Genomic DNA, 72,089 nt, shown 5'->3' with positions numbered 1-72,089 from the left:
TTACTGGGACACCAGTGTGTCAGATTTCACTTTTGAGCAAGGGTTGAAAATATATTGTGGCTCATTTAGTGCAAATACTATTGGAAATTAATTATGTGGAAATGAAGATTTAATATGTGTTTCGTATGTGTTGCAGAAACAATGAAAAATAGACTTAGCGGTATAAAGGAGTATTGATCAGAGGCTTAAGAAATAAAATTATGTGTTTTTAAGGCTTTCTTAGCTGCAATACTACTCCTAAACCACAGAATATCACTTCATCCTAATTTAGGCCTGTGAAGGAGTTCTAAAGACATTCAGGGTTGTTGGAATAATAACTGTAACAAATAAAAAAAGAGGATTATTATAATTCAAGACTCTGTAGGCTCAGTAGTTGACATGACGGCAGTGAAATTCTCGGTTTTCTAACTATTTCCTAATTAAATTAATAATTATCATCACCCATCCACGGAAGAATCTTGTTCGTGAAATATGAATTCAATGAATATTCTATCGTTCATATGACTGCTATATAATAATGAGAAAACGTTTACATTTAGGAACCATATTAAATACTTTCATTTTAAGACAACTCGTTCTTTCGGAGGGTGTGCAATTGAGAGCTTGGGCCTTAAGGCGGAAGATGCTGTCATTTATTGATGTTCTGAGTGCATCATAAAATATTTATGTTACATCCAACAAGGTAAAGCTAATTATTTAGGAAGGTTTTGAATTGAACTACTTAATCCAATATTTTCCAGTGAAAATGGCTATTTGTTTTGGCCTCAGGGTTAAAGAGAAGCTCCATTTTCTTTCATTCTATTTTTTTATCACGGAAGCAAATTTACCGGTAATACACAAGCAGTAGTAGAGGAACATTAAGAATAATGACTTCTAAGAAACTAAGTTTATAGGGTTACAAAAATAAACGACTCATCTTTGAAAAAGTGATGGACCTTTTCCGCGCTACAGAAAGATAATGAATCACAAGCGGTAATTACATTCATCTCAGCTCAAGAAATTTGCAGTATGAAAAAAGAGACATAACTCTATGGCGATGAGAAATATGAAAGCATCAAAGTATACAATTCACCATGCCATGCAAATTTCGCTTGCGTCATACCCGAATTCCAAGGAACATTCATTGTTCAGTTATAAACTGTTTCTTTCCTATGGTATCAATAGGAATTACCTAACCATAATTATTCACCAAAATTCATTTTTACTTCAAATCAGAAATCATACCTATTCCAAAAAGAGCGATTTTCATTTTCTCAATTCTGCATAACATTTATTATCATTTCCATGAAAGATTTTTACCTGATATTATTTTTAACATCACTCGTGTATTCACGGTAAATTTAACCGGGCAGAAAAAAATGTAAGAGACATCTCTTCTGCTAAAAAAAACATTGATTTCTGTGCTAGGAGATGCTCAATTATAATTATTGACGACTTAATTAGTGCAAATTTTGAACGCAGTCCTCTGACCACCAGTTGAACCATTGAAACTGTGGATGATATTTGACCCCGTTCCGATGAAATAGAACGAATAAAATTTGAATGGGCATTCAGACTCATTGCCAATTAACATAGCTCAGAATGCGTTTGATGGCAATTGGGAACAGCTTGACCCTCCACAATGAGAGCTTGCAATATTCAAATTGTGGGCTGAGAGATAACGGCTCATTGAGCACACATTTAGTAGACCCAGAAAAGGCATTATTTCTGGTGAGCTTCCGATAATCCACATCATTTTGACTGCCCTAAATATTCTCCACGCCATATTTTGATCTAGATTTTGCAATCGCTACGCAAAAAATAACCAAACGTGTTAGCATAGGATTGACCTCAGTCCTATCCCGTTGACCCCGGAAATGAGATAACACTTGAATAAACTCTTTCCCCAACTCATTGGCCCTGATTAATAACTCGCGAAAATGGAACGAAAACAATGAAATGTGCAAGATTACGGAATCTGAAAGGTAGCTCTACGAGGGTCACCCAGAATGCACCACAACTTTTTTTCTCGGCCGACAACTATGGTGGGAATTCGAAGCATTACCTTTGAAATATCTCAAGTTCCATGAATGCGCATGCAAAAATTTTGGCTCTTCCGATGCATAGCATAGTTTCAGGAATATTTCAAATGGCCTCTGTAAGTGACGCACGTAAGAAGCAGCGTGCCGTAATTGAAGTTTTCACTGCAGAGAAAGAAACTGAGGAAAATATTCAAAAAAGTTTTTGCAAAGTATATGGAGCATCTGATGTCAACGGGAGTACAGTTAGTCCCTGGGATCCGATGACAAGTACCTACATCAGAAGGCGGTTTAGTGTTGCTCTAAGGTTTGCAGCGGTCAGGGAGACTATCCACGGCTGTCACACCTAACATGTTGCAGCGAGCTGATGTTGCCATTTACGAATAAAGACGCAATACGACTTGGTATCTATTAGTTAGCAAAGGAAATCGATGCTTCCAGCGACCTCGGCGCTTTGCAAGCCCAGGAGATGTTTTGATTCAACAAGATAATGCTTGGCCCCACACCACTTTGAGGACTGCTGAACATACGGCAAAACGGGGTTGGACAGACATCCACTCTACAGCCCTGATCTGGCTCCCTCAGACTTCCTTTTGTTTGGCCCATTAAAGGATGGCATTGGTGGAAGACATTTTGAAGACGACGAGGAGGTGATTCACACAGTGAAGAAATTGCTCCGTGGTCAGAACAAGTATTGGTTCCAACAGGGCATACGCTGGATGACGGTCACATTAAACGAAGCAAATTACGTGGAAAAATAGGGTGTATAGCTTAAATATCATTCTTTCATGTGTGTTATTCTCATTTTGTGCAATAAATAAATGTCGAATATAAATATGGTACATTACTTTCTGCGCAACCCTCGTACAACATATGCAAAGAATGAGAGTTTTCGCTCACTCAGCAATGTAACTTGAAGGTTGGTATACATAGGTGAGAATGAATGCTTTCGCGAGAAACCTTTGAGCAATGCACCTAGCCTCATGGGCCTTGTCCATCGAACTCTCAAGGGGAGGAGGAAAAGGATGGGAGCGGGAAGGTAGGAACACGCTTACCTCAAGATCAATAATAAAACCAAGGAAGACGTGGGATTCTAGCGAAACCTGGACCAGCCGTTAATGTGCCAACGATTTTGGAGGATCTTACTATAAAAGAGAAAGACCCATCGATCAATTCGTTGTACATAGGTGAGAGTAGAACTCAGCTCAGACTAAGCCAAAGGCGTTGAATTTCACACATGAAAGGTAATGTGAGAAGTAAGTAGTTCCTTTTCTCTTGGGCAACTCGAATGTCGAGGATTTGTTTTAGGAGTGTCCGAAGTCTTCAGTTGGCATTAGGAACTGGTACCCTTCGGTCAAGCGCTCTATGGTGTGGTATACTACGTATTTGGGGGAGGCGACCGACAGATGAGTTTATTTGCGCCATGATGGAAGGGTATTTAAGAATGAGTGGAAAAAAGAGGTCGTCGGCATTAGCCAGCTCTTAACAAAAGGCGTCAAGGGGATCACGGCTTAACGTCCCATCCGACGGGCAGAATGTTGCGCGTTTAATGACCTAAATGCGACATTCAAGCAGCAATCTCCACCACGGGGATTGCCGCCGCTGGGATTCGAACCCAAGCCCACAGGGTAGAAAGCCAAAACACTAACTACCACACCAACCCGATCCCCGCAGCGCTCTACCTCCTAGATATTCACCCAGAGACAAGTAACAATAACAAGAAAAAGGATTTATTCCTTTAAGCTCCCGCGGGTCATTATAGCTGTTTGTGATATTTTTTCAGGTGTTCCCCGTGTACTTATTGAATTTTTTGACCGACGTTTTGTGGCGTTACTGGTCACCAGAGAATAAGGAGTTTTCCCGTGGAGGGTATATCTAAGGTTTCATTATAATAATAATCAAAAATTCTTATCGTGGACTCCTGAGTCCTTTTGACGCTGATAGATGCGCAACCAAAAATAATACCTTCACATAAACAACAAATGGATAAGACATAATAGAAGAAACAAAATTAAAAGCAACTAAAAATCTGATTTATGTGCACAAATAGATTGAATGGATAAGTAGAGTGAACAACAATAGGAAGAGTGAATGATAATGGTAGCAGCAATATAATGATAATATCATAAAACGATAGAACAAGGACAGTACATAGTAGAATTAATGAGTTTATAACGATACAGAGAATACAAATTTCAATTTCAATTTTCATTTTATCATGTTGTATTTTTCGCATTGAAAATCTTTCTTTTAAACCTTACCAAAGATTTACAAATATACAACTCATCCGGCATTGGATTCCATCTGAAGAAAATGGAAATAGCGAAAGACCTGTGGTATATTTATATGCGGCGTTGTGGAGGGAAGATCATGGAGGTAAGGAGATCAAAAGGGGAGTAAGATGAAGGAGTTTTCATTTTATTTTTGCATAATTCCATAGTAGCATCCTGAAACCAGCTCTAAAATCAGCCACACATGGAAAAAGTGACCAACAACGGCCATGAAACGTTGAGAAACAAACCGAATAAGTACACGGAACACACCCGAGAAAATATCACAAAACAGCAAGAAAAAGGATATAAATGAGTGAGGAAAATTTGATGAGCTTTTGAAAAAAAAAAAAGGACACGGTTATGGGCGGAATAGGCCAATGCATCAAAACGAAGATGAAACGACAGGGTGGGATTTAGAAGTACTCACACATACGGGGGTATCAACTCGAAACGATTCTAAAGGGTGGTTATTGTGGTCTGATGATTTATAGTGCGATTCTTCGGATGCAATATGGAATCACATAAATTCTAGGAAATTTTCTTTTGTAAGCCAATTGAAGACGTTGATGTATTGGTTTCGTGTGAAAGGATAGAAGGTCACATTTATGAATCTCATAGGACAGTAATCCTTTGAATTATGATGAAAATGGTTTCCGAAGGCCCTTAACAGCCAAACTAACTTTAGAATTGGCCATGTTTGACCAAAACCTGAAAAATTAATGTGGCTGAAAAATGAAATTAAAATTCATTTAGGATTATTAGGTGGATTTATTTTCAAAATAAAACATGCTGATTATGTATAACTTAAAACCAACAGTTACCTACCATCCGACAAATGAATTTCAAAGAAATATTAATCGCGGAACAACTGAGTCAACGACTGCATGCTATAAAATTTACTTCCGACCACTGAATCTGTAGTATAGAAAGTGATTCCCTATTTCATTTCAAATTCGGGGTAATCACACGAGTCATTTATCCATTCTTACATTCACATTTGTGCATTGGCTGAATTTATCACATTTCTCAACTCATTTACGGTATGGTTTTTCCCATAGTGTGCCTTTAAAAGTCATATATTTAATGAGGTGTGTCACTTGATACTTTCAAAAAATTCATAAATTATAACACTCTCTTGTTTGCTTGTGTGAATGCCAATGAATTGTCTCACAAATTCATACAAATGTTTTGGTTGAACGAGACGAGTTACTATTTAAAAAAATTCATATATTCGACCCCCTCTAAAATCGTCTGAAACCCTTGGATATATTGTCCAAACACTAAATATTTCTATCTGTCACAGAGTTACCAAGTACCTCTATACCTCTACTTCTTGGGGGCATTTTGGGGATTAAAAAATCGATGGTAATGAGGAATTTGAACATCGCGGAGTAGCTTTTTAATGGCACCAAAGTCATTGTGGTAGCAATTATTCCACATATTTTAACAGTCAAAAAAGCCTGAAAGCTAAGAACTGATTAGTATTCCTAGGATTCAATTTAAGTAGGTTAGATATAACAGGAAAAAACATCCTTAATAAACAAACGGCAAACAAATATTGTAAAAACTGCGTATATTGTAAGAAAGCGAGTCAAGGTACATATATTTCAACTAAATTGCGCGTATAATTTATTTTTGTACCTCAATTATATTTCTGTAATGAAAATATTAAACTATTTAAATAATTAAATATTTCTGTAATCATAAAATATTTCTTAATAAATTGGTTTTCTTTTAGCCACCTGGAATTCAGCCGACATTTACTGTCTCTCCAACTAGATGATCACCCATCTGTCAAGCCAATAGCGATTAATGACGTATGAATTATTACTGTCGCAGCTAATGATCCGTATCCACTACCGCCCATCTGTCACACTTCTCGCTGAAAATTAACCTCTTACGTAGCAGATCTTCTTGAAAATTTATGAGTGATATGAAACTGTTCCAAGATAATAACAGGAGGCACATTGACTATGCATAAACACTTGCATTGAGAATTTATTTCGATTTTCACGCGATTTACTAGCTCAATTACCAGTAAATTAAATTATCCGGCTTGATATTCATGGTAAAATAATGGTTGACTATGTTTTCTTCCTTGCCGAGGCCTAATTAAAAGAGCAAACCCCAATTATCAACGTTATTCTCACGGTTGAGTCCATACGTCATTCAGGGATGAGGTAATCATCCAAGTACGTGTAGGCTTGGGAATTCGTCATATATAATGATGGAGAAGCGATAACGTAATCAACGCAACCGAGATAAGCGAGTATCATCTACATAGTTTGGACAGACTGGGCCTTCATTTTCACAGGTAAACATTCAAGATTAGATAGAAAGAACGTGAGCATAATGGAAAAGATATCATATTTATTTCAATAGACTTTGAAAATAATGCAAAAAACATCATACAATAGTTGATTACGGCCGAAGCACTTAGAAGGCGATCATACCTAAAATTTATTTAGTGTCGCAGATGATGTAACAGCATACGAATAAATAACTTGGAAGAATTTGTCAGAATTGGTTCGTCATAAGCGTAGCGCTGTTTCCATGGGAATAATAAATTGAAAATAGAGCGCGACTTTTACAAAACTTCCACTCGTAATAGCAGTAACAAACGAATTCGTATTCAATTTTCCAGGTAATACCAGGACTACATGGTAATTCGTATGCGCTTAATGACCGACCTATTTCCACCTCAAATAACAAAAAGGTCTCAGTATGTTAATAATCAAAGAAACTTATAAGATTTTAATCATCTCTATTTGGTGAAAAACTTACTCATAAATGATTATTTTAATTAGTACGCGATGAAATCATACCTAAAAACAACTGAATATTAATGTCTCTGTGACAGGCAACCGATGCAAAGTAAGAAGTGATGCAATAAAAATCAGCTATAACTCACGGTTGAGGACCCAATGAATGTTTAAGATGATTAATTCTAAAATAGACAAAACGATCTATCTTCCCACCTCCATCTATTTTCTGTATTTCCATTTCATTCAACAGACTGATGAAGGCAGCTTACGATGGCATTGGGCATGAAGACATGTATGAATCCTATAAATAAAATTATTAAATGATGGTCGAGCTTAGAAATAATTTGAAAAAATTATCTTCATGATAGAAATGGGGGCAAACACCTTGACTTTCATACTTTTCTTAGTGACATTCAAGATTAATGATAAAACCCACTCGGGTTTAGCACCGGGTTAGGGCGTTTAGGACACTAAATAGCCTTACTGGATGCCGACCTCACTGCTGGCGGGGTAAAGGCCTTGCTTGCCAAAGAAGAGGTCGCAGATTTGAGTCCCTTCTGGGTAGGTTTCCCATATGCAGGGCATGGTTGTTCTTACACGTGCAATTGTTAAATTTGCCGAACACCCGGATGTAAAATGGCCTATTCGAGCGGTATTCGGTGGTTTGAGAATAAAATAAAATCAAAATAAAATCTGAGAAGATTTTATCGGTGGAAAATTTTATGATATTTTACTCAAGACTGATGTTTACGGAGGGTCGTAATTTCAAGGTGTCTCCATAATTACTCTCTGATCTTGTCACCAGGGTATACAGCCAGTTTTTAAAACGATTGTCAGGCACCAAGGCACCATAAAAAAGTATCATCACAATTTCCTTGAAATCTCTACCTTCAAAGGAGAGCAAACCGGAGCCGAGAGGAGACTAAAAAAAGTCGTTGGTGACGGCCATCACCATGAAGTTCCGTCAAGTAACTAATTAGCAACCCTTCCTCAAATGAAGGGGCGTGTGAAAAAGCCCTCAGGGCACCGAAAAGGGACCGAAGGGAAAACGGTAGGACGAAGAGTTGTCGTAAATAAGGACGCACTTCCAGTCCGTGACCTTTCTTCCTTCGTATTCCACCAGCTTCGCACGCACTCCAATCAAGTTAGCATGCGCCCCACGCCCATCGGGAGATTTTACTTTTACCGTTGGGACTTCCATTCTCGACGACAAGGGCGTTAACTACCCTCAAAACAGGGCTTCGAGGCCCCCAAGCCAAATAGGTCTCACGCCAATGTTTTGTTTTCTCTTAATACGTAAACACTGAGGACCCTTGTTCCCGCAAAACAGCCATATTTTTAACATGTACTGGTAAAAAAGCGATAACTTGCTCTTTAAACGCTCGGTAGCACTTATGCGCTGCTCAGCGACGAGCATACATGTCGGTATTGTTGATCTCACTATGCGAGCAATCTAAAAAAGATCTTTTTGGTGCACCCATGTCACAGTTTGGATGGAATGGAATACCGCTTGACATATTGGACCGCGAAATTTTTAGCTTAATGATCTAAAAAGCTAACTTTATCTGCATCAACTCTTGGATGAGAATCAAAGGTATTCTTCTTAACGCGTAACAATAGAAATAATATCGCGATGGCCTTGGCTAAAAAAAATTGCTCTTTGCTACGATATAAAGTAACGGTTGCATGAGAATTTTCAAACATCCAGGCAAATTACAGGCATTAGAAAGCTATAACAAGGCAGTTAATTGCAATCTCACTATCGCAATTTTCGGAATTTTATTTCAAAGCGACTTTTCATGATTATATAATGAATACATGTCATTAAATGGTTGACGATAAATTTCAACGATTACCCCGTGGAGTAAATAGTTTTCATTGTGTTACTCATACCAAGGGATAACAATTGGTAGCTCAGTCCAACCTGAAAGTATTAAAAAGAAGGAACGAAGTGTTGAAACGTCATTTCCGATGCATGCTTATTCATTAAAATTAAAAAAACGTAAAAGGGGGTGCAAAATGGTCGATTATGAATTAATTAATAATTGTACTATATATTGGCCCACATTTTTAACCACATAAATTCATTTTATTTTTCCAACCGGTTTGAGCACTTTCAAAATTATTCTTAATATTCCTTAAAAAATTAAGCATATGTTCTAAAACATGTTGAGTAAAAATTAAGGTAATTAAATATAATAAATTTCGCTTATCAGTACAAAACCCGTAATGAGAAACGTAAAAAGCCAGGTGTTTCTTTATATAAACTCAACGTTTTAGCAGAGACTAAGAGCTACAGCATTAAACTTACCTAGGTAGAGTATAATTTAGCATTATTAAATAAGAGTACTGCGATATCGGAAAACTTCACTGCCCAGGGATGAGGTTATAGAATATCAAAGGTAAAGTTTTTGCGTTATGTTCAACTATGAGTTAAGAAATTTTTAGTGGAAAAGGGAAGCCCAAAATGGGAGGGTATAACTCACAAAAGTAAACCCATCTTAAACTGGTAGAGCACAAAAATAATAAATAATAATGGTTTCTCCCAAAACTAAAATGCTGTTTTTTCGTTTAACCCTTTAACTGCGCAAATAAGATGAAATAGAGATCCCCACAGGCGAAAAAAAATGTTATTTGTTTTCATTTTTGCATAATTTTATTAATTATAACTTTTTACTTAAGGAAAAAATGTTACAAAAATTTTTAATTGACTAATTTTCTGCTGATTTTACTTTAAATGATGAACTTTAGGACATGTATTACAATTACGCGAAAATAATTTCAAAATACATAAATAAATGAAAATCGTCAATTGACGATGGGAGCAGTCTGCTAAGATGATCGCTTATAGACGATGGAAGCAGATTAAGGGTTAAAAATTTAAAGAAAATAGATCAACCACAGGAGGAATGAAATTACATAACGTGCCACTCAGAAGCAGACTGAGGCAAAAACAAGAGCGAGATTGCGACCCAGCTGCTCTCGGGTTACTAACGGAGTAAAAACACGGCATTCCTCTCGACAGAGAGGAAGCAGTGAGTAGCTCAGTCACCATGATAATCAGCTTTGAGTAGTGCCTTTTTCTTCAAGCCCAGCTGGCTGCAAAATCCCCCGCCATTCACATTGTATACGCAGATGCACTAAGGAGCAATGGAGGTTTCCATGGTGAGGACGTGGGAAATTCAACCTCCAGCCCTCAGCCCTAAGATGCGTGAAATCCTAACATTGAGGCATAAGGGCGCCATCCTCTTGCTCGCGAGACACCTGTGGTTTCCCACTAATTTACAAAAGCTTAAATAAATAACAGTGCTTAATCTATAGTAACTTATGTTTCACGGAGAATATTTCACCTTCGTCAGAAACTGCGTCAAGAAATCTCAAAGTGACTTAGCACTTCAGTATTTCAACTATCAAGATTGAGAGAATATCTTGTGCAGGAAGCTAAGAAAATTGTTGGGTTACCTCTAAAAATGTACCTTAAATTTACGCTATAAGGTATTTTAAAATCATTGAGAGCATTTGCAGTTGGTCGAAAAACAAACCACGCATCTAAAGCTTTGTTTTCCAGTATATTCCTTGCTATTCAGAGGGATTAATTTACTTTTAATGAAGTTGTAATGCAAAAATTCTTGCTGTGCTAAATAATTTCAGGTACCATACTTTTTTCTTTGTTGAGATAAATAAGAGGACCCCTTATGGATTGAACCTCTTCAGACGTGAAAATCCGAATAAAATTTGTTTGACTAATTTTTCCTGAGAAATTGAATTAAAAAACAAAACTATTATATTTCGTCATTAACTACACCTGAAATTCAAAGGAGAGATTGAAAACAGTTTAGTAAGTTGAAGCACAGAATACGATACAAGCAGCGCTCAGTACTTAGAGACCCTGAGATAAGGAAATGATAAAAAAAGCATATGTATTATAAACAAGAACAAAATAACTGTTATTATAACGGATTCTGTACCTGATGATGTCGCCTCTGCGACGAAACCGGTCGTATTAATTAAATCGTGTGGAAAAGTACAATAACGTTTTATTATTAAGAATGGATTTTCACAAAGTAAAGCCAGAAACAATCAAGTTTATATATATTATGTATTATACTCTAGGACTGAAGAGGTTGAAGGATGAAAAAGCCTAGTAATGTGACATAATTCATATTCGAGGAGGAGTTTTCTTTAAAACTTGAAGATAAATACCGACTAAATCATGAGACAAGATGGTGTGATGAAGAAAATAGTTGAATTAAAGAGTGAAAGGTAAGAACGGCAGAGTGAGGCCTCGAATTCGATACTTGGAACAGGCAAAGATGGGTGAAAAACAGATGATTTATGTGAGTGTTAAAAGATTAGTTTGTGGGAAATCAGGGATGGCAAGTGAAACGAAACAAAAACGTTTCGTTACGACCCATTGGGAAACAAAAATATGAGGCTAGGTTTAGTTTCGTTCCCGTACGAAATTAATATTACCAAGGAGTTTAGTTTCGACCAGGGACGAAACTTTACTCCCGGGAACGAAACTAAATTAATCGAAACTCCGCTGCTCATAGTAAAGTTTCGATCCCAGAAATTTGGTGGAGGAGGGGGAATAGTTTCGAACCATTACGCTTGACATACGTGTTGAGAAGTTAAAACATTGAGCTTAAAAATCGAATTGCCAATTTGCGTTAACCATTCTCCTGTCAGTCTTAAAATTATGAGTGCCCCATGTATCTAATGGCGGTGGGCCGAACCTCTACTTCATTCAACCAAACATTGTACTTGGTATGTGGGTCGAAAATAAACTGCTCGAAGGTGAATCACGTGATCCCTCCGGTGCGAAACATTAACTGTGTTTCGTTTCGTCCAAGAGTTTTATTTTAGTTCGGACCCGGAGTAGTTTTGACTTGGATTTCGTTTTGAGCCTGAGTTTAGCTCCCCGGGTTTGAATCCATTTCATTTCGGTTCTACATTTCGCTCCCGGGAACGAAACTATTGAAATTTTAATGGTTTTTACCTTCGTTTAGTTTCGATTGCAATCCCTGGGGAAAATTATTGGATAGCTGCGACAAATTAATTTTTGAATTATTATGTATTATTTTTATTATATTTTGATGATGGTTCTCTAAAAAAGTCTCATTAAAATAAAAATGGACGAGTCAATAACCACACAAGTCGTACTCCTTTTCCCTGCATGTAATTAATGGTTGTAAAATATAATTCGCACGCATGTCATTTTTAATGCAGTCAAAAAATAATGCCCGTTTCGATTCAATTGGATCACAGCATCAAGTCAATTTTGAAATAATCCCTCTTTTATGGTGACTAACGCACTATACCATTAGGAATGCGCGAATTCTGGAAAGGTATGGATGATCAAAAAACGAAAACAACCACTTGAGAGACAACCATTGACCTTCTCCCGCGACTCTCAATGTTTATTACTCTTCCTCCTTCCCTTCTCCTTGTTTTTTTTTTCATTCTTCTTAACGGTCCATTATAGCTCTGATTATGACAAGGGTTCCAAGAATACAGTGCGGTGTTAAATGTGATTACTGTTAGTGATGCTGGGGTATTAAATTTCTTATAGACTTAGTGAAAATTAGAACCTGTAATTCAGTGGATGTAGGTATGGTATGGTGCTTGGAGGATGCAACCGACTGCTGATGTCACTTGCGCCCTGGGGGAAGGATTGGTAAGAGAGGGTGGAGAGAAACTCGGCGTCGGCATTAGGCTGTACTTAACGAAAGGTGCATAGGTGACCACGGCTTAATGTCCCAACCGATGGACAGTGTTGCGCTTGAAATTTATTGCACACAACTTTCACAAAGGGATTGGAAAGTCTCTGAAAATTCTCAGCCACCCCCGGGATTTGAACCCGAGCTCACGGGGTGGGAAGCCAACACTCTAGCTATCACACCAACTCGATCCCCGTAGATAAAGGTTAGATCACAGATTCAAATCCGGATGAGGACAACGTGTCACAAGTAAATTTCAAATTGAGTATAAAGGAAAATCTTTTTGGGATGTGAAGTATTAGTCTAATGCATAACTTGAATTACACCAATGTAAAATTGGATGGGCACGGCATCTACATCTCTCCATTTTCTATTACATTTATGAACCATAAAGTGTATTCCGCACACATTGAAATGATTTTAGGCACGTAAAGAAATATTTTCCCCATATTAACAATGCATAAATTTGTAAAGAATGAACAATTCATCCATTATTACCACCAAGTTTACGTTCGATGCAATATTAGGATAAAATAATTTCCACCCTGCGCATTATATACAATACAAGTGCGTATTTCCTGGGCAATTTATGCGTACATTTAAAGAATTTCATTCAACAAATTACAGCTTTCTATGTTCAAACGTGGATCTGTCCTACATTATGATCACCTGAGGCAGTTTATCATGCATTGCGAGCCAAGTCTAGCATTAACTAGTTGGATACAGGTAGAGAAACGCAGAAAAGGTTATTTCGTCCCACCCTTGCAATGCCGTTTCGATTTCCCCAAAAAAATTGCATATGTATCCATTCCATCCGTTCCACATCCTGATATACAAGTCCACTGGGGTTCAGGAGCAGAATTTCAGATCACCTTCTTCATACCCTCGCCCGTGAGGCCCGCTGGGAAGGCTCCATCTGTCATGCCTCTTGGCTAGACCCACAAAATATTCAAGGGTTGGCCTTCATGACAATGCAAGTTCAGAGTTACTCCTCCGGAAAGAGTCAGTGTTTTCGGCAATCTTCGTCACTTGAAGCTGAGAGCTAAATAGAGTAACATACATATAATGGCAAAGAAGTGTTAGAAGGACAAATACCCCCCTCTCGGTTGGTCTTTTCTGAAGACAAATTTCTCGATTTAAACTTGTGCTCACATCTTAAACATTTCAGAGCTGTTAATACAGACCATGTCCATCAATAGCTAGTATCACAAACTTGGAAATGAAATTTTACTTTGTAGTTTTCCTTCAGCTGTATTTATTCTATATTTTAGTCGCTGGCAAATATTGAACAGGGTCTGATCTACTTACACTGAAAATTTCAAAATCACACCAAATTTTTCACGCGAAGAGCCCATCTTTAAAAAAGACTGATTTAGAAGATGGTAGGCATAATCTACACCAGGTTCACCTTTATCGATATATTCTACGAACCAAAAGCCTCTAACTTCCATTGGCTACCAAAATTACGAAGCCATCAATAGATATGATTGTGTATTATAAATGTATAGTTTAAATAATATTCAAGTTATAAAAAATTAAGATATCACTTAAATTTGTTAAAAGAATTTTGATGCTTTCTCTTACATCAATTTCGCAGTAGGGTGAAGAACTTCGTACAAATTAACTTGCACTTGTAGCAATCAATTCTTTAGCACCTAAAACTTCATCGATGATGGCCTCTCTCAGTCAAATTGAATTGATTATTTGAATTGACAAACACATATTAAAGATATTGACACACATTTACGCAATGCGAAGGTAAAAAAGGATCTACTGAAGTTTTAAAATAAAATGAAAAGTGGCTTCTTAGTATTTTAGCAGCTATAACTATTTTATTGGATTAAAATATTCAAGTTCAACTCCCATTCCCTTCTACCAGATTTTTAGAATACAATGATACACGGGCCATCATGAATTAAGAACTACGTAACCAAGCAAATATTGTGTGGTGAGTTTTGCCCAACTAATCCCAAGAGTCAGCGATGAAAAATATATTGGATCCAAAGCATTTGCGTTACTATTCCACAGTTTCTCATTTTTTTACTCAGTGAAAGTTAACCCCAGCCACGTGTATACATGCTTTATAACGGCAAATCGCAAACAACACTAGGAACACCGCGTACTGTTGGCTTGTATAAACATCGCCCTCTGCCCATCAACCTAGATGTGGTTAGCAGCCTATCTTTCTCGCATGACGTTAATATTTCGCGGCTCCATCCGCACACATGCTAAATGGGTGCATTCCATCTTCACCCACTCGGAAATCCAGCAATACACCTCAGGTATTTCCCAAACGCCGCGGCAGGTATCCAGCACTCACTCCACATTAACCTGTCACAACCACGGCTGTCGAATCTGCGTTCACAGTCAGGTTAACTCAATTCCTCGTGTCAGTGATCCGCACAGATGTTTGTTGAGCACAGTGGCCTATCCGTCTGCGCGCCCATCGGAATGCCGTGCGCTGGTAAATTGAGCTGCGTACCTACCATACATTCTGTTGGCGTTCGCAATCAACCTTGGCGTTTATTTCCTCTGCCCTCCGCGTGTTAACACACCCATCCATGTATACTCATGCATCCATCCACGCGCAAAATAATGCAGAGGGAACGAATTGCTCGTGGGGAGAGGTCCCGAAGGCAAATTGGACGAGTTTATCCAATATTTTTAAATCTCGGATTTTAACAATTATTAAATATAATTCAATTATTATATCGGTTAAGGTAAAACTATATGGAGCAATTTTCTAACCACCCTGTCTCCCACACCCAAATTGAGTTTCCCTCATAAACTTTAACTCCCAATATGACACATTGCCTTCCATTATATCTGAAATTCTCATTCTCATCCCCCCCCCCTCAAAAATAGATTTTACAGCGGCTTAGCTTTGGATCCATCGAAACCCTTTGCGCGATAGTACCTGAATCCAAATACACATTATTAGCCTGATTAAACCTGTATTCATATTAGTATCATAGTAATAATCCAAAGAAGTATATGAGGGAAAATAAAATAACAGGCAATAGTAAAGCGAATATTAGATGCATCAGATTAGGGACCACGGCCAACAGTAAGCAAAACTTTCTTTCACTCTAATAGCGAACCAATACTTTGCAAACAAATATTTTCCTTCGTAAAAAAACAATTAGCAATCTAATTGGAGAATACCTCTAGCACAGACTCCATACAAACAAATTACTTTTTTCATCGGAAATAGTGGATTCCACATCACTTTATTTATTAAAATATAGATTTTGCTGTTTGAATAATTATAATATCAGTGGAATGCTGCATTTAGTTCCAGAAAAGGAGAAAGGATATGAAATATATTTGAAAATATCGTGATAAAATTCTTGTCCACGCCATTAGATGTGAAACCCTCTTGTGACTCTCACTGCAGCCGGTACTGCTAATTGAATTTTCTATTAGATCTTAAAAAGTAGAAATTATAAGGGTTGGCCGGGAAAATCGACGTAAAAACGCACCCTCTTTATTTTTGCTGAAGAAAAAGGTAAATATCATATAGAAGTATGCATAAGAATTGGCCTCTTGCACTAGAAGTAGCCTCAGATGATCTCATCGGGAGAAACAAAATAAGATGTTTAACCTATTTCGGCATCATCAGATTCGCTTTCATCCTATGCTGACAATTTTCTAGCCCAAAAAAAATGATCGTAATCTTCTTTAGGTAGCATGAGCAAATATTCTTTAGTGTAATATAAAAATAATCCTTAAATATAATAAATGTGGAAAAAATTGATATAAGGATTTTACTTACTGAAACTGGATTTATTCAGCAACAAGCGAGAGAGATTCACTTATTTTTTTCTCATTCTATACAAGTATTACTACACATTTATTATCAAAAATGTCATTCACTTCATGACAAATGAAGGAATTCTGATTGTTAATTATTTTTGGCCTTATACGAGTACAGCAAAACACGAGGAAGTGAATAAATGCTAGTTGATAAGAGATAATCTTCTATGTAAAAGGTACGTTACACCAAGCCGTCCAGAGAGTCCATTTCGTTATTTAAAAGATTGATTAGATGAAGTTGTTGGTTCCGACTCGGTTTTGCAAAATGTGCGAAATATTAGTTATTTTGAATTTCAGCTAAACTCACCATTTTTCCACCGTAACTAATAAATAGAAGAACTGCTATCTTTTAATCAGTCATTACATAGGAATTCAGTGAAAGAATATTAACAAAACTGAATTAAAATGCTAGTTTATCGAGGGAATCTTTAAGAAGAAAAACATCTATTGAAGCATCCCAAGGAAGCATGCTTTAGTAACAAAAAAATTAACTATGTAATAATTTTCTAGGAAATAAATATTAAGTATTAAGCTGGATTGCCCAATGACGTTTCTTAGAAAAAATCGATAGAGTATCTCTCTCCATGTTCTTTCTTACGCTTTCCGAAAGTGATCAAGCCACATAAATGTAAGTTATGAAGAAAGAAGAAGGATGCAAGAGGTAATAAAAGCCACTCATTCAGGCGCTCAGGGGCTTGCGATATCGGTTTTTCCGGGTCCCGCGATACTAAGAGCAGCTTTGAGGATTACCAAAAGGCAGTATCCTCCTTTTTCCTCAGAAAATACGCGGAGCAGGGATTGGACGCGATAAATGGAAGATTCATAGCCAAAATTTCTCTCATAAATAAAGGCAGCTGTTATTCATCCCTCTAAACTTCCTTCTCTGCTCTTAAAGGGCAGTTTTCAACACCAATACTTATGACTGAATACCATATTTTCCACGCTTGCGTTCTTTTTGTATCGTTTGTAAAAATAACAGTTTTCCAAAAATAATTTATGCATATAAAGTTTTCATTTTTAGTTACTAAGCTGCGTTGTGATCATACTGATCGACAGTATTCTAAGTATATGCACAACATTTCTTAACTTATGATCGATATAAAAATTGTGGAAGGATCTACCTTCCACTTTTTCAAGTAAGTAATTTACCGCAATTGACATGATAAGTAAGAGGACAAACATGATGTAAGGAGATTTGCCAGAGATTTTTATGACATGCGTGCATTGAAAGCACTATTAGATTCATTAGTACTTTCAATTCTTGATTTTGCATGCATTATCTCGTCACCGTATGAAGGTACCTATTCGTATGAGGTATTCATTCACATGTGTGCGGAGAAACTTGGCATCGATGCTTACAATTATTCTTATAATACTCTCTCCATCAGTCATGGGCAGTCAAATTTTTCGTCAAGGAGAACACGTGCAGATATTATTTTTTTACAAACTCCTCAACAAGTTAATTCCATGCTCTAAGCTTCTCCGATCAGTATAAGTTAGAACACGAACTTTTAACAGTCGTAAAACTGATTTATATCACTTAGAATTCTTTAAAAAATGATGCTTAGCATATCGTCCTATCTTATGGATGATAATAGAGCCAAATTCTATTGATCTGCAACTTCATGTTTGTAAATTGAATACTCTTAAGATCTATTTGAAAAATAATGGTACATAATGTTTTTGTTAACCTTATAATATATTTTGCCTCTAGCTTTAATGACTTTAACTGATTTTTCTCTCAATTTATCTTTTCTGTAGTCTATAATCTGTAATTTATAATTAATTTGAATCTTTATTAAAATTAAATCATTATACTACATTTGGATATTATTTCCTAACTTTCTTTGTTGTCGGTAACTGGGTAGCTGTTCGTAATTGGGCTACTAAGATATTTATTTGTGTACGTATCTTATGTAATCCTTTCTTTGATTGGTGCGATCAATGAACTGACGTTCGTTTTTCACCTTTGATAGACAATTATGGCACCACATAAGACGCTTTGAAAGAAATCACCAAGAAGATACTATACATTTAAATAGTTCCCGCTATGGCTGGCATGACAATTTGACGTTACATTTCGTACGGAGTGGATAAACGCGGATGAACTTGGGACAACTACTATATTCAGATACCGGTTAAAGAAGCATACTCATGATTAACGAGTGCATGGAAGTCTTCGACCACGAAATTGCATCCTAAATTAAGGGGCTGATTAAACACCTTCCACTCTCTATTTCTTACTTTGTCATCTAAATTGAATTAATTAAAACTCCAGCAGTCACTCATGGCTTCCGTTCTTTTGGCCGATTTAATTACAGTTTATAAAACCTTTCCTGTACATTCAAACTATCCTCCTGCATCGTATATCCTCCACTTATAGACTCGATAACCAACGATGAAGATGTCTGTTCGTAATCAATAATATCCACGGGGAGAAACTGATCGGCTACATTACCCTTTTCTAATAGAATGTACTATTTTTTACAAAAAATAGGTCAATCTATATAGTCTAAATCTCAATCTATATAGTAAAAATATAAGCAGTATTTTAATGCAAACATAGCGTTTCTTAACTTGTGAGAGCTATGAAAGTTGTGGAAACATCTACCTTACGTTTTATACTATAGTAAATTTCCATAAAATAAAAAAATGAATGAACACATAAGACACCTGGTAAGAGGAATCTCGGATAACCTCTTATCAATAAAATAACTACAGCGAATTTCTTACGATCTAAGTGCTGATGTACCAATGGGTATATTGATACAAAAGCTCATAAAAGTGTCGATCATCGAATCTTTTGCCAAAACCTTGCAAGTAAACTCAAAATATCAATGCAGGACCCAATACAATGCATTCGTCATCACCCAAAGGAACCTAATTTATTTATTAAAAATGCGTTTTATGCCAAGGAAAGGCAAAAAATGCTGTTTGGCCGGCCAACAGTGAATCGGTATTTAGTCGAGCTAATGTCTTCATAGAGAAATGGTGACTAAGTGGGCAGAGGAATAGGCTACTGATGGAAGATTCATAGGTTCAAATCTCTGATCAACCCTTGGGATACCTAATTAAAAACAAAAAAGATCGAAAAACGAGGTAGCTCATTGAGAGTAACTGCTCCATCATTCAGAATATGTGACACTGGCTTCGTCGAGGGTGAGGCTCTAACTTCACCCATTCATATTCAACCTTATTATTGAATCCATATGTGACTTCAGTAATTTATCCGAATTAGAGGTAAGTAAGGTAGCGAGGAAAATTAATTGGACAGGAGGATATTTCATTTTAGTGTTAATCTAGACATTGATGGATATTGTGGATTAATCTAGGCAGAGCTATAACCTCATGTATGCCAAAACCAACATTCTGGTTGGGTAACTTTGTTATGGACTTACCTCATCCTTAGTCAAAGTAATGAAGAAAGTAAGAACGACCTATTGGGCAGTGGGATGTTGTGCGATTTCATACATATTGCAGGGCTGAGGTTGGAAAGTAGGCTGAATGGAATGGTGCAAGATGCAACCATTTGGCTTTTACCATCACTTAGCTTATTTCCTGTCCGCATAGTCATCTAGACGGATTTGAATCGACAGAAAGGACGCGAACCAAATGATTTCAAGTGAGGACAACACCTCATTCCAATCGCATAAATAGAATTTTAAAATTAAGAGGTTTTCCGGAAATTTCGGTGCCCTTCCGGGGTGTATGGAAAACACCCCTTGTGAAAAGGGATTCCGGGGTCCACCCCCTAAAATTTTGAAATTCTTTATGTTGAAAACGTGATTTTTATGACTCAGAAACAGTAATTTTGTGCGAGTATTTATTAAAATAAAGTATACAAATTCGATGAAGTAAAATCTTTAACGGTTTAAGGGAGGGTTATAACCCGGAAACCCCCCACCCCCCGTGGCTGCGCCAATGTCCCATTCCCCATCCTCAATCTCTCTCTCCCTACTAATGGATTCACTGCGGAATTGCTTCCGTACTCCAAGTTCCGCATTCCACTCCTATTCTTCCGTCAACGAGTGAGCGACTGTGGGAAGTTACGGCGCTTGATGGGGATGGATATCGTTCCACGTGATGTGCAGAGACACAGAATGGATAAGACAAGTTGATCGAGGATTTCCGCAGTGGTAGTCCGGAGTGATTATCAAGGAACGTAAGCGGGAGGGAAGCAGAGGATTTAGAGAAGAGAAAGGATAATCCCATATAAACCTTCATTTGTTGAATAAAGAACATTTATTTAGCAGTATACGTTACAACGTAGCCGATCCCTGTCCAAAATTAGAGACAGAAATGCTCGCGTGCCAGCTGTAATGATATAAAAATCGAATTGGATTAAAATCTAAAGTCGAGGTTTTAACTTCAAAGATCGAGGAAGTCGACTAAGTCTTCGAGTTTTTCTCCAAACTCGATTTTTCGACGTCGATATCTTAACCATTTCGTTTGATGTCAGTAGCGTCACTATTGGCCAATGATAACGTAATCCGTCCCATGTGAAAGACTTTTCTTAAAATTGGAAATTATTGCGATTATATGATCTTTCTAAAAATATTAGTGAATCCGATTGGTTCTAAGCGGTGATCCCAAAACTCTAATGCGGGTGCATTAGTAACTTTTTTACTTCTAATAGTTTAATCATGTATTCAGAGCAGATTTTTGAGATTTTTCCCTGCATCTAATATGTTATTTTGAGTGTTTTTTGTACAATAAATATGTTTTTTACAAACTCTGTTCAGAGAAAAGAACCGTCAAGTTCTTCAATTAATCGATCTTTAGGTTCAAATTTAGAACTTTGTTGAAAATTCGAGTTTTTCAGTTCGGTTGAAAATCGATTGCAAGGAAGAGTCAATTTTGAAAGACATTTTTACGTTATTTACGTTGTTACGTTTCGCCCAATGCTGGTAAAATGCTGCCCGATGCAAGAACCCCAGAGACTCAGAAGGTACGGTTTATTTTGGAATCCACTAACGGAATCATTTCTAAGAGAACAGACTGAATTTCTCAAGTTTGGAAGCAAATGAAAAATTACAAATTTTTTTCGGCCACGAAAAGGGGTGTTACCTATAATTAATAAAGAATCTAAATCACCTATTAAGATCTAAATCATCCGTAAGGCCTGCCAGGCCTGTGCTGGATTCGAAGATATTTCTGAAGCACTTCACCATTTAGAGGAGACCAACTGGGACTTCCACTGCGTTGACTTCTGTGCTGCATACATAATTTTCGAGCACTCTCAAGTAGCGTCTACGGTAATTATATCGTATTGGCAACATATGTTCTTGTAACTGTTTGTGGTCAAAACACTACCAAATTTCTGAGAAGTACTGCGGCATATTCGCTGTTGGTATAATTCAATCCCTGTTATGCTATTTTACTCAGTAGTAGCCAATGAATGAGACTAAGTAGAACTTTGTATCTATGTGAAAAATATATAATAGGGAAGAATAGCAGCTGTAAAAAAAAGTATCTACAAAGGCAGCGGCTATTGTCTATTATGGCTATTTTATTTTATTATTATAATTTTTATTCTACCGTTTATTTTACTTGTTCCAATTTTTCTACTGTATTCCAACAACAACAAGATTTGTGTCAATTAAAGGAGGAGTGTTCCAGATAGAAAAATATACCTACCATACTTTTTCTTTACATTAAATTAATTGTTTTTCTGCATGGATTCTTCAAGACTCAAAGAAAAGCTATATTTTACGATTAATAAGAAGGAATATCAATTGCGAACGAGTCATAATTGCATTTTCTTTGAGCGTAATTTTAAATTGCCGAGTCTAAAGTCTGCTATGCGTTTTCTTTTAGGGAGGGGATCGAGTTGGTGTGGTGGCTAGAGTGTTGGCTTCCCACCCGGCGGGCTCGGGTTCAAATCCCGGCAGTGGCAGAGAATTTTCAAAGATTGCCCGATCCCTGCTTGAATGTTGTGTGGAGGACATTGCAAGCGCAACACTCCGTCCGTCGGATGGGACGTTAAGCCGTGTTCCCCTTGGCGCCTTACGTTAAGAGCAGGCTAATGCCGACACCCTTCCTTCCATACCCTTCCCTCATGGCGCAAATGACCTCGGCTGTCGATCGCCTCCTCCATATATACCATACCATACCTCTTTCAGGGATGGATATCGAAACTAAATGATAGTCAAAACCAGTAAAATTTCAATAGTTTCGTTCCCGGGAGGGTAATGCAGAAACGAAATGAAATGGATTTAAATCCGGGGAGCTAAACTCAGGGTCGAAACGAAATCGGCGTCAAAACTACTCCGGGTCCGAACTAAAATGAAACTCTTGGACGAAACGAAACACAGTTAATGTTTCGCACCGGAGGGACCACGTGCTTAACCTTCAAACAGTTTAGTTTCGACCCACATACCAAGTGCAAAGTATGGTTGAATGAAGTGGAGGTTCGGCCTACCGCCATTAGATACATGGGGCACTCATAATTTTAAGACTAACAGGAGAATGGTTTACGCAAATTGGCCATTCGATTTTTAAGCTTAATATTTTAACTTCTCTACACGTATGTCAAACGTAATGGTTCAAAACTATTCCCCTCATCCTCCTCCACCCAATTTCTGGGATCGAAACTTAACAATGAGCAGAGGAGTTTTGATTAATTTAGTTTCGTTACCGGGAGTAAAGTTTCATCCTCGGTTGAAACTAAACTCCTTGGTGATTTTAATTTCGTACAGGAACGAAACTAAAATTAGGTCTCGTATTTTCGTTTCCCTCAGAGTCAAAACGAAACATTTTCGTTTCGTTTCACTTGCCATCCCTGGTTTACATGTATCTCCATACTGATGGATCCCGTACCCCTAAGCTTTGATGCCATACGGAGTATATGTAATAAAATATTTCCAGCCCAATCCAGTTTTAACCAGTTTTCCCTCCTATCCCTCTCCTAGATGGACTCTAAAAGAAACCTACTACATTTCTCACCAACTTCGTACAATATTATTTCGGAAAGAAAAAATATCAAAATGTATGTGACAGAGATGGACGAAAATAATGAAAGCCTATAGCGGAAAACAGACATCTCCATATTCCAAATCATAGTTTCAGACTCCTGATTTACAATGCGGAAGGTATGCACGTCATTATACGCTAGGAGACACTCTTCTTTAATGTACCTTAGGAATTCGATACTCACGTCTGCGGTCCAATACTTAAGCCCCAGGTTCCACTTCCGTGAGACCTCCCCTTTCATTACCATCAACCCAAAATTTGCTCCGAAAATTTTACCGCACCACCAGCACTCCCATTATTCTCATGTTTCACGTTAACCCAATCGACACGATTGCATAAACATAGGACCCTCCCTCCTCTTTATTCAAGCAATCTGCGAATCGTTCGTCCCCAAAAACAGCATCCCTCTTTCCTTGAATTTCCCGGAATAGTTCACACTTAATCATAAGCAAAGAAAACCCCCATGATTCCAGAACTTCTTCCCAGAATCGATAGACAAGAATTGTAAATCACATAAACCTACCCACCTTTTAGCCGCCGTGTGCTTTCAAAGCATATATTTACTGAATTTCCATGCATCCAACTGAGCATTTGGTCAATAAAATGCCTCATGGGGGACCTCGAGTAAGACGTTTATACAACTGATCATAACGCATACTTATTTTTACTTCTTGGTCAAGATCAACACCCATCACGGTATTGATGCTTCACAGTTAGTTACGTTAGAGAATTTGCGGCTAATCAACTGATCACCCAAAGCATCTACTTCAACTAATTTTGCATTATTGTTCCTGATATTTTTCTTTTATAATATGCCTCACATTGTAACAATAGAGAGATAAACCTAGTTTGACCCAGTTTAAATTGACCCAGTGACATTTTTATTTTTTTGGAATCATTCGGAAATACTGAATGAAGGAGAAAAATGAAATTCATAGATATGCACTCAATCTAAATTAATTATAGTTGCGGTAAAGTAGGTACTGAAAAAAAATTCTGTAAACATAGGATATACTAAAATTTATCTCTTAAAATGAAACTTTTTCATAGCTTTTGAAAGAGGGGAATAATATCTACAAGGTATACTCTGCATTTATAATGTCACGGGGATTGATATTTATGGCCTAAATGATGGACGAAGTTGTAATGATTGCATACCATCCACTAATGTACTGAGTAAGGCTAGCGATATCTCTGAAGAAACTAACCTTCTTTCGGGATTTTCATGTTACGTCCTATGGATGCGTAGCTAACGTACTGTTCATCGCATAAACTCATTTGAAACATTTTCAAATTACTGAACTTTCATGTCTGATTTCTGTGACACAGAATGAGGGTAAAGCTCGCGCCTCAAAATTTATTTTCCGAATTTTTAATGGAGCCATCTCGTTTAAAATATATGTATTATATTCTTTTTCTCTAACCATTGATAGCTGTCCGTTGCAAAAAATCGAGGGTTAAATCCTTCTCTACTACTGAAATAGATTGCAATTTTTCATTTGATGTATTGATATCATTCTCCCCATGATATGAGCCAAAAAAAAATAGCAAAAAAGAGAGGGAAAAACCACATCATTATTCTTCAATAATTATCGAACGAATCCACAATTTCAGAGAATATGGTACGAAACTTGGAAACCAGAAAAATGTTTGAGGTTCACCCGCCGTGTTAGTTACATGTCACGATGGTTTTGTAAACGTTCCGTCCAAATTCACCGCAAAAGCATTCGAATGGAAAAAGACAGTTGGGTGAAATTGGAAAAAGAATCAAATGAAAAAAGGACTCCAAATATGGTCTCCTATGAGAGTAGTTTGCAGGAATATTTCCACGTACCGCAGCGCCATGATTGAAGTTCATCCGGTATGCATGCAGGAGAGAAACAGTGTGAATTTATTTTTTCTGCGGTCAGTACAATGTACCTCTAAACATTCATTCAACCTGCGACGTAACTTCATTGAAAGGGGAAAATAAAAAAAATAACCTCAGCGGTCCTAAACAATTTCAAATAACCTCTGTTTCCGCTTTATTTACTCTCCCTCTCCTGTCTTCTGATAAATGAGGCCAATGGTTTAACCAACGAATGGTTGACCACGGCTCAAAATAATTTCTTTAAATTCCTCTAAATACCTATTTTTACGCCTATGATTTTTTTAACTGCAGGAACTTAGTGGTACTGACAAACTAAGCTCTATCTACAATTATAATATGGTTGCTTTCATCATAGATTTTAAGGATTGTGAGAAGAGTATCGTCTAGTATTAAAGAATTTCTAAGCTACAAAATAGTAGTATCTATAGTTGTCTCAATTTTAACAGTGAAAAAGCTCGAATATCTTGTAAATGGGCTAAATCAGGGTATCTCAATCTCATGTTTTAGTTGCAAAGCATTATTTTTTATTTTTTAAACGAATAATGCAAATAATGTACCAATTAATAATATAATAATCTCATATTTTCAGATATTCAATGGATGTATTCTGTTTCCATTGAACTTTAATGATTCAAATAGGATAAAAGTAAATTTGACTGAAGTAAACATTTGTCTTAACTTAAATCCCATATCATTATCCATATCTTTCAAAATATAAGTTGTTCTGTCACAAAGATATACATATACAAGAAAGACAGGAGTGAGGAATGAATTTTTAAGATTAATATGTTAATATGTGTGTACCTGAGGGCAAATAAAGTAAAATTGTATATTTGGGATATAATAAATAATGAAATTTTTTATGTGCTGATAGATTCAAGATATTTTCTTGTTCTCTACATATATTTGCAAAGATTCCCTTCCTAGGTAAAAGATCACTCCTTCTTGCCCTATTCACTATGAGGACGCATCAAATTTGCTCAAATGGAAGTGTTTCGTCATTTTCCGTGGTGAGTAATTTTTTTAAACCTCAGCAATTTTTACTTTATTTATAGTTTTTAATCTTTTCCTGTACCTCCCGAATGAGAATTTCTCATCAGAAAATAATCCGACGAAAAATTTTCAAATTTTCAAGTTGGGAAAATGTGTATATGGTTTTACAGTAAATATTCGCAAATTTTCAAGATGAAAATTTTAGTTTTAAATTTTCATCTTGAATTCATCAGCAATTCTTCTCGAAAAATGGTATATCCTGCAAACTCGTTTGTACACCCTTAACGTAATTTATAAAGCTTCTCACTCCATTTCAAGGCGTTTCCCGAAGTGATTGAAATTCCAGCACTCATGAAAGGGGATCCATCTCCTTTAAAGCCATGATGTTCAGGGCGCAGGCGTCAGTCCACTCGCTTGAGAGACTTCCCACAGACGCTACGACTGCTTCCGCGGCCGGCACAGTCGAACTTGACTCCTCAGTAAAAGCGGACGTCGTCTCTACTTCTAATTCTTCTTTCACAGATACCTATTTTTCCGACTACACCCCTTTAAAGAAGCTTGCTAAGATCGGTGATGTCAAGCGCACACTTGCAATGGCAGTTTGCCCGCACTCGGCAGTGATGTGTCTCTGTGTTGTATCCTATGGCTGCCTCTTCGGAATGGCCGTCACCTTCCTCTTCTGGCCCGGGTTCGACCCGACAAGAGAGGAGGTCGCATATGGAAGGGTCTGTAAAACCAGCAGTGACCACTTAGTATCAGCCTTTAGCGGAATTTTCACCGACGTGTCACCCGCTGCGTCACCGGGAGTCGGAAGCGACGCGGCCGGTAATGTCTCCGCTTACCTCTCGGACTACATCGGTGCCGGTGTAAGCAACGATAGCGGGGGAAGTATGCACAAGAGGCCGCGAGGAGGAGGGAGATTCGTCGGCGCCAAGGCACTAGAGTGCTCGGCGGTGCACTCCGCTTCGGACCTCGAGTTCTTGGCCAGCGGTTGGACGAAGGCCGTGTACCGGGCCAAAATGTGGGGTCGGGACGTAGCTATCAAGACTGTGAACTTGAATGGGTTGGACTTCAGGGAATGTCAGAGCGCGGGAGGATCGCTGTCTGGCTGCTACAGGAGGATCTCGGTAAAGATTCTGAGGGAGATGGTACTTCTACGGCAGCTCAGGCACGAGAACATTGTTCAGGTAAGAATTATGTTATTACACAATTACAACATTCTCCGGATTATTTGTGCCTTTCTTCCTTTCGTAAGTTTCCTACCAAATTAGAGGTATTCCAGAAAAAGGCAAAATGTATTTTACTGAGTAGCAACCAATGAATGAGGACAAGTAAAACTTTGTAGCTCAGGACAAAATAATTAATTGGGAGGAATAACATCCCTAAAACATTAATAATTATATAGGCAAAGGTTATCGTCATTTTATTATCATAATTTTGATTATTACGTTTATTTTACATGTTCTATTATATTCGAAAACAGCATGCTTTATATCAAATCAAGGAGGAGTGTTCTAGATGGATAAACTGTGCACGAGTTTTTCTTTCGATTAAATTAAAACATTTTTCTGCATGCATTCTGCAAGACTATTTATTACGATTAATGAAAAGGAATATTGTATGCAAACGAGTCATAATTGCATTTACTTTGAGCGTAATTTTTAATTGCAGTTATTAAAGTAAGATGATAAATATGTAGTGTATGCACATGCCACAAATATTATTTTTTTCTGATTTATGCCATAAAAAGTTATAATATTTGGCTCCATGAATCAGGCCATTTTTATCCCTGCAATAGGAGTAATTAATGCAACATTGAATATTATGTAGTCTCATAATTGCAAATTCCATAAAACTCACAGAAAATAAAATAATGTTAATTAAGGTTAAGTTTGTCATGGAAAAAATTAAGTTTGCCTTGGAATTCATACATAAAAATGGCATTTTCCATGTAATACTAGGTAAAATCATTGCTCTCCTTGACATTTTATTGGCAGAACTCATCTTTATGTGCTGGTTTCCGTTTTATTCCCGATAGGGGTGCAGCTAGGAAATAAGACTAGGGGGGTTTTAGGCCAAACTAATACTGGGGGGTCTTGGGGTACGGAATACCCGCCAGGGTAAGCGAGAGGTGATGGGTACCCTCTCCGAGCAACATTTTAAGATAAATGGTTAAAATGGTGAGTTTTACGGGTTTCTGAGGGATATTTTTATTAACTCTTGCACTATTAGCTAATAGTGTAAGAATTATTAAAATTATATTAAGTAAAATATAAATTCAATTAAGTAAAATGGATTTGACTTAAAAATTTCTCTGAGCTTTGGGGGGGGGGGAATTTTATCCCCCAAAACCCTACTCGCTGCGACTGTGGTTACCTACACATTAATTTTAATTAGCTAATTAGCTATTCGGTTTCATGGAGAAAAATAGGCTAAATCAAAGATCCCTTCCTCAATGAATCAATGTGCCCCTTTAAATTTTGGCGAATTTGGCAATGCAGCCTTGATGTAAGGAATTTAAGCGGCCGAAATTGATAGCACAAAGATTACTTATGGGTTTTATTGAATCTTAAAAAGAGTCTAAAATGCAAACAGAAGTTCATATAGAATTTGCCCGCTCAGTTGCAGTTCACACAACCCACAAGACAATGTTGGAGATGATACAACCCTTCTAACATAAAAGCATTGCGTGTTGCCGAATCTAAATGCAATAAAAGTTGCCTACACGTAAGGATGTTAATAATTTCTTGAGAAAACTAACACTTTCATTGTAGAGATTTCAAAGAAAGATTTCACTTTCATTTCTGATTTCAAAGAAAGTTGATAGTAAATACTAGAACCATATAACAACAGATTCACGCTAATAGAGCGGATTTTGTATCCGCAAGAGATGGAGTTGAGGTCCTCACGGTCGTAACCATGCAATACGTTACTACAGACACATTATTCTTGAGATAAAACTGAAAACAGAGAGAGAGTGAAATATTTGAAGGTAGAAATTCGGAAGTATAGGTAGAAAGCAAAATTTTGAGTCTATCATGATATAATACCTATTTTTCCATTTTTAATGCAAAATGGATGCAATGGCCATAGATAATTTTTTTAGATTAGTTTCCATATAGTTAAAAAATCGACTATTTTTCCGTCATCAAGATTGGGATTCATTTCCTGGAAAGAATAAATATTTTAGATTTTTACCTATACTAATATTTAATAATATGATATAAGTTTTATAAGAAAACGTTGAGATCGAATAGTGATGTAAAACGTGTCATCAAGCGGTGAACACATTATCGATCAAATAAATGCAGTATTTATTGCACTATATATAAATGTATTTTTGTAATTTCCAGTTTACTTGACGTCAAAGCAACGATCCGTTTAAATTTGGAGAAAGTTGTGTTTTTCAAAACATGTAGAGTATAATATTTATACTAGCCGGAATATTCTCGTCAGTACTCAATGAAGAATGTAGGCTACTGTGGTCTTGATAGCAGAAATTTCTGGTAACAGGACTACGTCCTGTATTACAGGTGAAATATTAATACTAGCCGGAATACTCTCGTCAGTAAACCATGAATAACTAGACCTACTAGTGTAATAGGAAGTGGTCTTATTACCAGAAATTTTTGCACTAAAATAAATTTTTGTACAATAACGCAAAATAAGTATTTTAAAGTTCCATTTAAATTTTAAAAACAAATTATTTATTTAGATCGTTTTTTAACAAAAGGGAACTGAATCTTATATCAAACTAAATAAGAAAAGAATGAAGCAAGTCGTGAAGAGGTTAAATGGGGCAAAAGAAAATTTTGGGCCAAGACACGATTTATCTCCGAGCATCCAGGTGGAAACGAATATAAATCACTTCGCGGTGCAACCTTACTACACAGGATTCCCTTTCGGCGCCAAACTGTACCTTAGCATACTTTCTTCACGATCTCAGAGCGTTGGAAGGGGTGGGAATTAGTGACCAGCGGAAAACGTTTCGGGGGTGAAACGGGTCGCATGTTTTCGAATTGAAGTTCTCTTCATCTATTGAAACTTGGGCAAGTTTTATATCTTTCAAAATCTAAATTTTACTTGGCAAGTATGCGAGGGCAAAAAAATAATTTTTTACCACCGAGCATATTAAAATAATGCATAATATTAATACATTATATACAGGTTAAAAATACATTGTTTTAAAAATGTCCTTTGTCATACTCGCTTGAAATATCATGCATAGATCTGAGAAAGATGAGCATTAAATTCCTAAAGCATTAACATAAATTATGCTTAAATTCATACGTATAACCTACTGCTGAGTTTTCCCGCGAGAAAATTGACAATATGAGTCGTCATAAACAAATTTTCCTATGCCATTTTATTCACTTCTACATGAACATTTTCAAGGAAAGAAGGCAAATCTAAGTAGTATATCCATATTCCAGAAGCTTTTTCTAGATGAGCGTGAAATACGGTTTCATTTACTCTTGCTGCAATAATTAAAATGTAAATTTTAAAAATATATATTTATCTTATGTTTCAATCAAACTGTTAAAAATGTTTCAATTGTAAATCCAAGTAGTATTAGAACTCTTGTTTAAATACTGTTTTTGCGAAACGATGCTAGTAATATGAAGAATACAATCATGAACAATACAAGTAATGAAATTTTTTCTAACTTCAGAAAGAACGTAAAAATTTAAGAAAGAAAATGATGGTTATTAAGATTATTGGCAATATCTGGGTCATTAAATTCCTATGTTTCTGTATGACCCAGATTTGCCTGTAATTCTTCGGCTTTAGAAGGCGACCTCTTTGAATGTCAAATCTAGACTTTTTGCCTAATTTTATGTACTGTTCTCCTGTGGACTACAAGAGAATGCTCATCTTTCGTTGATATGATGCCACACAAGGCAACATATCTACTTCCAAACTAATACTACATAGATTAGTCACAATACGTCCGATTGATACAAATTATACACAGAAAATCATTGCACAGCAATTAAGATATTTCATATTATTTCCTAATTTAGTCATTAATTATACTCCAGCTTCATTGTTCGAGGAAACTTAAAAAGTAATAGCAAATAATATCCTTCATTTTCAGCGTTCCCTTATTAAGGGTAGATAAGATCCAACGCCGATATCTGGACATAACCTGATGAAGCACTACTTAGTTAATAAAGCAAACATCGTTTTCCCAAAGACTACATCAATATTCTACATGTTGAACGCCTTGTCGTTTTTCCAAACTTAGATACCTCATTTGCAAGGAAGTTAACATCATTACAATGTTAACCCGGTTTTACATGAGAATATTTCCACGATAAACTTACCTTAAACGAGTACTTATGATAACATAGTCTGAGGCCATCTGAAGTAATAATTTGTCTCTGCATAGGTTGAGGAAAGTTCCAACTGCAACTATGAGGTTATTATTTTAGAGCCCGCTAACATCTAATACTTTTTTGCAAAAGCTATTTTTCCCAACCATATGGCATATAGAGGGCGGGTTAAAACCTAAATATTGTTCAGAATCAAAAATTCCTATCTTTAGCTCCTCTATGCATGATAGAAACCAAAAATATCTTATAAAAGTTTAAACAAACATTTTGTTGAATGACATTTATAGAGTTATTGCGCGTTGAAAATCCATTTTTTCATTTTTGAGAACGTTTCCATAGGTGGGGTGTATCTTTCTGTGGAATACATTTATCAATCTTCAGTGGCATCTGAGGCTTCACCTCTCACCGATGACGTGAACGTATCCACGGATATTCTACGGGTCCTAAAATAGGATGAAAAAGCTGAGATCGCCCTTCAAGAAGGAGGAGGAAAGGAAAGAAGATGTCAGCATCCATTCCTTCGGCGAGGAAAAAGAAGTTTCCACGCGCGAACTAGTGTCGCGAGATACGACTCATGGCAGCGGAAAACTCGTTATTGCCACCATAAGCTCCTTTGGGCGACGACATCGAATTCATACTCAGTCTTCGAATTTCGTTCCACCCTTCACCACTTCCTTACTCCGATCACCCGAACAGAAGCCAATTTTCATTGGAGATTCGGATCCTGACTTCACATAGGCAGAGAGGAACGTCACGGAGATAACATTGTCACGCCCGCGAGTCTCTTTCCCAGCAAGGAAAAATCCAAGTTGCAGTTGGGAAAAAATGATAAAAACACGAGTAATGCAAGAAGATGAGTAGGGTGATTCTAAATCCTGAGAGATAAGAATATTTTTTCCGTCCCTCTTTCCTTCTTTCAGGCTTTCAGAGACCAAAAGAGTGGTCGCTCAACACGTCATTTTCTGAATCACACGGTAATTACCACCATCCCGAATCCCATCGCTAATTCCGTCACATTCCGTTTTTACAATTGCCATTAAATTATTAGGTGCGCAACTAATTTCTCGCTGTTTTTTTAAATGAAAATATAACTTAATTGTGAAAAATGAACCATTCAATGTATTATCCACCGCTAGCTACAACTTTTGCCCATCATTGTGGCAGAGCTCGAATACCGTAAGAGTAAAATTATGCCTCTTTTGAGGCTATCCACGAATCAAGCCATTTTTTTATTTCTTCAAATCAGCGCAACTCCAGATAAGCCGGGCTACGTGCCGTCGAACGAAAAAAGTAATGAACAGACTGCGCAAAACAAATCTGGGGAATAAGTAGGTAAGGACTTCCCATTTGAGTGTTTTGAGGTAGGTTTTAATGGGTTGGGCAGCATGAGGCCGAGCGTTCTCATGCTGTAAAATCACTATATCGAATCCTAAGGAACTCAAGTTCCTTCCGACAGCATTAAACAGCTTGGCGGGCAACTCCTAATGCCAAGCAAGATCTTCTTAAGTTTGACGTTGATCTTCATCGAGTAATGCCTCCGATTAAGCGTCTTCGAAGATTTTTGGTCTTCATTCACACGGACGGTCGTCAAAATTGAAATGACCGCCTTTGAAGCGACGAAACGAATTACTCGAAAAACTTGTTTCACTTTCAGCAGCATCTTCGTAAACATTTTGAAGCGCTATATGCGCTTGAGTCACCGATTTCTTCGATTAAAAGAAGAAAATAAACACTTCCCGCAAATGACGGTTACTTGGCATAAATTCAGACTTAGTCACGCAACAATTTGGATATGATGCCAGAACAAACTCACCATTGTCGTAGAGCGGGTTGTTTGCCAATTGTCTAAGCTTGGTTCATGACGTGTCCAGTACGTCATCATCGATCAGAAATCACTGCTAGAGTCATCTATTAAAAACAGCGGGAAAATAGCTTCCCACCTAACACAAGCCAAATGCTGAGTGATGAAAAAAGGGAGGGCATTTTCATAACTCGAACTATCGCGGAAAACGATTGCGTAAAAAGGTGATATTTTCCGCTATCATTGGAGTGATTGCTGTAGCTGTCCCTAGAAAGGGTTGGAGAAGAATGATCGTGAGATTCACTCTTATGCCTGAATAACACAAACATTTTGTTTTTCATTTTCCAGTGAACAGTCCAGCGATCACTTGCGAATGATCGTCGCCCTCAATTGTTTTCCACGATCACTCCAATGATGGAGATTCCCATCGCTTTTTTCATCACTCTTCTGGTCGCTTTTTTCGTCTATGAAAGCGTCACTGAAACACCATATTAGCCAATCAGAACGAATGCCCGTATGGAGCGATTGCAGCGCAACGTTTGTTAATCGTGGGAACGACATAATAATAATAATATAATTTATTATTCTCGGATTTACATCCGTTAGAACATTTATATGTAGCCAGATTTTAGCTCAGCAATAAATTTAACCAAATAAAATATTACCAGTTAACAAAAAATGGGATTATACAAAAACTTCAAGACAATTTAAACACAACAGAAGTAAATAAATTGTACCAATCAACAGAAACCAACATGCACAAAAGATTCAAGTCAAACAAGTGCAGCAGAAAACAACTTGAACAAATTAACAAAAATTAACACATAACAAAATTTTAAGGTCAGTCTAATACAATGGAAGGAAAAATAAATTGAAACAATCGACAGAAATGAACATTTACAGCAACTTTCAAATCAATCAAAATAAAGCGTAGGAAAAGTATACAAAAACATCAGTAGAGAACACACAAAACACGTCTATGCAACGTGCAAGCAGCCAGTCAGGATGAGCTGCCTAACATCAAGTATAGTCTATTGCGGAACACTTGTAGGGATGAAGATTCCTTAAGTGTTATGGGGAGGCTATTCCATAATTTAGAGGCGGAAACTGTAAATGATTTTTGAAACGTCGTGGACCTACAATGTGATATATGGAGATAATTCGGATCGGCTCTGGTAATGACATTTGGTAAAGTTGTTCTCTTGGGATAGAAATCTATGATATATTGCGGTTCGTTATTTTTAAAGAGGGAAAACATGAAGCAGGCCAATTTAAACTTTCTTCTTGTTTTAATGTCCATCCAGGAGAGTTTTATAAGATAGGGGTTATATGTTCATCTTTTCTCAAGTTGTATATGAATCTTACTGAGGAATTCATGAGGCGTCGAAGCTTAATATCAAGTTCGGCTGTGAGGTCGTGAAACACCAGGCAACAGTAGTCGAAGTGTGGAAAAATTAGTGTAGTGACAAGCTGCTTTCTTACCTGGATAGGAAGTAGTTTTTATGGAGTTTTAGTTGATGAAGAGCAGCATTAACTTTATTTGACACGTATAAAATGTGATCTTTCCATGAAAGGGTATTGCTAAATATGACCCCTTAATTTTTAGCCGCTTTTGTGTAAGGTATTGAAATTCCTTGAACTTCAATCGTTGGCATATCGGCAATATTTAGCCTAGAAATTATCCTAGAGTGGCCGATTATCATTGATTTGGTTTTATTACTATTTATTTTTAAGCAGTTGTGTTGAGCCCATGACACAATAGCAGTTACTTCGTCGTTTACTAATTTAACAGTTTCGGAGAAATCGTGCGGGCGACAGTGTATATATATTTGGAGATCGTCAGCGTACATCATGTATTTGCATTTTTTGATACATGCAGAAAGGTCTCCCACGTACAACGAAAACAGTAATGGCCCAAGAACTGATCCTTGAGGTACTCCATGTGAGATAGATGCCCATTCAGACAAATTACCATTGGAGTCTTTTACTGATTGGCGTCGTCCGGTTAGGTATGAATTAAACCAATTTAATGACGAACAGGAAAAATTTAGATTTCTCAATTTTTGTAGGAGCAACTTATGGTTTACACAATCAAAGGCTTTGCTAAAGTCGAACAGTACCAGTATGGTCAACAATTTTTTTTCAATAGAAGATCTGATGTCATCAGAAACTTTGATTAAAGCCGTTTGAGTAGAGAAGTTTTTGCGACATAGGTAAACATTAACACGCTATATATTTTCGTGATGCAGGTCCGATGACAACGAGCTGTGATATCGGAAATGATGCGAAAAGCGGCGGCGGTAGGGACCGTGTCATTCAAAAAAATGATCACTCGAGCGAGCACTTTTCCAGTCGCGGAAAGATATCGCTCGCGTGATCGAAACAAATGATCGTGTGATTCAGACTTTAAGCAATTGACTGTATTTTCCGTAAAGTTTCCCAATAAAATTCCGTAAAGATAGGCTTTTGTCAAATATCTACACTAGATGCGGATAGAATGATGCTCTATTTCTAGTAAATAGGAACATGTTGTCTACGATTTTTTCACAAATTTGGCTGAAATTTGAGAGCAATGGAGTTTAAACTTAGCTTTGGGAAGGATTTCCCAAAAAGGGCTAAGCTACATATTCCACGTACATCCGAACTTTTTATAATTCACTAAATATCGGAAATCTTCATCAGATTAGAAACTCAACCATAAATTATGCACAATTTGGGAAAAAAACGCATAGCTTGGTAAATTGGGAGAAAAAATTGCAAATTCGATTCAGATCATTATTCTGTTGATATGCGTATGAAAATTTTGGAACACTATGGATAAAACCATTAACCATTTTAGGCTTAACACTAGAATGTATAGTGAAGTAAAAAGCCAAAGTTACTGTTAAATTTCGTTTCCCCTTCAAAAATTAATATTTTTATACCTCCTCATAAATTATGTTTGTAAAGTTGCTGGAGATATTAACTCGCTTCTCCTAGATAATGCGTTTTGAATTCCAATATATTTCGCTTGTTATGAATTTAAATACCTTACGTACTATTACACTCATACACAGGCTGAATAGTAGTTTCAAAGTGCAATGAAAACCTGACTTAGCAGTTAAAAAATCAAATGCATTTCATTACTGGTGGTTACAGTTTTCATCGCTGGCTTATCAAGATTATATGTATTTTTCCAATCCATGGAGTTCATAGCTTTAAGTTAGCTTACATGTGATGTACAGAAAATATGATAGACTTCAAGGACAATGTACGTTTTATGATATTTTCGCTACCCACTTCATGCATGTAACCATTATCCCCCAACCAATTCATCACCATTTTGGCCACTTCCAGTGGCGCCGACTCCATGGGGCCTGAGGGGACCCGAGCCCCCTCAAAAATTCGTATAAGGTGTGAGGAAAAATGTGCCAGGCTGGTTGATTTTCCCCGTAGTGTCCAGATATCGAGATTCGAGTTATCAGGGTTCTAATGTTGATCATATGACTATTCTTAAATAATTAAAAAACTTAAAACTCACTACTTATAAAATTTCCCGGGGAAAGATCCCGGTTTGCCCCCCCCCCCCAATATTTTTTGTAGGTCGGCGTCCCTGGCCGCTTCATAGCATACACATTTCTTTTACCCCGGTATCATTATGTAAGCATAGACTGTAAGATAAAAAATAAGTAATGCGAGTCACCACGAGGGAAGGATGAGACCTGGTATGAGCCTATCTTCGAGCCTCTTGTTGACGTACAAAGTTTGCGAAGAGGATATTTATTTTTTTCACGGTAGAACATGAAGAAGGAATTTTGGCAAGCAATGGGCAGTCCTTTGGAATATTACTGGAAAAGATAGTAGGAGAAACAGCAAACAGGCAAGTCAAATATTTGACCGGTTTTTATTCATGGAAAGAGGCTATCACTCCTGGATTTATCACATGGCGTTATGTTTGACGGAAGCACTTCCTTGTGCAAACCATGCCCTCTATTTTAATTTTTTTTATTATCCTGCTCTTTCTCGCACGCTATGCGCTTACCTCACTAGTGAAAGTCAAATAATATCCGATACAAATTTGGTAGAGCCATGGTTACGGAAAACACCCGTAACAATCTGAGAAAGCATTATACAGCACCAATGGCGATGGAATAAATACTTTTTCAGTCGAAAGAAAAAGAAATTTTTAAAGAATCGATCCCCTTTCCAACTGTTTTTGGCAAGGTTTTTACATCTTTATACCTTTATACAGACTTCTCTAATAAATAAATCAAAAGTTAACAATTCACTAATAGTATTTTAAGCTACAAAGAAACTTGATTAAAAGAAATCAGAAGATCGGCTATTAACTTTGAATTTGATCCAATTTATACTTCGGACATATATAACAGCGTAAAAGCGCTGTCTATTTTCTTCCTTCCGTCTTGAGATTCATGTTACGCGAGATCAATAGATAATTTTCATGAATTTATGAAGAATAAATTGTAAAATCACTTTAAATTATATAATAAAAAAGAAGGTTCATCACATTATTAGTCATTACAAGCTAACTGATTTTTTTTTAAATTTTCATGAAATAATTTCCTTTTGAAGGATTTGTTACATAAAATAAAACATATTCCTTAGGATCAACATCCACAGGATTATTCAGGTAAACTTTCCACCTCCAAATGCATTGAAGATATTTCAAAGTAAATTTAGCCATCATGTAAAGCCCTCGGTAATCAATAAAATGAGCTGGAAATTTTTCCATATTATTATTTTCCACGAATTTAATCGCCGATTTCTGATAGTGTACCAAGAATAGTATTTGCAAAACTCATCAGCTGCGGTTCCAAAAATGTAAATTGAAAAATTAAGAATAGAGCTTGTATTGCTCGTTTTGTGAATAAGGCTCTCCAAGGGGGCTACGTGTTTCCGCAAAATTATCCAAGGCCAATTATTATCTGTCGGCTAATTTCTCACGGCGGGTAAGGAGGCGTAAAACGAGGGAACTGAAGCGTGAAAAAGGCCGGGAAAGGGCGACTATGCCCAGTCCCTAACTTAGTAAAGGAGTGGAATGTAAGAGATGGGGAGAAATAAAACAAATTAAAAATTTCATAAAAACTACTTTGTCGTAAAAATTAAAAGGAAAAAGACCTGAGGCGAAGCCACTATACACAAACCGTAGATATAGACAGGCAAAAAACACTGCAGAGTGGTTATGATAATTTAATTAATCATGAAGAAAGATTTTTGTGGACATAAAATTATATATATATATATATATATATATATATATATATATGTATATATGTATATATATATATATATATATATATATATATATATATATATATATATATATATATATATATATATATATATTATTTATTAAACGTAAGTGGGGTGTAGCTAAACTCAATGCGACCCGATAAATTCAGAGTGATACATGACAAAATCAAAGCAGTGAATTCAACATGAAAAAATCCGTTACTCCATTAATTTCCTCTTTATTACAGCATAGCAATTTAAGGAGAAGCAATTAAACTGTAGGAAAAACTACTTTAATGAAATGTAGGATATTTCTAACTTTAATTCTTGATTTAAGCTGTACCATTGTACTTCTAACATGAATCATATAATTTATTCCACACGGTTTAATTTTTTGTGCCTCATGAAGTGTCAAACGTTGCGGTTAGTATCTTAAATTTATACTTCCTCAATGAACTGCAGTACGCCTCTAATTTTGAGGGTAATGAGGAGGTATTGTAAAAGGATACTAACATCGTGCATGAGACAAAGGATTGGGAAACGAGAGATGGTTGATCTTTTTCGGCCAAGTAGTATAAATTCTCGGGAACGCCTACCTCTCAAGAAACTCAAAAATATGGGTCAGCATATACACAAAACATGTATGTATAGGTAATTAGTTTTTGATTTCAATATTACTATAAATCGTACCAGTACCGTAAATTAACTCAGTACGACATGTATGGATTAAAAGGACTAGCACACGTTTAGGCACTAGCATTTTTTAGTAATCTCTGCCATGAATTTTATATCGAGTATGCAGTGCACTCTTTCACTAAAATTTACACATATTCAAAATATGAAAATCATGATCTATTTATTTCTCATGAAATTTGAATAATATTATATCACGAATTTATATCACTGAAATGTTGTTTTTAAGGAATGCTTTAGTACATATGACAGTAAAGCAAACGGAATATCACGAATCAAGAAAAATCGATTGTCCTTGGCACTAAAGAACACAAACAAGACCTATAATAATCATTTAAACAATCAGTGTGGCTATTTACACAATGAATAACGTGTTTAACTACCAGGACTTTCAGGAAAATAGGATTTCTCGCATATTCTTTCACTAGTGAAAACTTCAGGAGGAAAGACAAGTCAAATCAATGCAAAATATCGCGTTGGCTTTCCAAGAGGAACCAAAATTAGACACTGAGTCTGTTTGAAGGATGAGGAATTCGGGTTCACTTTTAGGAAAAAACGAACGAGATGAGAAACTTGGCCAACAAGCTTGGTGTATGTTATTATTCCAAGATGAGAGATTTTAGCCGCAGCGAATTAGCAGCGCTAAAGATGTAAACATGGAGATTGCTCGCGTTGTTTCCTTCATTTTCCGCCCGGTTTAGGAAAAGACGAGCGAGAGAGCTAAAGAAGCGTAAAGAAGAAAAAATGAAACCCTGAGGCCGTGAAGAATTGAATATAATATGAGATTCTGAGAGCAGAGTATGCAAAAATATAAGAGGGAAACAGAATTTTTAAAAAAATATTCCACTCACGCATGGGGGAGGAAAGAAGAAAAGGTTCAGCAATATGCAAAGAGGAACAATATGAAGGAAAGGAAATGGGATTTAAGCAGATAGTGTGTAAACGCAGAGAGATAGATGATAATTTTTGCAGGAGCGGGCTCAAAAAAGGGCCACAAAAATATAAGAGAGCTAGGTAGCCGCGTTATAGCAAATTCAAAATTAAAATAGTTGATAATGAAAGACAGATGAAAATGGAAAGTGTTTCTCGCCTTTTACAGGTTAGGAGTCGCTAGAGATCCTCCGAGGAGTTACGCCCTAAGCTGACTTTGACTCAGAAATTAAGAACAGATATCTTTCTGTGTGACAGGGAGAACATTAAGCTAGTGCCGCACAATATTCCATAACCGAAAGAAACCATAAAATAAGAGAGATATTTTGCTAAGCGGATAGACATAGGAATCTTTTGCTCATCAAACAATGAATGATTTTAGTATATGCCAGGTCACATTCAATTCACCCCCCTAACTCACATCTTAAATTTTAGTAACTACATGTGATACATGTAATTGGCTGGTGCCCTACCATCCCACCACAGGCCAATAGAGGCATCGAGGGAGAAGTATGTAGACGTAGACTTGGCCTAGGAAGTTGATTGAAAAAAATGAAGAGTAGAAAATAAGTGAAATTTATGCAATGGTGTGCGACGAAGGATAAATTACCAAGGGGAGACACGAAGGGCAAAATTAGACATTATAAAATTTGCATGTAGGACTGATAAAATACACTCCAATGCAATTCACGCACCTGAACCATTCTATAGCTATATGTCATATATTTTCATCATATTGATGCTCAAATATATTTTTCAGACAGTTCAGTTTTTTACACTAAAAAGGAGCTAAATGATATGGGGAAGCATTTCATCATCAATACTCGGTTCTCCATACAGACATAAGGAAAAATTTGTAGAGCGCGAACATATTTCTTTTACCTTGCTAACTTAGCAGTTTTTATTAATTATTTTTTTATTTTTTATCAATGCCATTTAATTCCATATCCTTATCATATAGGTAAACCTACGAAAACGTCACATTGCATACGCGGCAAGAAACAAGGTGATACAACGAAGATCAAGCGAAGAATTATTTTACTACAGTTTAGAATCTTCGCTAGGGTATGTGAAGGAGTTGTACCTAAAAAGCAAGTAAAGATATTTATCTTTATGTTATAAGTGATATATCGCTGAGAGAGAAAACAGATAGCAGAGCACGTGAATGGTTGAGGGAAGATGAAGAAAAAGAAGCGACTGTTGTTTCCATAGGTTGTGTCGACGAACAGAACCGCGGTATGAAGTGTCGCGGGGAATGCAAAGGACAGAAGGGGGGAGAAGGAAACTTGGGGAGATAAAAAGCAATGCGTGTTTCTGAAAACGAGGTTGGATTGCGGGAGAATCCCAAAATGGAGTTGAAAGCGGAGATAAGCGTTCCCGAGAGAAAGCAAACGGTTGGAGAAGTAGTGACAAAGACAGGGGCAGGTCGCTCGATAAGCCGAAATTGAAATTCCCTGGAATCGTGTTTTGGAAATGGATACAAGACGCTGAGTAATGCTCGATGGCTTTATTGGTGAGATTCGCAGAGATGTTTGCGCAGCAGGCCACCGCTGCGCCAAGGTATAACACATTTCAATGTTCTCTTCCCTATTCAACCGCTTTACCTGCCTGCAGACGTCTCTGTATCTCGCCAATTCACCTGCAAGCACCTTCAAAAGGAAATAAAGGGAAGAGATACAGTTAGTTAATTTTTTAGGAGAGGCCAACCTTATATTTTCAAATTTATCGGCTGTGCAAAATCGCTTCTGATGTAACTTCTAAGATTGATATAATCCCATAACAAATTTGCGTTATTTGGTATAACAAATGCAAGAAGTTTTACAATGAAATTTATTTGGCTACGAATTAATTAAAAATATTGAAAGAGCTCCAAATTAATTATATATTTATATACTGTGATGAAATAATTGCGAATCGCTGACTGTGATGGAAGGGGCCGCAAAGAGGTCATTAAGGTTACAAAGTAAAAAGCAGGGGCGTTAAAAATATATGAAGGAATGTGACAAAGAAAATTCATTTTCGCTATGATTCTAAGTATACGTAATGTTCCTAACCACTTCTCAATGGAAGAATGAGAGACAACAACATTAATTTGTTTACCTCAAGGATATTAACCCGAAATGACCATAGAGACGGCAAAATTTAGGCATTTTATTCTATAGCCTGATGAAGACAGCCACTTCTAGGTACCTTAACATAAAAATCAGCGGACATTTTGAGTGATTACATCGCATTTTAATCCATCGATGAAAAACAGCAGAGTATTACAATTAAGGTGCTTCACTAATTACTAAAATATTCGAAACTATGCCCGCCGAAATAATAAATAATAACCTCATAGTCATAGGGTATAGGGTTTGTTAATAAAAATAACTTGAGAAAGATGTTTCACGATCAATAGCAATTTCATAAGTAATTTAGTTATAATATTTTCGCAATGGATATTCCATCCCCATCCATGGTACGACTATTTATACAAATTATGTCATGAAAAGTCGACAAAGAGATGGTATGTTGACGAACGTACGAAAAACCCTGTCTTCTCCTCTTCTTCTGGTATTGCGTCCTTCAATTCGGGAAGCGGAAACTTAAGATTGTCTGAGAATTACCTTCACTCATACACCAAAATTACGCTGCTCTGGAGGAAGTTAATGTGTGAGGCTAACTGGCTCTAACATAAAAGTGAGGGTTCGAAGAGAGTATGAAGCAGAAAAGGAAGCCATTAGTGAAACAGCATACTTACTTCTCATGGGTATATCCCATCGAGGCAGAGGTCATTAGCATAAGAAATCACCTAGTAAGACCATTTTTCTATCAGGAGAGTTGCACTCAAGCTAGAGAGCCTTACACAGGCATAAAACTGCTCTTACACCGTGATGAGTAATTCCCGAAACGTCTTAACTCTGCTTAAATGAATACGGAGATAGCATAAAAATGTGCGATATTTACCTGGAATAAAAATTAACCATCCTGAATTATCCTTTAAAAAAAAACCTCGTTAAAACTCATTGAAAAAATTGTCCACTTTGTTATCTCCCTATCGGTATCATTTCAAAAAAAAATCATTTAGCCTTTGTGATTAAGCACTCACTCAGTCTGTGCTGCAATGTTTTTTGTTGGGTTATACTACTTTTTTCAAAGAACCCTTAGTAGCATTGATACGACCATTCACCCACTCTCTCTTGATTACACTCTCTAAATATCCAACCGCTACGCAGAGCCTAATGCCTAAAACTGAATATGTGCTTTTTCACCGATGCCTTCTCAACCTCATCGGCACCTATTCTTACCCGTCCACGACCTCTTCTTTCCCGTCTAATGGAAATGTAGTGTAAACCTCATCATAACAATAAAAATTATCATTTCCTCTCTTTTATCCAGCCCAATTGAGGAGACTCTTCAAATCTCTTCTTCTTCACCTCTTCCTACCCCTCTTTTTCATGACTTAATCTTTTTATTCCTCTTTAATTATAATAAATTTCACAATCCCATCCACAGTAAACAGCTCATCAAGTTCCATTTAATCTCTGAATATAAATAGTTTTTGGAAATTTTTAAAATAACCAGGAAGCATAATCCTTCAAGCCTTTTTCTTCTCGATTTCTTATCAGCTTATTTCTCTCGTCAGAAATAGATGTTCACCTTATTCCAACCTAATTTTTAGTAATTAATTTTCTCATTAATTTTCTCCAATCCTAATGCAGTATTACATTGGAGCCGCTAATGCAGAAACCCAGTCCAACGTCAAATAGCACGTATTTTTTGAGGATATTTTTATGATACCATTTTAGTGTAGGCTATGTCATATAGAATACGCGAAACATAAATAGATTACATGAAAAGTATATGGCAATCACTGAAGAGACTTTCCCGTTGATGTCACTCACCTACTGCTCCATAGAAAATTTGAAATGGCAAGGTAAATACGCATTTCAAGAACCAAGTTATTACATAAGATATGGAGAAAAAGTAGAAAAGGCAGAAGGATGACGCGTGAAAGCACCAAAGCAGATTCGAAAGCATAAAAACACATTTTTGGAAAAATAAATTGAAATTGTAAATAAGTAGTTCCTCGCAATAACATAACAAGATAATAGCATAACGTTGCAAGATCCATTAGGAACATTTTAACGAAATTATCTTTTATATTAGTAAATTCTAATCCAAAATTAAACGAATTCTTTTGTTATTCGCTGCCATTATTATACAAATTTGTGTAAAGGATCTTTATCTTTGCAAGTGAGTCATTAATTCACATTTCATCGTTTTTGCTGGACCTGTATATTTAAATTGGTCCTAAAGTGATGTTCTCTAAGTCACTTTGAAAGACATTGTCCTTCACTTCTCAAGCAACCAAGCAATCAATCTCAACCGAGTCTCTTGCGGCTCCCAAACGAAGTTCGGGTAATTGTTTTAGCTTAAAGCTAGAATCCTTACCAGATAACAGCCCGAGAAATTCCTATTATGAATAATTTGCAATCATATGCCATTCTCATATAATGCATATGCAATCATATGCAAAATCTCAACCCATAGACACCATTTTACATGCGAGAGTGATAAATCTTGAATTCTATACCATTCAAAAGGAGTATGATACCAATACGCTGAATATTGATGCGAATTAACATGCACAAGGATGATTGTGTCCCATTACTTTAGAATTCCTACTCCAAAAATAATATGATATTTTCTCTTCCTCCCTCTCCCCGCTTTCCGAACGTCCTCGCCGCGATTAAATTTTTAGGCATCCTATGACCGCTAAGGACTTACCCTACGTACCCACTTTTCCTCTTCCTCGTCCTCTCTAGGAGTATCCTAGCTCTCACACAAATTTCATTACACCTTCGTTTTTCCCTATATCGTCGCTATATCACCTTATCAATTTTCCTTCAATTCTAAATCACGAATGTCTCAAAGCAATTTCCATCATGCCTCGCTAACACCCAGGTATACCATTTCCGCTACTAAACTTAACTACACTTCATAGGAGATATTTCGCGGAGATTTCTTCGTAAACTTATCCCTCATCAAATCCTCACTTTTATTAATTGCCTATATTTTCAGTTTAATTCTCGTACTAAGAGCATTTCTGCTGCGTATATTTTATTCTGATATCATTCTTGTTCGACTAAAATAAATTTTTAAGTTATATCTTGAAAATGCAGCAATGAGAAAAGAAAACGTATGGGTATATCAGGAGAATAGTTAACTACGTAATAATAGACAAATACGAAGACAAGTAAGTAAATTGATAAATATGACACCTTAATATTTTTATGGGACACCGTAAAGAGGTCATGAATTCACATACGTGCACCCTGACTGAGTAGGCTTCCTTTCCTTTCTCCAGGATCAGTACCTGGGGAGGGATTTCCGAATTTAACTCACAGATGAGCACGTACGAGTCTTCTTTCAATGAATATCTGATCACGGGAACAACATATTGTACAATTGATTCCCAAATTGAACAAACTGCTCGCCAAAACATTTTCATGTTTCACATTTTAAAAATGAGGAAAACAGGCACGGATGAATGCTAGACTCGAAAATTGTTTTAGCGTTGAAAAAGTTGGCTCTCAAACAAGCCTCAGATTAAATGTATATACGAGTGCTCAATGTGACCGCTTAGCAACCAAAAGCAAACACTAATATTGAAACCGCAATTTCAGTGTTTCAATTCAGTATTCAATGAAAAGAGAGGAGAAATTTAAATAATCCTGATACTTTTCCTTCTTCTTGAACAGTAATCAAGTGGACATAGAATTCCCAATAAAAGTATATAATATGTAGCCATGCGTTTGTCGTCGTTTTCAGCCTATTGGAGCCGCTTCACATCGGATTATGATTTTTCAATCTCAATCACACGAATAGAAGCCGAATATCGTTCTTGTTTACATGTACTTTTTAGATAACAACATAGACAAGTTGACACACTCATGGGGACATGGGAAGAAAGGAAAGATACAGAGGACAGATTGAAAGGATAAAGAGAGACAAAGCTGAGGTTAGAATGGGAAAAGGATGCCATCAGGCTTTCACGGGAGAAGCCGGGATAATGGTGTTAAAAGAAGGTCGCAACAATACGAGAAGAATGGATGAAAAGAAAGCTTAGGGAATAAAGGGAGAGGCCCGAACGAAATAAAGACCATGAGATGAATGATGTGGGCCTCTCTTTGCAGTGATTCCATTGTGGCAAGGGATCAATCGTGGGTTCCCTTTGAACACCTCCAATGCAACGGATTTTCCCAGCGAAGCTCCTCGAATGATGGAAATGTAAAGGAGTGAGAGAGGGGAGTGGGGATTAAAACATTCGGACCGAACCTGTATCATGTCCAACTAAACGGTCAAATTGCATCTCTACAGGGTGGAGAAAAATTTGTATCACGAAATTTTAACCATGGGTGGCTGACACCAGAAGAAACCAAAATTTCTTTTGATGTTCAGGTCGAAAACGCACCATTGTTAAACTATAGAGCCTTTAAACCAAGCGCTCCGATTGGCCGCTAGTATCCGGCAACAGGGCAAACTCGCGGCCAATCGCGGAGCGCTTAGCTCAAAGTTTCTCTGGTTTAACAATGGTGCGTTTTCGGTCTTAATTATTTATTATTATAGAATTCTACCGATTAAGGTAGGTTTCCATTGAAGAAGTTATCTGGGAGCCTCCCTTTCCTTCCAGTACTGCCTTCTTTAATTCACTGTAAGACCTATTCCCTTTCAATCTATCTAAAAATCCTTTTCTTTTCCTTCCCTTCCCTCGTTTCCTTAACTTTCTACCCAGTAACACCATTTTCAACATCCCCTCCCTACTAAGTACTCCCTCCATCCATAACTTCTGTCTCCTCCGATTCTCATCTAAAAGCTGCCTCTCCTCACCCACCATGTCCAGCACTTCGTCGTTCCTTTTCCTCTCCGTCCATTTCACCCTCTCCATTCTTCTCCATACCCACATCTCGAATGCCTCCAATCTTCTCTCGTCTTCTTTCCTCACTGTCCAGGTTTCCGCACCGTAGAGCGCTACACTCCAGATCAAGCTCTTCACTAACCTTTTCTTTAAAGTCTTACATAAATATTCTCTCAGAAGCTCCTTCCTGTTCATGAACGCCTCCTTTGCTAGTGCAATTCGCTTCCTGATGTCCTTGTTACTGTGTCCGTTTTCCTCTAATGTGCTGTCCAAATAGTTAAATTGCTCTACCTGCTCAAGTTTTTCCTCACCTACTTTTATCTTACAATTAGTCTTCTTGTAGTTAATCCTCATCCTATACTCCTCGCACCGCTCGTCTAACGCATACACTAAAGCCTGCGGTCCCCTCGCTGACTTGCTAATCAGCGCCTGATCATCCGTGAACCTTACCGATTTCAACATCATTCCTCCCACTTTAACTCCAGCTTCCAACTCGTCCCTCGCTTCTCTTACCATCTCCTCAGCGTATACGTTAAAAAGCAGCGGCGATAGAAGACAGCCTTGCCTCACACCTCGGCCAACGCTTGCCCACCCAGATTCTCCGTCCGCTACCATCACTTGCGCAGTCTGGGCCATCCTGGGTCGTCTATCCCTCCAATCTACCACTATTCTCTTGAGAATATCCATTAACTTTACCCAGTTCACCCTATCAAACGCTTTTTCAAAATCCACGAAACAGGCATATACGTCCTGGTCATATTCTAGGTTCCTCTCCACGAGGGACTTCATTATTGCTATCGCATAAAATCATAACAATAGACATCGAATGGAAGGTTCGGATACTGTCCTGCTTTCACAAACAGATACACCACTCTTTTATTCTCATCATCAACCCAAAAACTGAAATTTTCAAATCACCCATGCTCTCTTTTTCAAAAAGCACCACTTTTTCAAAAAAACACCCACCAATTCATAAGTCCTCTTTGCTTAGCGTAGCTTTTCAACCTAGGAATCGCACATCTCTCATGCTTAATAGCTACGTGTTCAAATTGTCAACACAAATGGGGACGTGAATATCTACATTTTAAACGGGGTATTTTTACAAACAGAAATTAACGCACCAAATTTAAATCTTACAATCTGTAAATAAGCACTCTAATAACATGATCGTTGAATTGATTAATAATGGTAATTTATTTACTCCCAAAATTTTGATTGTACAAACTGGTAGTAACAAAAGAAAGTAATTGAAATTCAGTCGTTAAGCAGGCGGGAGCCTTTTTCGGGGAAGCATGCTGTCCAAGGGTTAAAATAATTGCGCTGCAGAAGGCGAGAGGAAATTCAGTATATTTGAATCCCATGGATTTACATATCAGAGTTATAAATATGCAGTCATTAGGCAGAAAAATATCAGAGTAGTCGATTTGTAATCTGGTCTCTTAAGCTTAACTTCCGCTTTGAATGACGGACAGTCAAAGTTAAAAACCGTTCTCACAATGGAAAATCAATGCGGTGGTATCTAGTATTTATGACACTCTCTTAGCGTGATAAAGAATCTGAGCTTTTCCCGGTGAATAGCATGGATTTCTAAAGGAAATATTTTTAGGAACAATCCGTCTTCACTCAAATAACATCAATAGAGATCGAGGACTGCAACTAAGCAGCGCTTGGAACCCGGAAATTAATAGGACGAGAAAAATGGGAAAATCCCGAACCAATCAGAGACCACCTAGGTGAAGGAGGAGAGTGTAAATATCGGAACACAGCGACTTCGTCATCATCAGCCCTGATGATCTCGTAAAAGTCTCTCAACGAAACGTCGGCCTATACCATGCAGACCCTGACCCGGTTGGAAACCCGAGAAGATTTCATACACTCTATTACCGTTCACGCACCAGATTTTTCCTAACTTTCCAGCACGATCATATTACATTAATTACATTTTTACATGATGTTACAAATATAGATTGGTTTAAGTTAGGGATAGACATATGATTAAAAATATAACGGATCGTCTCCTAAATTATTCGCTTTTTTATAATTTCTTTTATGCCCAAATTAGTTATCAATACTTGTTCATCAGTTTGTTTACCTGAAGACTAGATCACATGGAGAACCCACCTGCAAACGTTTATCATTAGCACATTCCCTTCAAATTTATAGCGTCATCTAGCTTCAATTTTGTTTTAGTGCATATTTTGGATACCTTATATCTTAGAACCCAAAATGTTAACATTATTTCGCTGCAATTACGTGCTTATTTTATGTCAGTTACTAATTTTAATTCAGTACTTAAAGCAATTAATGACCGTTAAATAATCCCAAACTGATGAAAAGATCATGGCTAATGCTGAAGATAAAAATAGAAGCTGAATGTATACAATAAAAATCTATAAAATCATTTTTATAAATCTAAAAATTTTGAATCTCATGAAAATTAACTTTTTAATTCACACACTCTTGAGAAAATCTGAATATGAATAGACTAATTTTGAAATCAGGATTCTTTTAAATATTCATCATTATATTCTAAATTTAATAATGGTAAACTACAGCCCTCCATTTCTTCCTTTCACCTTAAGCAATTAACAGGAAAATAAATCAATCAGAGCCAGTCTCAACTCGGCGTATTTACTACTCGACTTGTTGAAGCCTCGCCCCGAGCGGCTGTTCTCTGCGCCGCAGGGTCAGATAGGCTGCAATGGAAGCGAGGGAGCGAAGAAGAAGTACGGAAAAGAGGGCAGAAAGGCAAAAAGGTGAAAATAAACTGGAGGTGAATAGAAAAGCCGGTAATAATAAATTTGGAACAATAAGAAGTCTCAGAAAATAGTGCGAATGAAAGTTTTTTTGGCGGACGAAAGGAGAAAGAGGATTCAAACCGCGTAAGAGAAAAAAAACGCAATTTCGTAGGGAGTGGTCGGCTTGCCTGGAGCTGACTGTGATGAATGCGAGGATGTTAATGTGGTTGTGTAGATTGGGTACGGAAAAAAACAGGAGAAAATAAAAGGAAGGATATAATAAATAAGGCATAAAAAGGTGGCCAGAGGAAACTTTAAGTATTAAAACTATTAAAATTGAGGAATAAATCTTTGAGAAAAAACATAAATGTTAAAAAAAAACCCTACAGCATCCCTGCAACGATTTAGAACTTAGAACTCATCTTCAAGCATTGAGTAAATAAAGCTAGGTATTTTAAGGAAAAATTTTCGCGATTTCCATTTATGCCAGAAAATTTTTATGCAGGAAACTTTTATTTGAATGAGAGACCTAAATATCATGAAGTGCATTCACTAATCCAAGAGGAAAGGTAGAGATACAAGAAATAGTAAAACAGAAGGAGATAATTTACTATATAATCAGCGTAAAAATTTAAGGAGCTAGCCAAGTTTCTAAGGATAGTTCATCAAAACGTTTAAGATAAAAATCACTGGTACCTGGCAAAAGAATATTCGATATCATATCCATAAAAAACAGAGAAACCTCTGTCAAACGCGTATGAATGTTATAAGAAAGGCTCAAGGATCAATAATATTTTCTAAATAATACAGATAGAGGTCTACCAGAAATAACCTATTTCATCTAACCAAAATGCCCTGCAAAATTATAAATAGCATTAGAATTCTGCAATAGATCAGAGAATACATGAAGTTATTCCTAAAACTCAACGTCTCATCTGGGTTACCAGCTGGAAATCATGAGCGCTTTGCTTGGAAAAAAAGGGACAGAGAATAGTTACGTGCATTTTTTCAGATCATAAGTGTACGTTATTATTCATTTATTTCATATTTTAACCAAGGATTATTTTACGACCACGTAGCTGGCATAAAAATCAAATGATTTTTTTTTCTTTTTCCGACCTCTATATTTAAAAAGTTAATATCGTCTTTTTTGCTAATTTGCGACTGATTTTTTAATATAATATTTAAGAAACATTGCTGGTATCCTTTATTTTGCTCATGTATCAAAATTATATACCTATTTTCTTATCAAGCCCTGATGATGAATTCTTAGTAAACGTAAAAAAAAGTCGGCAAAACTTACAACTAAGACCAATACTACAAGAATCAAGTTAAATATTAAAAATAAAGCAATAATTATATAATTTCAAAATTTTATTTTAATGAAGGAATGATTATGATCTTACCTACCTTTACTTACGATGAAAATAATGAGTTATACATTCAAAGACTAATGTTTGACACCAATAAGTTTTACTAGCTTTCTCATCCACAGCGAAGTAAATTAAGGTAGTTAACAAATAAATATTACACTTTCATGGAATACACTAGTAAAAATGCCAAAATGCCTCATTTAAAAATGCAAACGCTTACTATCACTCGTAACCTGTTTTAAATTGTAGAAATCGACAGTCACTAGCGGGGTCCGTTATTTTAGGAATAAAAATTTCTTTAGTGCTGTGCAAAGGGTTCACTTGGATTTCAACCTAAGATCCTTCAATAAAACGCCAAGTATACTACCTACTTGGCAAGGACACTTATTCTGCTTACGGGTACTACACTATTTTTTTAGGAAGTATTCCGCATTTTTGTGCTTAAGAAATAGAATTAGGGTGGCTCACGAAGTTTGGTAACTATTCTTGTTGAAGACGTGAAGAAAAAATTATGGTCACGTAATAATCGTCAAAAATTCTTGTTGACGACGTGAATAAACAATGAGAGTCGTGATAATGGATAAAAAAATTTGTTGACAACGCGTAACAAACAAAAAGAGAGAATTTTAATGAAAACAATGGCGTTTGGTTGCATGCGTCGTCGCTCCCCATATCTCGCCCTAAGTTTTTTCATCAGCCGTTCATAATAATTTTTATGAAAAAAATGATGATGAAGCTAAATCAATTTAGAGAAAAATCAGTCAACCTGAGTGATTCATTTGCACAGACCAAATTTCCATAAATAGAAGCACGCATTAAATATTCAAGCAGTCGAGACGAAGGTTTAAAAAAAAAAAAGATTACTCACGCCACTCAACATTCAGTCAGACCGGAAGCTTTAGACCCGAGGCGAAAATAAATTGTGCACGAGGATTATTTTTTCGAGAGTTTTGAGAGAGACATGCGTTATAATTAGAACCCTCTAAAAACAACCTCTGTGCTAGAATATTCGTTTAGCGTGATATAGGGGGGGGGTTGAGTGACGGGATGCATGGTGTCCCTCATGAGCTTTTAATTAAAAGTACGCGGTTGATGTAAATGGGGTCAAGTCCTTAAAGCATGAGAATAAGAGAAAAGACAGCTTGTCGATAGCACAGGGTAAGTGGGAGTAAAATCAAATGGAAGGAGGGAGTGAGAATTTGAGGCAGGTATTCTAGATCATGCCAGTAAGTGCTTGTATTTGGAGAGCATACATGCAATGTGAAGCCATTTTGCCCCAACAATTAACACTGCGAAACTGCTTTTACCACATTTTCTGTTGACTTAAATTTTTGAGCTGGTTTAGTGTAAAATAGGCATGCTGATTTCAAAACTATAGTTATTTTTCTACCGCGCCAAGTTTTTTTCACTACACCTAGTGTGATTGTGACTACTTTCTGATGACAAGAGGCATCATTGCACTCCAATTGGCTGAAATTAACCTTATGTGGTTGCTGTCGGGTGATTGACACCATAGAAGGTCAGCGATAGGCGCATACTAGTATAGTTATTCAGGAGATACCATAGTTAGTCGCAGGCACGTGGTACAAAATTTGCTTTGTGGGTAGCTTCAGCGTTGAGCGGGTTGGATACACTGGTATTTTGCTGTCAAATTCACACGCTTCGGTAAACCATTCATTCGTCGGAAACAAACCATTCATGGGCAATAATTCTCTATAGACAGCATATAAGGTTAAGATTTACCTTAAAATTCATTCACACGCAAATATTGTATTTCACATGATTCATTTACAGAGGGTATCCTGTAGCTTAAAAAGTTGACGTGAGTGATGAAAACTGAGGTTAATTTCTACATATTAAGCCTGAATCTCGCGATCATTTTATCCGTCGTGATCACTAGACTAGAGTGATCACTCGTACATAATCGTCACCGGCAATTGTTTTTCGCGATCAGTCTTATGATGAGGATTCCCATCACTTTTTCATCACTCGTATGGTCGCTATGGTTTCCACCGTCACTAAAACCCCATATCAGCCAATCAGAACGCATTTCCGTATGGAGCGACTATAGTGCAATGTTTGACAATCGTGGAAAGGACATAGATAAACAAACACACTACATATTTTCAAGATGCGGGTTCTATGACAACGAGCTGTGATATCGGAAATGATGCGAAAAGCGACGGCGAGAGGGACCGTGTAATTCAGAAAAATGGTCACTTGAGCGATCACTTTTCCGGTCGCGAAAACCGATCACTCTAGTGATCAGTTATCGCAGCGAAAGAAAATGATCGTGTGAATCAGGCTTACCATAGAGGAATATTGAAAAACGAAATTGAAATCCCCAGTGTAGAAAAATCATTTCACCTAAATTGCCCAACGAAATTAAAATAGAAGATTAATGAACAATTCTAATGTTTTATGAAGCCTGTCAGCAGCAAATGATAAAAATGTCGCAATCCCAGCTCATTCTAATTCCCTCCTTGAAAATTCTTCAGTGTCCTAATGGCATTCAGAAAGTTGAGCATTATAATTATAAATGTTGTTTATGATATGGTAATACGCAGATTTGCCAAAGCGTAATAATGTTATCCAATCAGCACACTTTGTGATGTCAATTAAAATAAAGTAAGGATGGCAAGGCATTTTCCACTACATAGATAACACTTTGAAATTAAGAATACCAGGAAGACAGAATCGAAGTGAACGATTCAGTCAATTATTTCAAAACAAAATCTAAAAATGAAAAGGAAAAAATATCCATTGGGTTTTCGTCTTGCTCTTTAACCCTCAACGCTTACCCGCGCACTATAACTTCAACAAATTTTCCATTAAATGGTTCACTTTCCGAAATAAAAGTACTAATCTCTGTTAACTTTTACTCATGAATGCACCAGGAAATATAACTTATATAATGCAATTCCATGACAAATGTATTTCTTGGAGTGATTTTTTGTTCCTATGTCATGTTTTACATTTATTCAAACGTGTGTAAATCTCCGAGAGAAATTTGAAAAAATCGTGAGTCTTGCAAGCGTTGCTCAAAAGATCTATCATAAGGTTATCAATGTAAAAATAAAAATTAACGACGTAAAAATAAAAGAACACTGATAAGTTCAGTATCTCCTACGAAAAACAAATATTACGGAACTTAAACAGTATATCGCATGCTTTCCAAAATAATCCCGCCGCAACTTTTTTTTTCATCCGCTCCCCAAGAGAACTCTTTTCTTCAACTTATTTTGCGCCTGAACTTCTAAATCTCCTTAGCCACTTCCTCTTCGTCATCGAACTTCTGCTGCAAACTTTATCCCTCGGAACAACCACTCATTCGCAGGTTTTCTTTTCCGTCCAACTTCCTCCTTCTATTTCGCCGTAAAACCCTGCCCCCGATGTTCATTCGCTTTCATCAATAGAGTCCCACCATCGGTTGGTCGGGTAGTCCCGCCTCTCTACAGAAGTGAGCAGAGGATTAAGGGACTTTTCAGAACTCGAGTGACCGTCTACGGCCACCCGAAGGGCCTGAAATACGTGCTAACAAGGTAGGAGTGACTCGCCAACCAAGTATCGCTATTCGAAAAAAAATATTTCATGCACATGCGTTCATTTAAAAAAACTGTTAAAACATGAGGTTGAACACTCCGAAAATTCTCTTTCAAGATTAGAAGTACTTGGATCGTAAAATTCCTTTTTGCAACTCTCCATATTTTCATAAAGATTTTTATATTTAACGAGTCAAACTAAGTTAACCTTGTTTCTGCTATAAATGCGCGTCCATATAAACGTATTTCCTTGTGCGCAGAAGAGAAATTCTTCCTTTTTTAGTACTTTTTTAAATTTATTTTTATTTATTTTCATCGCCCCGAAAACAGCCCATTTAAGGCCTTTTACATCGGGGGGTATAGCATGAAACAAAGACTACAACACACATCCATGCCCTGTGTAGGGGCAACCTACCCGGGCGGGACTCGAACCCGCGACCTTCGGTTTAGGACCGCCGCCACCGAGGTTGGCAAAGCAAAATTTATTTTTGCATTATGTTTTTATTCCTGATTCATGAGTCGAAGAACTAAACTACACATCACATAATCTATAGTGCCCACAGACCTATTCAGAACGAAAAGAACATAATGTTGTTTTCTTTTCGAATGAAACATCCAAATACTATATTTCGGTTTATTCTTCTCGTACTTCGAACCGGATTATGGATTTATGGCCCTTTAAATTTATGCCGACGATTCGTTGGGTGACTTTCCCAATATACTCGGAGCTGATGGTTCCGATGGGTGTTGCGATATGGTATAACTATTTAGTCTCCACCTTAACATAGGTGGTCCCTAATTTTTTCATCTTTTTTTCTGGGGTTTCCCGCCTTTTTTACCACCTAGGTGAAGTTGCTGGTTTGTGTAAATGCCAGACCGCAACAGATATCGACATCAATAACCCTGGGGATGCTGGGAAAGGCTGACAAAGTAACGTCGATATCCATCATGCAGACCCTATCTCGTTTGGAAATCAGAGAAGAATTCACCCAAATCACCGGGAATTCACTGCGAAAGTCTCAGATTCTTCATATTGTCTTTAGATCGTAAATTATTAAAACCTTATCCTCCGCCAGCATTTCCAAATATAATACTTATATTAACATGACCATGAATGAATAGAATGTAAGAACCACATGAAAATATGAGCACCAATGAAAACTAATGAAATGCTAATACTATGAGCATTCTTATTTTATAATTATCTAAGCTATTATTATTTATCAGATAATTGATTTCAATGCATTTTGACCCGAAACAAACGCGGAGAGTAGCTTTTTCATTCCTTGTACCCTATACTCGATAAATGGGATGTTTTATTAGCGTTCAGAGATCCAGATAAGTTATAATGCAATTCATTTAATATTTTTACGTTTTCTTTCCAGTAAATTTCCTGTAACTAGTTTTGTTACGGTACAGTAAGCTAAAAATCGTTGTTCTCGTCTATTATGCTTCCATTAATGCTTTATTCTTCATCAAACTTTCATAATTTTTTCATCAGCATCAGCACATAGTTTGCACCATTTAATCCAGGCTGGCTCCCTCCTCTACAACCAACTACCCTAAGCCATCCCGCGTGGACCGTTTCCTATCTTAATCCTCAGTCAAGAAGTTCCAGGCGAGAAGCCGCGATGGGCGTTGAGTGAAGGGCTGCAAAGTGAAATGGGACGTTTTCGTATCCGAGGGAGATAGCTTAGAGTGTCCGACCGGAGGGTTTATCAAGGGGAAGCGGATTGTGTACGCACTTGCTTACGTAAACTGAAGTCCAACGTGTTAATTGACGTCATCAAGTTGGCTTAGAGGACGAAAATAAAAATTGCGGCGGAAGAGACGAGGTCTACGTGACTACGTCCCGATAAAAAAACGAAATCTAATATAAAATAAGTGAAATATTGCATTATTTTTTTAAATGGCACGTAAAAAGAGCGAAACCGTTCCTTATCGCGGAAATTTATACATAATAAAATGTGAAAAATGTATTATTTCACATAAATGTAATACTGTACAAACTAGGTTCAGACCATGACGTACCAGGTCGAAACCTAGTTCGGAAAGAATTAAATTTATGTGAAATTATATGTATATATGAAAAGTTTTTACGTCACGCCCGACACTACGAATTATATTTTCCACATTAAAAAATGTAGTCTGCTATAGGTTAAAACCTTTAAGCATTTTTCGGTTGTGCGTAAAGAAATTTTAAACATTTATTCGTTATTTTTTTGGAAGAAATGAGATAATTTGAAACTTTGTAAATTATTGCAACTACGATAAAAATTTCTTTGTTTAACGTGCTTTTAGCGGATTATTCGAGGTTACTGCCTTTAATAATTATCTTTCCTCCTCAAGAGTTGTGCGCCTGCCGGAAACAATTGTAGTATCCGAGACAATTCTCGTCTCGTGAGTCTTAAACTTAGGCTCTTCCTCGGAACATACTTCCCGCAAAGTGTTTGAGCTGGCCACTGCATCATACGCATCGATTGCAAAGCTATCTGCCCTTGGGTTATAGTTGGTGCTCTCAAGTGGAAACTGAATCTTAACTGAGCTAACAGCCAGTCGCAATACCTTAAATCCCTTGTTTCCAAATACAATTAAGCTAACATGGCATGTGTGGCTTTCCCACGTACTTACAATAGTTAAGCAAACTCTTCCATCCAAAGACAGTTAATTTTCGACGTCCAAACGTCAAACACGCCCACGAGCAGTTTTAAACTAAGATGAGTCAAAAATCTCTTTTTTATGGTGATAAAAATTCCAAAAATAGTAACCACAAAATTAGATATTGCATTCACCAGTGAATTATGTTTTCAATGACTTCTAAAACACTAGTTGTTGGAATGCATGCTCATGGTAGTTAGGGACTAGTAAATGGGATGAAGGCTCAATTTTTAATTTGTTGAAGCTGCGCCTAAGAAAAGTGTTTCATAGTTACCAGAATAACAATGTTTCTTAAGGATCTATTTGAAAGCAACGCAAAAGCAAGTGCCCTTAAAAATTTGTAATTACTGGTGTACTACAGTTTTCCTCGAAAACTAATGACTATAGCAAAATTTTTCGAACTGAAATGGGTTATTTAATGTTTGCTACTGATAAGTCCGCGTACAGAATACCTTTACCTGCAAAAACGTAGCAGTTTCAAAGTTACTAACCAAATAGTTTAACTTCCTGGACATACCAACGCATTTAAAAACTAAAAAGTATTTTTCACGAACATTTAAGGGACTCAAAGAGGGATCTCACTGATTCCCAGCCTTTGTTTAGCAAAAGGGGATTAGATTTGTCTTATAAGTCATGATGGAAGATTATTTACCGCATAGATTTTTTTGTTTACAGTAAAAGCAGATAAATGAAATGGTTTCGAATTATAGAAGCTGAAGTATAGAAGAAGAACTTAGAATCTTTCCTTGCACAAAGTAGGAGGGAAAGAGAAAGATAACCATGGTTAAATGTAAACCACAAAAGTTAATTTACATTTACACATTTTTAAATGTATAACTCCGATACCGACCGTGGCTTCGACAATTTATGTCACTTTTAAAGGTCATACAACAAACACTCTCACTTTGGCTCTGGTATAAATGCATAAGAGAGTCTGAAAATACATTAGAGTCTCAAAGCCATGGTCGCGAGTGGAGTTGTATATGAAAGTGTGGCAATTATCATTTGAGGAAAATATATCCGAACAAAACGAGTGAGAAATTTTCCCAATTTTCAAGCCACATCTCTTTCAATTACCACATGTGGCAATTATCACAAATTTTTACACTAAAAATGAGAGCTAGTGTTTTTATCATTGATACATTGCATTTACACCACGTCAAGCCAGGAGCGATTCCATACGAAAAAGATAACGAAACCTGCTGCTCGCGGGAACTTCTCGGAAGGAAAGCGGCATTGCTGTCGTCAAAAGATATAGCATGCGGGAGCAAAGGTTATTTGATGTATGTGATGCCCTTGAGGTTTAAACACAATAAATACAGGCAACACGAGCGAAAAGAGCTTTCTGAGATAAACTATGACTGGTGACCCAGTGCACGGTTGGGGTCCTCCTTACCCCTCAGAACTTACCATCCTCTTTCCATTTGGTCCTTAAAAATCCCTGCTGCTTCCTCGTTTGTCCCAACACAGCACAATCTTGACTCTCTCAACCACATACCACTACGAACACCGAGAGGAGGTGGTCTTCAATCTCTCTTATCCCTCGCCCTATCAACCTGGCCTCTTGCCAGGATCCTTAGGGCCCCCTCCAATTTCAGGGTGGGCTTCTTACAATCTTAAATGCCTCTTTACTTTCACCATTCTTTCCTCGATCCTCCATCTTCTTCTCCCCTGCCTATCTTGAGATACGCCATCTGCTCTCTTAGATTCACTCACCGTCCATCACATTCGGCCCTTTTCTCTCATCTCATTCTTGCTCCTTCATTCTAAAACGGGCCTCTCCAGTTCCCCCATGCTACTATTTCATTCCGAATCATCATCCGTCCCACACTATCGCTTCACAGTCCCCTAGCTTCATTTTCATTATCTCTTTCTAGACTCCGTATGAGTTACAATAAATAACAGGACGACTTTCCTTCATTTGGCAGCATCGTATCCCTATATTTGCCAATAATAAAGACTAAAAAGTTCCTTAGATACGCTATAATTTGTTAAAAACTCCTTCGAATACCAGGATCCCAATAAAAAAGAAATAATCGTTAAAAAATGTAAGTGATTTTAGCGGTCGATAGTTTGAAGAACTCCGTTACGACAGAAATGAAACTTCCATCCCCTAAAAATATTGCGTGGAATTTGCAAAGTTTCATTCCCTTTAATAAGAATAGATAGGCTAATATCTCACTAATTCCACCTTAAGCTAGGCTGGAGTACATGCCTTATCTTTGCTTCCATATAACTTATGAAGACTTCAATATACAGGGTATGCGCCAGGAAATAGATATTTTTATTTATTCAAAATTAATCTTTTTCTTCATATTCAATTTTGGGGTACAAATAAACATTTTTTTTTTAGAATTCCATTTCATGGCTTCCTCCAACTTAATCAACTACATTCCTGTCAAACCATCTCCGATGTTCCCACTCTTTCAATATTTCCTATTCACCGCGCAATCTTATCTTTCTTTTCATCCCGCCTTTACCCAAGAAAGGCCCTATTGTACCCATTTCTATTCCCTGAGCGCAGCCACCCAAGTTTAATGAGGGAATCTGATACCACAACGTTGATCGCACAATTATATTTTTTCTATTATAGCCATTTTTCTTTATTTTGCATTTCATTCGTTAGCCTTCAATCATTTCCTCCCCTTAGTCCTGGATAAATTCCTTTGTCAAACTGCCAAAAAGATTTCATTTACAAATACAGCTCACTAATCCCATTACAAGCCATTTCTCATTCACGACCAATCACCTCGCTGGTGAATATTTTAAGCTCATCCATCTCAGCCTTTCACTCCCCACAACTAAACTTTTGTAACAGAGGAACTCAGTCAAGTCGTTTTCCTAGGCTCACATTGCTATTGAATGTGATCCGAGAATTGAAAACAATAATTTAAGTGCTATGTTGGGGGTTTTCTTATAATCTGAATTGCTCCTTGTTCACGAAAATCCAGATGTTATATACCCTGTGCCTACTATTATTTCCGCAAGCATTATTAAATATTAAACATTAAAGGCTAAAAACGTCTATATAAAAGACTTCATAAAAGCTGTCTTCCAGGTGAATGCATAAGTATCATGAAACCAGGGGCTGTGGGACCAAAATTCCTGGTTTCCAATTATCGTTTCTAAATCTGAGCTTGCATTTGCACTGAACAGAATTTTGATCATATTACTTTTCAAAGAGGTTTTGGAAGAATTAAAGTTGATAGTGCCATAGTTATTGCTGCCGTTTACTTTCTACAATACGCTTCCTTTTGCAGCGTCTTGGAGAAATGACAAAAATTCCCACCACTGAAGTCAGAAGTCTGATACCTTGCACGACGCAGCGCTTTTATTAAATACCACCCAGCCACTCATGCAGCCATTTAGAGTTCACTAAAGCGCTGGACTCATTTCTGTTCAAAAACTTACTTTAATTCCTCATTCAAATACAAAATATCACGGGGATATTTTCTTTGCTTCTAACTACGGAGTTGTGTAAAAATGATAAGCATCTCGATTTAATGGATGAAATTTTGCTAAGAATTCAACTATTAGCATAAAGTAATATTCTTAATCAAAGCACCTTGTAGATATGATTAGTTTCCGGGTTGATTCCGCGTGGACTCATTTTTGTCCTCCAAAAATCAGTCGACGCGGGTCGTTAATTTTACACCTTGTACATTTCACACAAACAACTATAATCTCGACCAGTTTCACCCCTGTGCGACATCTTCACATATAGATAAAGGAAAAGCATGACCTACACACGCTGAGTTAGTGAGGGTGGAAAGCTAGCCAAAGTGGGGAAGCTAGGATGGAGGCCGAACATTTAATTTATCTAAAATGTAAAAGGTTTTTTGATTCTAAATGAAGATATTAAGCGAAGTCACGTCCTTAACCATTCAATTTATAAAATAATATCCAAACATATAAACCTTTATGCTCTCTTGTTTAGTCTTCCATAGAGTGAAGATAATCTCAGTTTAAGGCTGATTCTTGTTCGTTGATATATTCTCAGCAGGTGACTGACGTCATTTTCACAGATAATGCTCCTGATGCTGCTGCAGAAATGGGGCTTTATTTTTTAAGCACATCTTTTCCAGCATCACACTCATTCCCTTTGATTTATGAATTCTTTTCCTCCAACCCTCTGAATCTCCCTATAGTACCTCCCCCCAACCTTCAGGTAATCCATATGAATCTTTTTTCTAGGGCAACCATCACACATTGTTTCAACAGAACTGATGGAATCAATACATGATAAAAATTTTCTTAAATTCGTTTCGGTGATCGTTTTTATTTTCTCGTCGTTTTTGCATTCAGTTTTTAGGGTCAAGTTATTATACATAGAAAACTGGCATCTCGATAGCTAACGCCAATTACATACACACCTATACTCTCTTATTTAGCAGCTCTCTGCCACAGAGTGAAGCTGATGTCGTATAAGAGCTGATTCTCGTTCGTTCAGATATTCTCAAGCGTTGACTGACGTCATTCTCGCAGGTAATGCTCGTAATGCTGCTGCAGGAATGGGTCTCCATTTATTAAAAGCACATCTTTTCCATCTTTGCTTCCTTCACCTCCACACTCATTCCCTCTAATTTGTAAATACTCTTCCTCAAACCCAACCCCCTCCGAACCTCCTTCCGACCGAGACTCGCCTCTGTGTTTACTCTCTCGCCGCCAGATGCAGCGGGCGGTCGTACTTCTCTACTAAATGTGTTTAAGCAGCACAAATTTCAGCCACAGTAACGCCAAAGTTCTGCCGCTCCCTCCCAGAGGATCCCTCACTCCACGCATTTCTCTCTTCGCTCTTAATGCGATAGAGCCAGACCACTTCGTGACGTGAATGAGTGTAATTATCTCTTGAATTGGTCGGTAATGAACCGGTAAAACTTAGTCACTTGTGCAGCCATTTCGAGTTTAACTCGCACGCTTAACTCATTTTCCGTTATGTCATCAAAAGGGAAAAGCTTACTCTGCGTCCTTATTTTAATACTACAACGATTAATTAACCCATTATAACCCAATTTTGCTTCTAAGCAACATCAAAAATGTATACATTTTCAGCTCTATTTTGGAAAGATTTAAACGAAGTGTTCTTTTGTGCTGTAAATTTTAATGGCAAAATGTACATCTGCCACAATAATTAAGGTTTCCTTGAAAATTTTCACATTTTAAAAGTGAGAAGTCTTGAAACGTAATTTCTCCCAGAAGCAGCTCTGGGTTAGAAAGGGCTAATGGGATCATTTTCTCTACTTCTAAATTATAAATGCTGCCTAAATCATAAATGCCATATACTGGTATGCATTTCGAATATTCACTGCGATTGAGACAACGAATTCGCGGAAAGTTATAAATGATTACATTTTTTTAGTTCCCGTATACTTTGTTTATCATTATCGCTGCTAAATGCTGGAAAAGAGAAAAACAAACATTTTTTTTGGAAATTACCATCCCAAGCAGCAATCCATATTCCAACAAAATCCAGACATTGTCGACCTTAATCTATGGCCTCTGTGCAAGGAGGTTGTAAATATCTGGAGGCACTGTTTCCGAGTTTTTAGCGTGATCAAGTTCCGCCATCTTGTTTTGACAATTTTATGACTTAGTCTTCGACTGATATTTTGGGGTGGCAAACTTTTGTTCTGAAAACGATCTACATAATTGAAAAATGCTGCCATAATCATTAGTATTTCGCTGTCATTGTCATCGGATTTTCCCGATCATTCGCGATACTACTATTAATATATTAACTCTGTGTCTGTTACCCACTTTACTGGTGGGGATATCCTCGAAAATATACTTTATTACTGTAATTGCTAGATTTTCTTTGGCTATAATGTACTTCAATACCAGTATAAGTGCAGGTAAGTGATTAATTTACTCTCGTAAAATTTCATTTTCAGCTGAGCTGGTTGTAGAACGTAAACGTGATGATTAACAAAGATTTTCCCCTGGGAAAAGATCTTTCAGTCATAACCTCGCGAAGCCTACCGATGAAGTGAGACGAAAAGGTTTACATTGTGCGTACCATAAGTTATTATTTTAATGTATTAACGAGTTATGACCAAAAAATTCACCAAATAGTTAGCATTGACCCTTATGGGATTGCCAATGTTTTGGTCGAAGAGGGCGTGGCTTGCCCTACCCCATTCCAGCCACACTTCGCTCCACGCTCGAAACTAGTGGGGCCCCCTCCAAATATTTACAATCTCCTTGCGTCTGTGCAATATCCATGTCAATCCAATTAGTATGGATATCTGTCAAATATCCACAGGACCGCTAAACAACGTTGCAGCGATGTTCAACAATGGACATGGAGGTTCAAATTACAAAATCACTTCATATCTTCATAACATCTAATAAGTAGATAATGGGTGTCCTGATTATGGATTTTTGTAATCCCCTGACATAGAAATAAAACATTTGTGCCCTTACATTTTATACAGCACATATTTTACCTATTGATACTAATTGGAGTAACATTTTTTTTTAATCACGGATATTACAACTCGGATATCTACGTAACGTTAATTTTAAAACTCGTCGTGGATGTTACAAATAGGATAGGAAACGTTATCATAATATCCATCGTGTTATAACAACGTGTTTTACAGATATAAACCATATTTAGACATCCGATGGTTATCGCCCACTATTAAGGATAAAAATATTCATGTAAACCACCACTATAGGAAATAAGCTATTTTTCAACTTCACTTTACTCATTATCAATCCAAAGATCTAAGTATCGGTCTTTCATTATACCGGCCATCACAACGGCATAAATTACATAAATGTTCATCATTCGATTATTAGCATCCATGTGTGAATACTTGGGTATCTACATCAAAATTCGGATGTGATCAGTTATACTCGACGAAACTGTTAGAGTTTTACTATAAATATACCTTTTAAGTAACCAATTACAATTTGAACGCTATTTTGAGTGATACACGAAAAAGAGTTGATAATTCCTCCATCGAATATTTGCGGACTAATAAATACCACGTTACACCAATCACAGCCTTATAAAATTTGCAATTTAAAATAGGATATAATGAAACCGAATAAGCAAAATGACACACATTTGATTAACACTCATCATCGAAAAAGCTTACAGCCATTTGTTGTGCTGCGGCCTTATCACCAAAAAAGAAAAAGAGTAGTTTTTTTCTATCATAAAACTTTTTCGGAACGCAAATGAAATTATAATCTCGTATTTGTTTTCCATTATAATATTTTGGATGTATCCACCAATTTATTTTATTGGACGAATTGCTAGCGATTCGAAATGAAATCGGAAATAAAACAAGAATCCAATTAAAATTGTTTGGAATGAAATCCGAGCTATCAGCATATCAATAATTTGGAATAAGTGATCATAGAATTGAAAAAAAATCCAAATCAAGTTTCGGCTTGATATCGGTGAGAGCAATTTTATTAGTTGCTAGTGAATATAATACGCGCTCAAAAATAAGAAATCCAATGCTCAAAATATTTTTTTAAAACGTTCTTTTACCCGTCTCCTACCATTTTGACGAGTTCAAAGTTGCGTGCCGTTATTCATTTTTTTCAGTTTTATGACAGATAGTAGGCGATATTCCTACAAGTTAATGATGCATAAAATTGTGAAAACTTGAAATTTTGTACAGTTCTAAGTTTAATGTAACAACGACAATAACAGAGCGTACATGAATATCCCTTTAATGAAACCAGCGTCAATTGGAAACATAAAAAATCCACTTTGATTCGGTGACAAAACAAAACATCTTTCTCCACGGCTGATCAGTCCCCCGAAAGTTTAATATACAATTTTTTTACAGAAAAAAATGCCGCTGATATCTAGATAGCTTATATGTGTGATTAATCCATTGTTGAATGATGGCCTGAATATTTATTATGCTCTATAGAAAAGCTACACGAGAAAAAGGATATAAAATATGATGTACTGCTCTGAAAAATATCATTTTGACAAAAATATAACATATCAGTGATACAAAAAGTAAATATTTGGCTTTGAAGAAATTATTGGCTTAACTTAAGTTTTAAAAAGAAATCAACGCTTTGACAAAAACAATAAAATATTCAATACCAATAACACAAAAATATATGCTTAAATACAGGTCACAACAATCACACATATATTTATGGAAAGTTTTGATAAAATCACAAAATAAAGATAATAAACTAACTTAAGCCCAGGTCTTCAAATAGGAGTAGAGTCTTTCTTTACACGATTTAAGTGATTGTGTTGTTTTTTTATATCTAGCTGTGGAGAGTTCCAGAATCTCGATAGGGTTAGCAGAAAAAAGATTTTAAATATATGTATTGGTGCGGACTTGGGGAATTTCAAGGTTCGAATTATAGCGGGCGGACATGGCTTTGAATACATGTGTGCAGGACTCTGGTTTGGTTTTAAAAGCTTGATGAATTTAGCGGGCAATGGCATTACTAAAAGCGATTCGGTGACGGCTTTCTTTGTGTTTTACGCTCGGCATGTCTCATCTGGGGATTACAGCGTTGATGGTACGAAAGTATACTTCAAGGTATCGGCAGATCTATGAATGGAACTTTAATTAAGCATTAAAAATTGGGTTTCATCTGAAGCCAAAAATGCAAAATATACTTAAACATAAGATGTGAAAGCGAGCAAATGTAAGAAAAAAGGTAAAAAAGGCGACTCAGCATAAGAAAATGCACCCGAACAAGACAATTATTCCCATATTCCCTGCAGTCCCCACCAGTGGTGGACTTATTATAGGTGGTCATATTGTTCATGACCTCCTCCCAGCAAATTTTATCAAATTTTTTTATTTTTATTAGTTAAATAGTTTTTATATCTTTGCAAAGGAGCAAAGGGAGTGCATATTCAATTTCATGGCTTCAAGTCCCGAACGAGAGAACAGTTTGAATTGTATTTATCGTAGATCGCATCGTATTTTTTTTATTTACACCGGAGAATGGCTCTCTCCCGTGGGGTATTCCATATTCCCCGGACCCAGGTCATGATCTCCCCAAAAATTTGATGCTGAATCCACCCCTGATCCCCACACCAGATCCGTCAGCATCCCCTCCCCCGAAATAACCCAGTACGGCAATGGAATTCATCAGATAGGCATGCGATAAATTTCAAATTAGTCGACAATAAATGTAAACGCAAGCCCAACAGTGCCACCCTGGCATCCGCGACTAAACTTAAAAAAAGGAAAGCATGCGTGGCTTCTTCCAGATCCAAAATTTTCCTGCCCGCATTGCCATAATCGTTCGCTGGGTTCTGAATTACTATATTGGAGGGCTCAAAAATAACTTTTTATCGGGGTCCAATTAGTTCCGGCCGGAAAATTTGTCGAGTGATAACAGCGTCTCAGGTCCGATTTTTTTTGTTAAATTGGATAATAATAACTACTGCCGTCCTAAAATATTTGCGAAGATGTAGGTGGAATATGCATAAGAATGCCCGTGAAGAAGTATTAATTGAAAATCAGTCCCTCTGGATAAAAACAAAGGGAAAAATAGATCTTCCGGTATTATACTAATAACATTAGTAGCTGAAATAATCATATTGTTTGGCGATGCCTGAGAATAATGAACGAATGTTCCGGTGTAGACAGCCCACACACCATGCAAAACGTCTGGCTGCCAGTAGCGTCACTTCGCATTTTGCCGTCAGTATGCCGAATTCGCGGAAAATGAAATGTTTTCAAGCGTTATAAGCATAAAAAATTGTTTGATTCAAAATTATCCTTTCAATTTCGCAAGCTAATAATTTGTTTCTTTCCTTCAGGTCCTAGGATTTTGCATCCCCGATGCTGCCAGTCCAGTTGCCTTGGTCACCGAGTTAGGGGATCCGCTGGATACTATAAAATTGCTTCAATTGTCGTGGAAGGACAGGCTCAAAGTAAGCTGTAAAATAAGACCCTCGCTCACTTTAATGTCATCCGTATATACCGCAGATTCAGTAGAGATTGGTCAGCATGAACTCCTCAAGGCTACTTAAAGCCGTCTTGAAATATATACTTGAATGTGCATTTGGCTCCGAAGTTGCTGATGAAATGGAAGTAGGATGAGGATGGTAATCAGATTACCAACTAAATGATATTCCCACGCAATTAATATTGACTTGAGATTCCACAACAGAGATTGTAATCTCTCCTGATGTTTTGAACATTTTTTTTTAAATCTCCTTTATGAGGTGGAAAGCAAATCATGTTTATTCAATCGTTCAAACAAATTAAGGCTCTAAATATTTCTATATTTTCAATTGCTGTTGATATTTTACCCATTAATCCAAATAAAGCAGACTCTATCGTAAATTATTGTCCTTTCAATATTCACATCCTCAATTCAATACTTAAACGGCACTTTATTTTACTTTCAATTTCAGCTCTCACTTGGAATGGCTCGAATACTTCATCGCTTAGCTCACTCTCCGATGGGATCATTGGCATTGAATGACATTCGGCGGCAGCAGTTCGTGCTGGTTGGAAAGACTACCCTCAAGTTAACGGACGTCGATGACGTCAGAGTCACGGAGCCTTCCTGCATCACTGCGGATGACTGTATTCAGCGCTTGCCCTCTGAGATGCTCAACGAGTCTTCAAGGATGCACACCTCCCCTAGCCCCTGCATTGAAGGCCGATGCGTTGGGCACAATGAGAAGTTGAACGTGTGGAATGCGGGACGTCATTTCATCCGTCTTTTCCTACCTCTAAACGCCCCCTCCACTCTTGAACCGAAAATACAAGAGCTTCTGGAAGCCTACAAAACTGCCAAATGGAACTCGGAGCAAATACTGATAGCCACTGAGAGGCTACTCACCAGTTTCATATCCTATGACTATCGGGAGGCATTGACAGTCAATCATGGAATGAAAGAGCCTATCAGTCCCAAAACTTTCAGTGCCACCTATGACATTCCGGAGGGATAAGAAGGAAGCTTCCGTAAGGAAATGCTTAACATAAGAACTTATTTTCCGGTATAATTTTAAAATAATTTTATTGTTAATTCTTTTTCTAAATGTTTTGTTAGTTCAATTATTATTATTTTGTTCAACATATCTTGGTATTGATCACATTTGAACTTGATTCTTTTCTATGAATCTTTGAAATCATATCTTTTTTAATCTATCATTTTTTTATCCTCTCTTATTTCCCATTTTAAATTTATTTTAAATTCATTCCTTGCAACCGTGCGAGGCAATTAACCTACATTAAAATAATCGTAAAGAATGTTACTACCAAGTAATGATATACTACAAAGACTTTGAATTAAAGTTAATTAAGTTTCATATAACATATTTTAATTGAAATACATTGACACGTTGAAATGGCAAAGGTTATTCAATTCATGAAGTTAATTAATGTCCACTATTTATTTCGTTGAATATTATATGATGAGTAAGGTTATTAATAGGAACTAACACGTGGTCATTTTCTCTCATGTATTTTTTCTCTTCTTGGTCTTTGTCATGAGATTATACTGCATTACTTGAACGCATTTTTAATTCATTTTTTACCATAGGTGCTGAACATGCTCCTGACAGTTACATCCCTGTCTCATATGAACAAATTACAGTGCATGAGCATATACGTGCGTCCTTTGTGCATTGAAAGAACAGTTCATCGCAGAAATATGCACAAAGACCTCCAAATTGAATGTCTTGGACCAAGGATACATATGGACAGGTGATGATTTCAACATTCTATTTCATCCAATTTTGATCCCATTCAATACCTTATTATTTTTGTGAGAAACCAGTCATACATGCCCTAAATGAGGGGTTTAACATGAGAAGTTACATTAATAGTACCCTCATTTAGACACGTACATTGATAGTAGTTAGTATATTTTGAACTCAATTATTTTTTCAATAATATAAGTCTCTTTCCTTCAGGGAATTCAACCACGATGGATCACTTCAGTACACAGTAGGATGCTATTCCAGGAGAAACATCTCATCCAAAAAAGTAATAATGATTCTAGCAAGCAGTGGGATAGAAATCATGCCTTACTGAGAAAAGGTGAAGCCACTGTGACTATTTTTTTACAAAAACATTCGTGTTACATGTTTAACTGTAAGCTTAACAGTATAGAAGCTGTGGCCTGTGATTATTTTAGCATTTTGTACATGAAATTTTATAAATCTTTCCCAAAAAACATTTTTTTATTTGACAAGAATTATTAAATAACCATTTCATTTCCATTAGAGAATAACAGATATTACGACACATATAAGAGAAGATGGTAGATGATTGATGTTGTCAGGAAATTCTCAATATATGGAAAAGGGTCGCACAATGATAGATTTTAGTAGATTGGGCATAGTTACCAGGGAAGAGAAGCGTAAGAACAGTACGCGAGGTAACATGTGATACCTAAGGCATAGGATCTATGGGATTGTTCCAATATATGAGGTAATCCTCATATGATTTTTTGAAGGGCATCATATAATATAATAGTTTGCGGTCTCAAGACAAAAACTTGGTTCAAAAATGTGCTTTGACATAAAGGTTAATGCTGAAAAGCTCAAGTCGAAACAGTTGAGCGAACCTTGGAAGAGTGACGAAATATCAGTAATGCCCGCAGCTAATCAGAAGTTGATTAGCCAGCGTGGGGGCGGCGGGCTCTAGTGGATGCGTTTGAGAAGCGTTTCAAGAAGTATGAAATTAGGAATAATCACAAGAGGACCAAGCTTATGCGGTTTTGTTAAGCATCGCGAGCTATAATTGTGAAGCATAACATAAAAGTAGGTGAGCTTGAGCAGGTGTAAGAATTCAACTATTTGTGCAACATATTAGAGAAAAACGCAAACAGACGTGAAACTCATCAGGAAGATAATAACGTTAGCAAGGGAATCAGCTTCTGGGAGGATCCTTACGTAAGAGTTTAAAGAAAACGATACTGAATAAATAGTCTGATCTAGAGTCTAGCGCTTTACGGTGTGGAAACATGGATACTTAGGAAGGAGGACAAGAGAAGACTGAAGGCCTTCGACATGTGAGTGTAGAAAAGAATGGATAAGGGGAAGTGGACGGAGAGGAGGAGGAACAACGAAGCGTCAGATATGGTGGGTAAGGAGAAGAAGCTTCTAGATGAGGCGGTACATTTTTGCAGAGTTCGTCCAGCTACAACCATGTTTATGCTGTGTATGAAATTAACATAAAGGCAACAGACGAAGTGAAGTTCCTGGGAGTTACGATAACCTCGAACCTCTCATGGGGAACACATATGAGGAATATTTGAGGCATAGCCCTGAAGAAATTATTATTCGTCAAGCGTATTGCGGGAAGATTTTTAGATGAGAAAGTGAAAGAAAGGTGCTATGTTTCACTCGTCCGACCGCACCTTGAATATATAGCGAGCGTATGGGAAAGATCTAGTGCAGAAAGACTGAATAAAATGCAAAGGAAGGCTGCGCGGTTCGTCAAAAACTGCTACGGGCGTACAGACAGCGTTACCCATGGTGGTATGAAGATAGTATGTAGACGTAGATGAGATATGGAGGAGGCAAGATTTGAGTGGAGCTAGTGCTGTGTTGAAAACGGTGTTAGAGGGTAGATTTCTGGGTAAATGAGGGAGAGGAAGGAAGAGAATAGGATGTTTGGATAGAATGTCCAGTAGTAGGCCTTAATGTGCAGTGATGATAGAAGTCCGTGGAGGTAGGGAAGACTACGACAATACAAATTAAATACTCCATGGAAACTTATTGTAACCAATAGTAGTAATAACAATAATAATTAATATCTTCACAAATATGTAACTGTGGAAAATTTTGTCACCTTTCATCAATTATTTCAGCATTTCCACCAATGCCTTAATATACACCGCAGTGCCCAGCTAAAAGTATATTATCATAAATCATCATGTAATAAATTGTAACACTACCAATTAATGTAACACTACTCATCTCCTATTAATTTGGTTTCGTGTTATCTTAGGGTATAGAAACGCACTTAATTATGAAATAACATGCACAAGATATCACTTTTATATTCAGAATATCAAGAAGTAAGACTAATTGGGCCCAATTTACAATCGATCATTATAACGAACAGATTGCATAACTTCCATTTATATTCCAATGGGCTTTTAACTCTTCCCCATGTGTATTTATAATAACCATTAAAGTCTACTTATCGGGTTCACTGCTCGCGTCTCCACTCAAACACTGCTGGATGGTACAGTACTACACAACTCCACTCTCTGCCGGATATCTTCCTCCACGATCCCTCTTTCGATCTTTCTCCACCTTTTTTTTATTCACGCGTCCTTCCTTCCATCGGTTCTCTCTCTTGTGGGCGCCTCCTTTTTCTTTGCGTCCTCTCTTTTTTTCTTATTCTGCCGATCTTATAAAACACGTCTTTTTCGTAGCTCTCTCAACCCACGACTCCTTGTTTTTCTTTTCCGCGTCCCTCACTACCATTCTTGCCTCCTCACTACCATTGTTAATTTTAAATTATTTAAACAA

General features: G+C 37.0%; 1 protein-coding gene across 1 annotated transcript; it reads left to right on the top strand.

Moving 5' to 3' along the window:
* The first annotated feature begins 26,900 nt into the window (after positions 1-26,900).
* On the top strand, positions 26,901-70,264 carry LOC124156898 (extracellular tyrosine-protein kinase PKDCC-like). The gene is made up of 5 exons (XM_046531386.1): positions 26,901-27,614; positions 67,407-67,520; positions 68,007-68,562; positions 69,143-69,306; positions 69,516-70,264. The coding sequence occupies exons 1-3, from the start codon at positions 27,021-27,023 to the stop codon at positions 68,547-68,549; spliced, it is 1,251 nt and encodes a 416-aa protein (XP_046387342.1). The 5' UTR covers positions 26,901-27,020; the 3' UTR covers positions 68,550-68,562; positions 69,143-69,306; positions 69,516-70,264.
* The last annotated feature ends 1,825 nt before the right edge of the window (positions 70,265-72,089 follow it).

The sequence above is a fragment of the Ischnura elegans genome, chromosome 4 (assembly GCF_921293095.1).
Source record: "Ischnura elegans chromosome 4, ioIscEleg1.1, whole genome shotgun sequence".
Lineage (NCBI taxonomy): Eukaryota > Metazoa > Arthropoda > Insecta > Odonata > Coenagrionidae > Ischnura > Ischnura elegans.
The sequence above is the reverse complement of the archived record's forward strand: the minus strand, read 5'-3'. Positions and strand labels throughout refer to the sequence as shown.

Bases quoted from the DNA above. Each gene is read 5' to 3' on its own strand.
- LOC124156898 (XM_046531386.1), top strand. From the start codon at position 27,021: ATGGCAGTTTGCCCGCACTCGGCAGTGATGTGTCTCTGTGTTGTATCC. The intron at 27,615-67,406 runs GTAAGAATTATG...TCTTTCCTTCAG, and splicing joins GGCACGAGAACATTGTTCAG to GTCCTAGGATTTTGCATCCC. The intron at 67,521-68,006 runs GTAAGCTGTAAA...TTTCAATTTCAG, and splicing joins CGTGGAAGGACAGGCTCAAA to CTCTCACTTGGAATGGCTCG.